Source organism: Manduca sexta, chromosome 28 (assembly GCF_014839805.1).
Source record: "Manduca sexta isolate Smith_Timp_Sample1 chromosome 28, JHU_Msex_v1.0, whole genome shotgun sequence".
NCBI lineage: Eukaryota > Metazoa > Arthropoda > Insecta > Lepidoptera > Sphingidae > Manduca > Manduca sexta.
Window position 1 is genome coordinate 15,658,375 of NC_051142.1, and position 72,089 is coordinate 15,730,463.

General features: G+C 36.4%; 4 protein-coding genes across 4 annotated transcripts; 1 reads left to right on the top strand and 3 right to left on the bottom strand.

Moving 5' to 3' along the window:
• Positions 1-22,989: 22,989 nt before the first annotated feature.
• Positions 22,990-25,270, bottom strand: LOC115455139 (60S ribosomal protein L35a). The gene is made up of 4 exons (XM_037444802.1): positions 25,038-25,270; positions 24,591-24,814; positions 23,625-23,855; positions 22,990-23,059 (listed from the first exon to the last, which is right to left on the bottom strand). The coding sequence occupies exons 2-4, from the start codon at positions 24,810-24,812 to the stop codon at positions 23,036-23,038; spliced, it is 477 nt and encodes a 158-aa protein (XP_037300699.1). The 5' UTR covers positions 24,813-24,814; positions 25,038-25,270; the 3' UTR covers positions 22,990-23,035.
• Positions 25,271-25,874: 604 nt separating this feature from the next.
• Positions 25,875-33,842, top strand: LOC115456165 (dnaJ homolog subfamily C member 3). Its single transcript, XM_030185104.2, has 11 exons — positions 25,875-26,133; positions 26,216-26,326; positions 26,609-26,703; positions 27,537-27,641; positions 30,053-30,253; positions 30,533-30,658; positions 31,128-31,352; positions 31,798-31,915; positions 32,249-32,381; positions 32,561-32,690; positions 33,078-33,842. The coding sequence occupies exons 1-11, from the start codon at positions 26,055-26,057 to the stop codon at positions 33,228-33,230; spliced, it is 1,476 nt and encodes a 491-aa protein (XP_030040964.1). The 5' UTR covers positions 25,875-26,054; the 3' UTR covers positions 33,231-33,842.
• Positions 33,843-36,524: 2,682 nt separating this feature from the next.
• LOC115456166 lies at positions 36,525-43,734 on the bottom strand. The gene is made up of 6 exons (XM_030185105.2): positions 43,623-43,734; positions 39,169-39,334; positions 38,509-38,744; positions 37,980-38,202; positions 37,433-37,615; positions 36,525-36,848 (listed from the first exon to the last, which is right to left on the bottom strand). Exons 2-6 carry the CDS (start codon positions 39,332-39,334, stop codon positions 36,544-36,546), a joined length of 1,113 nt encoding a protein of 370 aa, XP_030040965.2. The 5' UTR covers positions 43,623-43,734; the 3' UTR covers positions 36,525-36,543.
• Positions 43,735-49,775: 6,041 nt separating this feature from the next.
• Positions 49,776-64,549, bottom strand: LOC115456187 (protocadherin-16). The gene is made up of 14 exons (XM_037444772.1): positions 64,444-64,549; positions 57,338-57,427; positions 56,637-56,836; positions 55,951-56,151; positions 55,438-55,665; positions 55,016-55,204; positions 54,522-54,743; positions 53,949-54,095; positions 53,394-53,584; positions 53,026-53,146; positions 52,618-52,766; positions 52,126-52,424; positions 51,537-51,706; positions 49,776-51,273 (listed from the first exon to the last, which is right to left on the bottom strand). The coding sequence occupies exons 1-14, from the start codon at positions 64,547-64,549 to the stop codon at positions 51,193-51,195; spliced, it is 2,394 nt and encodes a 797-aa protein (XP_037300669.1). The 3' UTR covers positions 49,776-51,192.
• Positions 64,550-72,089: the final 7,540 nt, after the last annotated feature.

The window sequence follows — 72,089 nt, forward strand, 5'->3', positions numbered from 1 at the left end:
TAGCTTTTCCTCAGTCCGCTTGAAAAACTCAGCAAAGCACTCAGGCGTAATTTAACTTCCTAATAGTAAAAGAATTTCAAAAAATCGGTTCAGTAGTTCAAGAGGTTAACCCTAACAATAATATTACTATCTTTATAATATTACTATAGATTAAAAGGGTTAGAATGACGAAGACTAAACTTGGCATCCTCATTAAAAATCTAAATGCCAAGTTAAATGAGTCCAAACGTCTCGCACAGAACGGGCAACAAACAGACACCCACGCGCACTACTACTCAACAACTTATATTTGTACGTGGCTCCACTCAGAGGAAAATGCACCTACCTTTTTATTTCCAAGTTCTATAGTAATCTATAATAATATATAAAGGTAATGAGTTTGTTTGTTTGAACACGCTGATCTCATAAAGTACTGAACTGATTTTTTTTTTTCACTAATTGGAATTACACTATTATGAAATCAGTATAAAACCGAAAGAATAATGATTAAACACTGCTTGACGGCAAATACACCATCCAATTCGACGGCACAAAACACACACTTCAATATAGTTCTATTTTGTACAGTTAAAATCGATATGAATTATCGAGTAATTAACTGCTCAGTTTACTTAAATGCTGCTATGTTAGCTGCAAGCTTGGTTTAAACAATTTACCTCAGCAATCATCTGCATGAAATGTACAAATAATTCGTATAATTTTTAATAGAGGCGGCTGTTAGACATTTAAATTAAACTATTTTACGAATTTGATCGCGGTTTTAATATTTTACTTCACGGTCACGAGGGGGACTGACTGTTCCCCCCCCCGTGACCATGAAGGCTGCAAAGTCTTCGAAACGTCGGGAGAAAAGTAAAATATTAAAACCGCGATAAAATTCGTAAAATAGTTTAATTTAAATAGAGGAGGACTTTGGTGGCGGCGAACCGGGCAACCGGTTGCCGCGTGCAGTGCCTTAGAGGACCTTTTTTACGATCTTACCAACGAAACTGTGAAAACCGGGGCCCTATTTTGTTTCTTCTGGGACCTCGCGTCGTTTATTACCGCCTCTGATTATTAGTATTTATATATTTGGATGATTACGGGTTTGTAGTAAACACATAAATTGTTAAAATACCGTGCAAAATACGACCGAACCCGCAAGTAAAAGTAAGTTAATAAAATTAATTAATTAAAAATATTTTCTTTATAAATTCCATTTATTCGATGTCGAAATATTGTCCGTTATAAATGAAACCCGAAATTGTTGAACAAACTTCGTACAAGTCTAATTGTGTTTAGAAATACAGCAGACAGCAGTTTATTTGAGAAGTCAACGACTTTTTTCAGTTTCAGTATCTTTTTTTCTGTATCTTTATCGCATCTGTGAATGACCCTTACCTATGAGGCTGCGACTCGTGTTCGAAGTTTGAAACTTCGGTCCTTCGAACCAGATAATGGCGACTCTCTAGAGACAAATAAGAAAAACTTCGCTTTTGTTTATCTTACGGCAACATTGACGTATATTCTATAGACACGAACGTCCATAATATAAACTATTTGTTCAACATCTGGGCCCTTATCCTGTACGATAGTGTAAACGCGTAACGCGGCTGTGTCATGTTATCTTCGAGAAATGTGCATGGAATGGTATTCTGTAAGCCAAATTTCTATAGTCTTAAACATGATGCGTTGTGTTACGTGCTTGTTACGCACTGTCAAAATAACGTGCGGGATAGAGAATAAGGCCCCTGAACTAAAATGGCAACCAAAACGTCAATGTTATAACTTTATTTACTTGAAGAAATAATTTTACTTATTTGACTAATATTTTTTATTCACATCCAGGTTTGCACTTAGACTCGCGTTTTTATATTATGAGCGCCACTCCGTACACAACCACATGCATCATATTGACACCATACTAAAATCAGTTTGTAGTAGTAGCAGTTTGCAGAAACACAGCGAATGTTCGGAACGCCAAATCTAGTACGTAGTACATATGTATCGATTTACGGCAATATTTCTTTTACTGTTTTATATCGTATTGATTTGCAAATAATTTACTGCGCAAAAGAGTTATAAACACATTTTCGCAATGATAATAAAGAAGTTCTGTTTGCACGAGGAACTAATAAAGCTTAAGTCTTTGTACACGTGCACAGTCGCGTGCTTCGTAATATCTTGTCAAGTATGCAGTTAACACCTAGCTTAGTCACTTTAGCCGTTTAATAACTCGTAAAGATAAATCACTGTATACCTTTGATATTAACTATCCGCTTCGTTATCGCTTACATTAGTTATTTTATAGCATAAACTGACAAACAAGTAAAAGCCTGACCTGATATGGAATTACCACTGCCCATGAACACTTATATACATTCACAATACCAAAAGGATGGAATATGGTTTTATTTCTTGTTTTTTATTTAGAATTGTTTAATTTCGTATTGACTAATACTGTAATACAGTTATACATACAATACGTAATACAGTTCGTTTTCTTGTTCTACCTTTTGGCAATTAACTATAGGTATATAACCTATGTGACGACTTTGGCTTCCAAAATACAGTCAATACTAGTAGTAGAGGCATGGAATTCAAGATAATATTATGTGTCAATATTTATTGTGCCAATATAGATTTTTTTATTGTAGTACAAACTATCATGGTAGGTTCAATTATTGGTAATCGCCGTAGACAATTTTAATTACACGAAGAACTCGCCGAGAGCCAGCAGCGAGGCAATGACTTACACCTAAAAAGTAATGGCTAATTTAGTATTTTTGTTACTTTCAAAGTATTTATTAAACTTATTGGTCCTACTAAAGACTTTCTGTGTAAAAATAAAATTTTTTTTTGCACAAACTAATTCATAAACAAACATATTTTTTAAAACTTATATTAAATTTACAAACAGTAATACCGTAATGTTTGTGTGCGTGGTCACGTGTTGCGCGACCGCAGCGCCACCTGTTCCTGCTTTGGCTAACTACTCACTGCGCTATTACCGGGTGATAAAGCTGGTTTTACATTGCCTCATCTAAGGTATATTTTATAAAAACTATATTGTTTTTTTATTTACGAAACCCGCATCTATTTTCTGCGACATAAGGATAGGCTCGCACACATGTCTGATATAAAATCACTTTGACATTGAGTTACTAAATGAAACCACATTCTCATCTGAATAATACTACAATAACTTATAAGCTGCGATAAGTTTGCGTGTACTAGTTGGGCTTCTGCTTATAGTTTTACGGATAAAAGACGAACTAAGTATATTTTTACTTTGTCAAATGTCAAGAAATAATCAGAACATTATTCCCTGGTCCTTAGCGAGCATCATCAGCATCAGCATCGCGTATCTCGCAGTGGATCACAAGCGCTCCGTGCGTCACTAACCACATACCACGTGCAGGTATAATATGCACCCTCCGTTATTACAGATTAGTGTTATTTTACCGCACTGTATTCAGTAAACACCTAACACGCGATCACGTGATCTAAATCAGCTGATTTGCGTAGAAAAATATCCATTATAAACACTGCTTATTAAATAATTCACGAACTAGCGTTCTTTTAATTTGTATTAAAATTAAGGCGTTTTATGGAGCAATGGATAAGAATTTTTTGTGAGAATTCCACGCCAGAGACCGCAGCCAAGACGGCTTTTTACAATCGGAAACGGTAACAGAAACAAAAATTATATGGGAATGACATATTCGATCGATAAGTCAATCGCTAAGTAGGTGTATCACTCTATACATCTTTACACCTTTATTAGTTGACCCGACAGAATTGTTCCGTCTTAACTATGAATTTGCAGCGCGCATTCTGTCAATCGCTAACAGTTATTTCAAACAATTGACAGTTATATAAAATTTATATTTTCGTTAAATTTCTTAAATTTTCTAATTTTCCGCGCAATTTTTTGAATTTTTTCTTTCATAAGAACCTTCTCCTAACAATAACAAACACAAAAAAAAATATTGAATTCTGTCCAGCCGTTCACACGTGATGGCGTGACCAAGGGAAATAGGGATTCATTTTTATATATATAGATATAGGGTATTTATGATACTTTTTGCTATAAAAACACTGAGCGTTTGACAGACTGAGGCAGTCGATCATTAACAGTCGTATCAGTCGATGTGATGGTGTAATATTTATGAAAGTATTAATTAAGTATTTCTGTCAGCGTTCTTTTTATTTTAACCAAACCGCTTCATTTCCTAACAATATTATATAGCTAATATATTAATGTACTAGTCTTTATAAAAGAATTACAGTCAATATAAATATTAGTCTCTACAAGACTTAAAGTCCTATATCCTCGAATAACACACAGTTCTTGCAATTCTTACCTCTAAATTCAGTCATTCAGTCTAACTTCATTAAAATAATCGACCATAAAAGCAAACAACGTTGTTTACGGTCTACTAACAAGCGTCGGAAGTTGATAAGAGTTCATAAGGTAATTGCTTCTCCAATTTCCTGCTTGAGCTCTTTCATGCGGAGGCACTTTAATGCAATTTGAAATAAGTGTTAAAATGCATTGATAATTTGTATTTTTTATAGGTTTTCTGTGTGGTGAATTTTTTTATGGTCACGGCAAAATGGCCCTACTCCACCTCATGGTAAGTGGAGAGGGAAAGCCTATGTTGAATGCAAAGATGGTTTAAACTCACTGATGATTATGATGTTCGCCCCGACATATTTTATTTTACGACAATGAACATTTTTTTTCTTCAAACTAAATATTAATTATTGTTATAATTTCCGATTGGGCGATGTGGTCGAACAACGAAAAAGCCCTATTGTTAATAATTTAAAAAAAAATAAAGAATAGCATAAAAACGTATCACAAACATAATTTAGGTACACATTCCGAGTTTGTATGAAACACGTGTTCGTTTTGTTACGGAAACTTTCTCACGAAAATTACAATTTACATTATTCTCATATTTGATATTAATGTCTTTTTATTCGCTGTTATATATAAACAAGTAAAAACTTGGGAATTTGTTATTTTTCAACCTTGTTTAGAACAATTCACTGAAAGAATTTTTCTTCCTATTTTCTTAACCTAAGCATATTATACACATTACAAAAAAATCTCGCGCAATATGATAGAGAATATAATAGCACACTCTGCTTTTAAAATTCACATTATCGCTTCTACCAGTTCACTAATGTAGTGTGATTGACACAGTAAAACAAATAGAAGCAATAATTTTCTGATGTTGCTCTGAAATTAATATTTTATTTCATACTTTTAATTCTGGCGTGCGGGAAATTTCTTGTATAAACCAAGCTTTATTTACTAAAACAAAGGTTATTCAATGTCAAAACTTAAATAAATAAATTATGCATTTTTTATTGTTATGTAACCATTGTATCCGTTAATATATATATCTATTTACATAATTATAGGTGGTAAAAAGTCATGAAACTAATGCAGGCGTAGTTACTATCAGAGTTCCCTAATGCTATAGGTTAGGGTACATCTATCACTATATCGGGTAAATCATGCGATTCGATCGCACGATCAAATAAGTCACTAATTATTTGGTCGTGCTCGTGCTGCCCTTTAATAGAAAATTTAAAATTTACCAAATACTTTCCTTCTAGTGTTAATTTTAGAGAAACAGCAAATGTCTCAGCTAACCCCCTTAATTCAATATTTTATGACCTTGTTAAAGTAGACAAGTAATATTTACAACATTATCAAAATTATCTTCAAAATTATAATTTAATCCATAAAGCATCGGAATGTTTGCCGGCAAACATGACAGCTACATTGACATTTACGTGTCACGGGAATATAACCTTATATACTACATAATAAGGTTATTTTTGTTTAAGTGTTAATGTAAAATTAAAGTGTGTGCTTAATTTCACGCACTATACTCATTATTTATTTTGTTTTGTATTATTTTGTCAAGTAGTTTGTGTTTCAATGCATGCCGTGTACGCCTAATATTGTATCGACATTTAGCTTTACATTACCATTACCTTTGTTATTGTAATGAATTACGTGTTAATGTACGATACGTTGGCGTTATTACATAAATAAACATATTGAAATAGTTAAAAGCGTCTATATAAAATAGATGGTTTCAACTTATCTATTACGCTATTGCGCCGCGGTGTGAGGTCGCCCGATCGGCCGCGCTTTGCAAATTACCCTCATTTTACTCAACTCACCGGCGACTTCCGGACCTCACCGCGGCTGATGGCTTTCCAGAAATTATTATATTCATATTTGCACGTGGATTGGAGTGAGTGAACAGATGAACGAATGGAAAAATATGCGTCCAACATCAATAATAAACAGCGGTTCTATGCAAGCAGAAAGCTACTTTATAATATCATAGCTTTGAAAAAAATACCTTATTGCTTTGATATTATAGATGTTCATGGCCGTTAGTGATTTAGAATAGTCAAATTCTATGTACGATTGCCTACTTATAGCTACAAATAAATTAGAATGAAATCCGCTTTTCTCGTAAAACGTGATTTTAATTTAGTCGTATTATCTTCCGCGAGAATTATAACCATAACGTGTCGACATTGGCCTATAATTGCCGGCAATATTTCACAATAACCGACCTCGGAAAAAGACTGTTTTATTTGGATTTATTACCAAGTAAGCATTTTTGTTGCCACCTAACGAAACGTTATTGGGTCAGGTATTCAAAAAAATTGGTAGTACGGAGTAGAGAGGGAGTCTCTTTAAAAATATAAACATTGTTCTTCTACCCGCCCTTATCTTACAACAATGTGGCGTTTACAATGGTACATTTTTCACGCATATTGTAAGTTCGTTCTGGTTTTGCTGGCACTGCCGACTGTCAATCACTATATGATTAGCACATAACATGAACTAGTCATTCTTATAATTACCTTAATTGTCTACATAATGAATAATTTTAAAAAAATCTCTGATTTATCGAGTTTTTTTTTTATATTATTATTTCTTGCGACGTTTCGAAGACTAGCCTTCATGGTCAAGAGGGGAACTTCAATCTCGAGAACCCGAAAAATAAAATATTTCGGAGTCTAACATTCGCATAAACAGATTTTTTTATTATATAAAAGCAAATCTATATATATATAAAAATGAATCCCTATTTCCTTTGGTCACGCCATCACGCGTGAACGGCTGGACCGATTTCACTATTTTTTTTGTTGTTTTTGTTATTCTCAGGGGAAGGATCTTATGAAAGAAAAAAATAAGGAAGCTGAGCGGAACGTTAGCAAATTTAAGAAAAGATAATTTCAGCGATTGACAGAATGCGCGCTGCAAATTCATAGTTGACAGGATATCGTCTGTCGGGTCAGCTGTGATAAATAATTATCAATGGCTACCTCTCTATACTTAGTAAAAAAAACCGCCTTAGTCCTAAATAATATTCCGTATAAATTGAATCCTTAATCTCTTAACATCATTCAATTAATCTCCGACGTCATCTCCGAAATGAAAGGGTCATATGATGCCTAGATGTTGAGACGAGACCTAAATACGAACGATTTGTTATGGGCTTGTCTTGTTTATCTTGATTTACAAGGTTTACCATCCATTGTAATAGCTGCGGATAAAACTACAAAATAATATAATAATAATAATAATATCAGCCCTGTATTATATACTTGCCCACTGCTGAGCACGGGCCTCCTGTACTACTGAGAGGGATTAGGCCTTAGTCCCCCACGCTGGCCTAGTGCGGATTGGTAGACTTCACACACCTTCGAAATTTCTATAGAGAACTTCTCAAATGTGCAGGTTTCCTCACGATGTTTTCCTTCACCGTTAAAGCGAACGATAAATTCACAAAGAATACACACATGATTTTTTTAGAAAAGTCAGAGGTGTGTGCCCTTGGGATTTGAACCTGCGGACATTCGTCTTGGCAGACCGTTCCACACCCAACTATGCTATCGCCGCTTACAAAATAATATAAATTAAACTATTTTAATAATTTACTTCCCCCCCGTGACCATAAAGGCTGCAAAGTCCTCGAAACGTCGGGAGAAAAGTGTAATATTAAAAGCGATAAAATCCGTAAAATAGTTTAATTTAAATGTCTAACATTCGCGTGAACATAAGAAATCATTACTACAAAATAAAATATTAAAATATATTTTTTACCGAAGCTGTACCGAGTGGAACTAATTACCGAGATGAAGATCGCAGATTCCGTCCTTCATTCAACCTCTAATACTTCAATGTTATGTGTATAGTTTAGAGACAAAAACATTAAAATTCTCATCTTAGTTATAAGAATCTTAGATATTTAATACTATGTGTTGTACTATATAAATTAAAGTCCTAACCCTCATGATTCAGGACTGTGTCCAGCAGTGGGATCATAAATACAAGATACTATTAAAAACCCAACAACAGATACAATACAGATCCAATAGTCGGGATCGATGGCTTGATATTATATGGCGGAAGCTGGTGAGAGGTGGTCACGACCTTCAGAACTGTGGAGAACGACGCAAGGAGGAGGATTAAAAACCCAAATTTTTTCTGATTTTTTCTATTCTAAAACTACGATAAATTCGGGAATATGGCATGAGTGGTAACCCTAACTCCGTGAGGACAGTGCCCTGAATCAAGGCGTAATAATGCGTGAAAACAAATAGTATTATGTTTCAAGAATCTCGGCTGATCATTACTCTATCCCATGTCTCGAAAAACCAGAACATTCCTAAATAGATTACATAATTCTAAATATTATAAAAAATAAATGTATCCTTATACTTTAGAATATGTTTGCCTCTATAACCGTACAGTTTCGTTATCCTGTAATCATTAAATGTAAATAAAGTATAACAGGGATTTTTAAATAAATTCACGGGTTATGCTTCGAAAGCGTGAGCGAAGACACTATTATGGTTAATGTCTCAAGGCCCTATTCCATTTACGGGGGCATATTCGTCTTTTTGCAATTACGAATGCGTTCTAATCGAAGGACAGCTTTGATAGCCGTATAGGTAAATAGGGGATTTTTTGAGTCCTATATTTCCTATATTACATAAAATTGTTACGTCGTAGCGTGATCACATTATTTCCTTGCATAGAACTTAAAATCTTACACTATGTATATAAAGAAACATTTCCTCAATTCCAATTTAACATATTTAATACCGTCATTGAATGTGGTCTAAAAATGTCAAATGTGGCGCCCACGTGGGTCAAAAATAGCTGCACGTAGACAATTGTCATTGCGGCATCCTTCATTATCCAATCGACGCAGCGGTGGTAAAACGTGCATCTGAATATAGAGTATGACGAAAAATGTATAAAAACACTGGTTTTTCTCGTATCTTCGCCCAGGTGCCAGAGTTTTCCGGGATACATTTTTTTTCCGACTTACTTGATATTTATATTATGACCAAATTACACAAAATCATTATAAATTGTAGCTTATGTGTTAGTATTACGTTTAACCAATATCACTGAAAAGTTTCATCCAAATCCGTTTGGTAGTTTATTCGTGAAAGAGGAACAAACATACATACATCCATCCTCACAAACTTTCGCATTTATAATATTAGTGCGATTGTGAGACCTAGTCTTGGCATAATTAAACTATTATAAAGTTTACCGATCCTATTATATTGTGAATAAGATCTTAATGTTTGCTGGTGGTAGGATATATTTTATATCCGCCCGGATTACGACTACTGTACACAAGGTGTTAAAACCCGCTATACTGGGCCACGTAAGTGTGTTGCGTTCCAGTATCAGCCTGTGCATTGGTTCCAACAGGCCAGCATAATTGTGTCAACTGCCGAGGGGTAATCATCTCTCGTCAGTCGACATTCTATTGAACCCAATCCACTTACCATTATGTCCTGTGAGGTCACTCCGCCATGCTCGTATATAAAAAAATTATCAGTTACAATAAGGTGCACATTTGTGCGTTTGTTTCCAAAGGGCGCCTCCAAATCGGTCGCGTGGCTTGCTAAATCGATGAGAGTTGCTACAACACAAACGACGTTAAAGTAAAATACCAAAGAGCACAAGCAATTTGCCGGTAAGTGCCTCGTGAAATGCGACAGTCCGCAACTGCAGTCCAATTAATTTAAAAGTGCCCTAAACTACAAAAAAAGAACCAAATATTTTCTCCCTCGTGAGGTCTTAGTACCAAATTGGAATAGTTTATTATCAATGTTTTGAGATAAAACGAGATCCTGAAACAACACTCTCGCTTGTTATGTTTCCATTATAGTAAAATATATATCAACCTTGCCTTATAAAGGATTATCTCTTGACAATGCTTTGGAGAAAACATTCGAAGTTATTTTAATCTTCGCTAGGTGCTGCTTGCGATTTTGTCTGCGTGAAAATTTTCAAGAATGATTTTTTTTATATTGGCATGGAAAGTGACCCCACTGCACGTGTAGTAAGTGGAGTGGATCCAATTGAATGTCGACTGACAAGAGATGATTAACCCTCGGCAGTCGACATAATTATGGCGGCCTGTTGTAACTGGATATACACAAGCTGATCCCGGAACGCGTCACACTCACATAGGTCACTATAGCGGATTTTATCAACTTGTGTACGGTGGTCGCTATCCTGGCGGATATAAAATATATCCTACCACCAGCCAAAAGTCACCGTTTACTTTTCTGGCAATTAGCTATACAAATTATATCCAAATTCGTTCAAGTCCGCGTTTACTTCTTACAAATATCCAACCATCTTCACATACGAAAATCGATAATTGTCGTAGATATAATGTTAGTAAGATTACGATCAACAATAAACAACCAACACACATTGTGATGTGTGTCCTTTGTCCCCTAAAGAGTAAGCAGAGGGGCAACCAAAGTAACGATCAGTTCAATTGTAATACCAGATAATAGTGATAAAACAAAAATTTGTTACACTAACGTTTATTGCTGAAGACATTCATTTTATTTATTTGAATTTGAACGGATAAACCAATTACACTAATTAAGTTATAATAATAAATTATAGCTACAGTAAAACATTAAAAAAATCAATAATATACTTAATAACTACACGAAATATACTGTATCATAAGTTAATTCACAATACACACGTCCCAATCGGCCAAAAACATGAAAAATGTGGTGCGCTGTGAGAGTGTTGACGAATTTTATTAAACAAGCGCAGTTTTAGAGCTGCAATACTGCGCATGACGAACTCACTCGGGAACATTCTACTATGACCATTTGTGACACATCGCATTAATTTCATTACTCCGAGAAGCGCATCGAATCATTCAGAAGCTGAATTAGTTTCAAAGAAATGTTTACAATATAAAGTAGTGAACATTATGCGGTAATTTGATGAATCAAGAAGTGGATTGAGATATGAGCCTATTATTAGCTTTTGCCTCACAAACAATTCTTCTATTTTTATACAGCAGTGTGCAAGGATCGCTGTATTTGTATTTGACAGGAGATTGTGGACTGTCTATTTCTAAGTATGGAAATAAGATCTGGTGATAGGATTTCATATATATAAAAATGAATCCCTATTTCCCTTGGTCAAGCCATCACGCGTGAACGGCTGGACCGATTTCAAATTTTTTTTTTTGTTAGTATCAGGAGAAGGATCTTATGAAAGAAAAAATTAAGGAAGTTGAGCGGAACGTTAGAAAATTTAAGAAACGTTTTTTTTTGCGATTGACAGAATCCGCGCTGCAAATTCATAGTTAAGACGGGACAACGTCTGTCGGGTCAACTAGTATTTTTTTATCCATCCGGATAACGACCACCGTACACAAGGTGTTTAAACCCGTCATAGTGACCCACGTAAGGATATCACGTTCTGCGATGAACCTGTTTATATCTGGTTCAAATAGGCCGACATAATTCTGTCGACTGGCTAGGGGTAATCATCTCTCGTCAGTCGACACTCTATTGGACCCCACTCCACTTTCCATTAGGTTCAACGGGGTCATTGCCGTGCCGGTATAAAAAAAGTCTAGGTAGCGAGTGCAGTGCATTATTAACCGACTTCAAAAAAAGGAAGACGTTATCAATTCAACTGTATTTTTTTATGTTTTTTTGCAATTCACATCTGTCTGGTTATCCTAGCATATAACGATAGAACTGATTGATTTTTAAACTTCCATAACTTTGTACCATTGAAGTACTACTATTTCGTTTCTTTGTTCTTCTAATTGTTGTCGACATATTTCGTATTTTTTTTTTATTGCTTTGAATGAATTAAGTCTCATTATGTTCAGTAATTATACTGGCTACAATGTCCTTCAAACCTGAACACACATAACAATGACTACACACTGTTGCTTGGCGGCAGAAATATACATTGCGGTGATACCTACCCAGGCGGACCTTCACATATGAGAGGCCTACCACCAGTAATTGTCTTTTTCGCTGCCATTTGTGCCAAGTCTATTTGCAAAGCAGAACAGCACGTTTATACGACAAAAATGACAAACGACTAACGCTGATGAACGGTAATTATGCAAATAATGTCGTAAAATTGCAGAGGCAAGTTAGTGAGTGACCGCTGGTACATAACCCCGTAGGGTTGTCGCTTTTTCTTTAAAATTTATGACACTTCGCAATGTTAAAAATGAGAATTTAAAAAAAAATTCATCCCCAAATACATTAACAGCAAATTATAAATTGTGCATTAGGATTTTCGGAAAACTATTCGACGTCCAAATGTAACAGTAAACCACATCGTATGTATCGTATTTGATGAAAATAAGGCTACAATTTTACAAACTATAAATACAATTTATTGTAAATAAAATAAAACAGTCAGTGACGAGGGCTATTAAGACAGTGGTACGATATCGAAGTGAAGCGAGCCATGTGACAGAACAGAATAAATATTAAAAATGTCAATTCGTTCTTCCAAGTAGGCGCCTAAGGATTTGCGTCCTTATTTTCAATAGTATTCATCACAAAACGTTTTACTTTTCAAAGTTACACATCTGTTCATTAATAATTATTGTATGGTTTAAAGGCAAAGAAATACATCACAAGAATACATTTCCCAATTTTTTAAAAGAGTTTTATAAGCATGTAGCGTACGTAGACTGCACAAAAATTGTAACAATAAAGTTGTAATTTCTACAAATTATGTGTGAAACATTTCTATGAGCGCTTCAAAAACAATTATGGTATATAAAAGGTCTCAATATTTGCAGCAAATATAATCCGTATAAAAAAGCCTAACAGTCAGTGATATATGACAAGTAGTTGTGATTGTTTTTAGCAAAAAATTACAACTAATGAAAATTTAGTTGCAATAAAAAAATCTCGAGTAAGTCTTCTACTTTTTTTAAAAAGAAAACATTTAATCGTTCAAATCGAAAATTCTCAAAAATTCAGAAAAATACTCATAATTTGAAAACTGAAAAATCGCGGAACATAGATGGGGGTGATTCGGATACCCCAAGGGTGCTCTATCTCTAGACCTCCGCTTAACACTACTTTCTGGGACACCCTGTATAAAAAGTTTCAATATTATTTAGCGAAATATAGACCGAATTAAAATGCTTCAAAATCGATGACATGTGACAACCCTAATGATAGGCAGCGTCCACGTGGGTCGCACACGTGACCTCAGGTGTCCGGTCGCGGTGAGCATCTTTTTGTTCTCTTCACGATTATTATATTTCTATTATAATCTACACGAACTTGACATTCCTAATGGTGCAGTACTCATTGTCGAACTTACAAAGAGTTTTGTAAGTTGATTAGTTGTAGAAGTCATTACTCGTAATAATAATGTGAACAGTTTTTCAAATATATATCTAACTTTAATATTTCTTTAGTGAAGTTTGAACAATTTGTATTATAAGTACACTCAGTTCTTTTTATTTTTTCTTTGATATCAATTGAGTTATTTAAAATAATTTAGTTTATTCTCCTTTGCCTTTAACATCACTACATTAAAAATAGAATACAAAAGGATCTTTAAAAAGAAGAAAATAACAAGGGGAGCGTGCAGACAATGCTCCTTCTGCACTAACAAAGGCCATTTAGAGCAATTTGTAATCTCGCTTGATTCAATTGCAAGCACGATAATGCCAGGGGTCCCAATACTTTAAATGACCGCTTCCTCATTACAGATGTGTGTCAAACTACGCGCTTGCGGTTTGTTTACAAGGATTATGCTTTAGTACTTCTTGACCTTTGGATGTGCTGCAGATCTAATGTAACTGGTGGGTAAATTTCTCAAGTTTCTACTTGATACCAATCATCATAATATGATACATATCTACCTTAATGGCGTAGCATTCGAAACAAGAAGTTGCGAGTTCGATTTTACTGCGGAAAATGTTTTTGAATTACGAATATTTGTTTCAAGTCTGGGCATTGTAACTGAATGTCTCCTTACTAACTGATGTTTACGACACCAAACTTCTATGTTAGTTTTAATTAAGGCGTTTTTTCCCTGGTCGACATTAGTACATTCGGGTTGCATCATCGACTTACTTAATACGGGAATAAGTTCGGCATACTTGTATTTCTGCCTACCCCTTCCGAGAGGGACTTGCTTTAGTAATTTCCTTACTAACATGTTATCAATGTGTAATCGTGCTGTGTGATTGTGAAAGTGCGACAAATAGAGCACGACGGGCGACGGCGGCAAGCGGAGCGCGACGGACAACCGCACTGCGTATGCGCAGCCCTTAATGCATGTACTTTCCAATCTAAATATATTGGTATTTAAGGATTTTATAGTGTTCACTGAGTCATTGTTAGAACATTTCCTTGTTAGTATTATAATATTGATAACAACTAACAAGGCAGGAATATCAACATGGAATATACTTTAGGTGACAGCATGAGGTTCTGAAACTTGGAGATCCTTTGCTATAATTTAAAATACATAAATAATAAGGGAGAGGTGGATGCTTAGGAATAGTAAATAAGGAAATAACTCATAACCAAAAGGTTCTAACGAAACCTCAAAAGTCAAGCTAACAAACAAACAAAATGTACGAGGTACTAATTAAGTTAAAAGTAGCGGGCAACACCTAATGCGCAATAGTTAGGCACGTCCGCTACCAAATAGGGTCGATTTTACCTCAGCCGGGGATAATTAAAAAGTTTCCTTCAACACCGGCTCGGTTATAACGAGTTTCCAATCGATAGCTTACTTTTTGGAGTTTGGCTTGCTTTGGAATATTGGAAAAAAATATTTTCTGACAGTAGTACCTATGCGAAACATGATTTAACAGCATTAGGCAATTAATTGTTAACCACATCTCAAATATAATGTTATAATTAATGGGCGTATTTACATGCCTATGGCATCGAGATCCTACACAAATTAATCGATTTCTATTTATTTATTTATTTATTCATTTTACTCTTTATTGTACAAAACACACAAAAACAAACAAAAAAACGATACAAAGAAGAAAAGAGAGACAAAAGGTATATGTACAAATGGCGGTCTTATCGCTCTAGGCAATGTCTTCCAGACAACCATGGGATGGATATAAAAACGAGAAAAAAAAAGATTTTTTTTAATTTATAAATTCCTTTTTGGTAGTAATCTAGTGTATGTAACTCATGTACTAAATTTTATGATTCTACAGTTAAAGCATCTGACTGTTGTAGTTTTTATTCTTCTATTTTGTATGTTTCTATTCTGTTTAAATAAAAAAATATATTATGATTTAACAATTCATATAACTGGCGTTTCAGTTGCGAATATCTCGAATTTATAATAAATTAAATGTATTGTCATCGTGTTGAGATAGCGGATTGAAGCCATTTTCCATTTACGTTTACATTGCAATGGATTACCCATCTATCGCACCTGAGCCATGATAAATGCGGGGGAATTAAACTAGATGGCAAATACGTTATATTCGGACTTTGATATTACATATTTTTGTCTATAACTACTTATATATACGTAAAGAGATTGTTCTAAATTAGATAAACAGTTTCTAATTTTTAATCGACGTCAAAAAAAGGAGGAGGTTCTGAATTCGACTGTATTTTTTTTTTAAAAGATGATAGGTACGTGAGAACCTTGTAGATATAATTGTTTTGTCTCATTCTGCCAAAAAGCTACTATTCAAAGTTCACACGTTGTAACAAGTGTAATTACTGTGATTACCAAATTAGCATTATGCAGGCTGGATTTTCCAGAGAGGTGATGACTTTAGGAGGCGACAATTCTTAAAAAAAAAGCCGTATTATAAAGCTAAATAATTGACAAAATAAGTTGCGTCGACCCCCAATATTATACAATTAGGGTATACATATAAGAGAAGATTGTTTCCAGAGTGCGAAAAGGAGGTTTGGAGATTTCCCGATGAATTGCATACATGACCCGTCTCAATCCTGGCAATACGAATAAGTCCAACTAGGTAATTGTATTGTGGCTGGTTAATGAATGTTTGATGGGGCCGATGGAACGAGCGCGGTCGATAACTGACAACTAGGTATCCATGTCAGGGCCTGCTCCACTTGTACCTGCTGTAAGGCGCTGCACACATGACCACTTGACCAGTAGTTTTAAGCTTACTCTTCCGCGAAATTTCTTTTCTGGGATAAAAGGTCTTGAAAAGTAGTAGTTCCAGAGGTTAGCACATTCATTAAAAGAAAAAAGCACGCACACTCACGCCTTATATCTCCAAAGGGGTAGACAGAGGTACAATTAATGCACCCACTTACCGCCGTGTGTATTCCGTTCCATGATATATCGGATACAAATCCAGACTCCAGGCTGATATTGAGTAAAAAAAGCAAAATAGCAGTTTGGTATTACGACGAGCTTTGTAATAAGAAAAGCTTCTTAACAGACGGTGAGCGAGACGAGTCATGACCAACCGTCTAAGGGAGAAACAGCAGTAAGTAGGTTGAAAACGGCACTGAACTACCCTCTACATTCTGAAACATTGAGTTATAGTTACGGTTTAACTATTATTAGGTGTACTGTGATGTTAACATATGTACATAATAAAAATGAGATTTCAACGTATTTATCAATTTTTAACCGCATGTGCACGCCGCTTTATATTCACCATTGCGCCTATTGTGTGCAGTGGAGGGACTGAGGCCGGAAACCATCCCCCTATACATCTCAAGCGTACTATCTGAAGACATCGTCTCTGTAACACAATGAATGAACTAGTACGATTACATGTCTTCTGAATTGAGTTGATAGTGTTTAGAATTACTATTGGTAGTAATACCTATTTGTTTGTGTAGGCATTCCCGCTGTCCACACCGGGTGAAACCTAGGTATGCTGGAAACCCATGGATTAACGACTATAGCTGCCCGGTGAAGAATAGAGAAGAGTGAGAGAGGAATGGGAGCTTACTCGGATGGGTGAATGGGAAAAGGTCATCGAATTCGCGAGCCCTTTTAGACCCAAATTTGTTTTGTCAACTACGAGATTCATACACTTAACTATGTTAGACTGGGCTGCAACAAATGTCCCGCCGTGCATGGGCGTGTATTCACTGTAAAGACGGAACGAACGCGAAATGCCTCGAGGGAGATGTAATGTTGCCAGTGTAGTTTTTGGTATTTCACTTCATAGCAGTGGCATAAACTTAATATTGCTAGCGGCTTCATCCATGTGTAAACATTATTCTCGGAAAAGAACGCGGTAGGAATTTTAGTCCTTGCAGGACTAAAATTCCTACCGCGTTCTTTTCCGAGATAATAAATGCGGTGACTTTCTACGTATTTGATCACATAATCTGTTAGAAATATATAGTTCTGTATAAATAATAAGTACTTGCGAAATGGTAGATAAGGTAAAGACCCTCTTTATAAATTTTGACAGCGGTCGGGCCTTGGAATTGTTATTGAATTCAGTACGAGTGTCTTCATTGTATGTTGATATCAGATGAAGATTGTGACAGGAGTAGATTTGAGGTCTAAAATAAAAAGTCTTTTGAAATGTACCGTGTGCGAATGAGGATAGTGCAACAGTTCAGAAAAAGTCCGATAAATGCGGGTAGGCTTCTTATACCTAGGGTTCCGTAAAATCATGTACGTAATGTATCGAAGTATATTTGTAAATTCAAACTTAACTTTGTCGTTCACTAGACACAGTTATAACACCAACCGCAAATAATAAGTTTGTAATAGTAAATTCGCTTTTTTGTTATTCAATTACATATTTACGTTTTTCAGACTTTTCCCTTTACATGTGCTGTAAGACATTGCTTCTAGCCTTTTATGATTCTAGGTCAATGCAAAGTATCCTTTAGGATTTGATACACGATCAGATGAAAATATAAACGATTATATCTTACCTAATCCAATCGTGTTGACTTACAATTATGATTTTTTAAAAGCCGAAATAGACCGTAATCCCGAGAATTTGATAAAGACTTCAACTCGATACCTCTAAGCGTTTCTGATAAAAATTGTCTTAACAGTCTGTCCGTTAACAGACAGACGGTCAAAAAGTGATCCTATAGGGGTTCTTTGTGAAACATAAATCCTTAAAAATGTCTCTAGACGATGCCAGCAGTAGGATGTAATATCTGTAATTCAACGTGTTGAAACTATTGCTGCTGATTATGGTCAGTCGTGGTTCTTACTGTGGGGGAGCCACTAGAAGAACCTCGGAGAGGCTGGTGGGGTAATTTCGTCTCTAACTATCTGTATTTGCAACTAAGAGCGTAAGAAAAAGCATTCCCTAAACCAGATCAAAAATTATCACTACCATTTCCATAAATACTTTAATATATCTTATGTGGTGGAAGTAAAAAGACCTGCAAAATTTGTAGATGGACCTGACTAGTCGTAAGACTGGTAAATCAAAACACACTGCAGAGATGCATCACAATTTAAACTGACTACCACTTACGTAGTTAAAGATAATTACACGATATGGTTTCAATACAAACACTATAATGGCACGTTGAACATAACTTTCTGTTGTCACGCGAGCACTCAACTGCCGCGTGGTTTATGAACACAGCGTTTATTACTGTCTGGATTTATTTTATGTTAACATATTAATGTGTATCACAGTAATGTGATGCTTCTGGGGCGTTGCCAGCTAATGTGCCAGGGAGTGGCGAATTGAAATATTCTTAATCAGTGACGAATATAAGAAGGAAGTTTCATTGATTGATATAGGTTCCTGCTTTTTCTCAATAGGCCTGTCGCCGTCCACTGTTAAACGTATGCCTCCCCAAATGAGCGTCAACCATCCCGGTTTGAAGCTTCACGCATCTATCCGTATAGGTAGCTGCTTAATTTCGACAAAATTATCTGAATTTATTCCTAAGGATTATAAATAAAATTTGGTATACTATGGTTGTAAACTATCGTCCCCATCACATCATGGGACGAAATACTGTTAGTTGGAATGTTGGGGAACTAGTTGCGTTTCTATCTACTATAATACTTGTAGGTTGTATGTATTTACGGATTAAATAATCTAAATAATAGGTAAGTACACCTACATACGTCACTGGTAAATTGTAAAGAAAATTGTGAAACGATTAAAGATCTTATTCACAAGCACACAAAGTACTATTTTGGGTTTTTCACTAATTATTTTTGTGATCGCTCTCCTTAATAGCAAAATAAGATACGCAATTAGATACGTTTAAGCGTTCATTATTCTGAGATTTAAGCCAACCAAAAAATAGCGTCAAACACGCAACTTTTTGCAAACGTACAAGAAGAACGTTAAATAATTTCGTCTGAAAATAGGTACTTTTTATAAAAACAGTTTGAGACAACAATCTCGTGCTTGCATCATAATATCAATCATCTCGTGGTTTGGCCGTCCTCGCACGTCCTTGAGTGATTCATGTTTTTTTACATTCAGGTACATATTAGGCATATTATATTTATACCGACACTTTTAAAGTATGCCGACAATGACTCGTGTACATACACACACATCACGCATTTATCCTCGAAGGGGATGCAAAGGCATAACCAAGGTACCCACTCTTCGCCAAGTGTGTTCCGTCCCATGATGTGAAAGGGGGCGAGCCTATACCCATAACGGGCACAAATTCCTGACTCCGGGCTAATACTGACCAGAAAAAAGCAAATATAACTTTGCCCGACCCGGAATTCGAACCAGGACCTCAGAGCGCTGCCGTGCCGTGCATGCAGTACAACTACGCCACCGAGGCAGTACACAGCAATATTCATATTATATTTTTACTAGCAGTTTTGAAGTATGCGTACTGCGTTTCAATTTCTCCATGTAACACATCAATAATACTTTATACATGGCCTTAACTACACTATAGTCCAAATATAATGTTGATTGAGGAGAAATGTTGAAACTTGCCTCCATCGATGATTCAATTCTCGCAATAATTATACTAACCTGACCTACCTATTTGTGACAGTGGACGACTAATCCGAACCGCCTCTCTACCCTACCATAGAAACACGAATAAGCCCTTCAAGCTATACCTACATGAAATTTAGCCCAGCCCACTCATGCTGTAATAATACTATCAGTGTGTTCTTAGTGGTTATTTATCACGACTCGGACCCGTCCCTGACCCTGAACGACCATACGGTCAAAGCTTAAAACATCTTCCTTCCCACGGACTGAGGTAAAAAAAGGTTATTTATAAAAATAATGAATGGGTGTAGTCTGCCGGTGTGCACGCGCGTTCCACACGTGCCTGCCTCCAAACGCTCTGCCACGTGACGATGAGCCGCGGTTTACATCACAGTAGGTTCACTCTACACCACGCTGAATTTATAAATACCAACATTTATTTTAATCATAGCTTATTAATCACGAGTTCGCGAGCACTGAGCAAAGCCTTTTTAATACATACGTAGTACCTAGATAAGTGATTCCTAACCGAATTTCGGTTACGGCGGCCAATCTCGGCGGAGATTAGCCAGTTAGGCTGGAGATATTTTTTTTTTTGGGAACTGCCGTGGTTTTCACCGGGGGTACCCTGCTAACGGTGTGCAAGCGATCCCACAGCTTAGCAACCACGGCAGCATGATGAGTTGGTAGGCCCTACCGCTATCACTGGAGGCTCGGTAGCCTCCAGCTAGACGGTCTTAGGGCCCGGGAGGAAGAAGGGCGGGGATAGAGGAAAGGAAGAGAAGAGGAAGGAATAGGAGTTATTAGGATGGTTGGAAGGAAGGGAAGGGAAATGTTCACGAACCCTTAGACAGACCTCAATGTGAATTTAGCAACCAAGAGGCATACGCACGAGCTGTGCGCCTAGGGTCGGGGCAAAAGTGCCCCCATGCATGGGCGTGCATTTGGTGTGGAGACCAAGCGCACAAGAATTGCCTCAGGGGGGACGCAGGAGATATTATAATGCAATACACAGGTACATCTCTGTTCCTTCATTCTCATAGTATGGTGAGACGGCAATCCGATATGACCCGAGAGAGATCAGGTGCAGGACCAAAGGCTTTACATGCTTTCCGAGGCTCGGAGGTATCACACCGCTAACTTCCTGACACCGAGCTGCGAACGAATAATTTTTAAGATGGAAAAACCCTATCACAATTATTTTGGCCCTACCCGGGATTCGTACCCAGGACCCAAGCGCGGTAGTCGTACTCTTACAGTGTAACTACGCCACCGAGGCAGTTAAATACCTAAATAGCTATCAATAAATGTCTGCGAAAGGATGGGATTACAATCGGTACCAAGCTTACCTGTATCAAAAAAGAACGTACTTTTTATAGACAAAACATTGTTGGTACCGCCCAATCCGTGGTGAAAGGCTGACGGTAATGTGTTCCTTGGTTTTACGGCCCAACGTTAGATAGTCCGGGAATGATGACATAGACCATGCTGGACCAACTTCCTAACACTATTTTACACCCTACACCGCCATACCAATCAAAACGCCACGTTGGCGCCCTCTAACGCGTAAGGAGCAACTCTGGGTACCTTAAGCGAGAGACGCTGTCATAACCACATACATATCGGTGACAGTAATTTTGTCTGTAACAAATCACAATACATCTATTAAACGTCAGAATTTCTTCCACCAGCCTCGTATATGTAATAATAATCATTGCTATATCTAAAGGAAGGCGTATCCAAATCCGTTATTGTTTCTGCATTTATTTCTAACAAACCTGTAAACATCCAAACATTCTTACATTTTTGAATTTATATTAGTAAAATATTTAATGGTTAATTAATTAAATTCGCCTGTTGATTTTTTTTAGTGCAATATATTTCTCCTACTTCTATCGCTTTGATTCCAAATAATTACTATTCTTTCTGTAAAGTATACACTTGTAAAGTATACAAATGACGTATATTAAATCTTTGTTTAGTAAAAATTGTTCTAGAGACCGGTTTATTTTGATTACGCTCAGATTACGTGACATAAGCGCCTGCCTTTTCGTAAACATTTCTTAATAAAACATTGCTATTATTGTTCCTTGTAGGCGTTTTTCTTGATTTGGAATTATAACATTTACGATTTACCTATACCGGATATGGGAATGTTAAATTATAATTTGTTGGGTTTTGGTGATTTGATTTTTTAATAAAAAAAATTATAAAGATTATTCGACAGAAATCCACAAGAAATTCTTAGAAGTCGTCAACTATCAAAGTGACAAACTATGGTAAATTGTACGGCGTAACTATGTCGTTCAGGTCCGTAGCAAATTTATCGCATAGCCTTATTTTCTGCGATAGAAATCCTAACATAATTATCTTCGCGAAACAAGAGCGAGGGACGGTAACATGCATATTCATAGCATGGCGATCCGAGAATTAAAAAAATAATATCTATCAGTTAGAATCTAGATGTTCCGAAGTCAGTGCTATCCCTGTGTCCAGGGACCTCTCTAACTGGGAGCTTGCAGGTGAATGATAGATTTTTAACAGATAATGTTTCTCCTACAAAATGGGATTGCAATGTTTATCTTTAACCAAAATATTTTGCTATTGTTACAACAGATAAGAAATCGTAATACAGCATGAAGCAGAGTACAAAAACATATGCTGTCAACATTACAAAGAAAATCTATGGAAATATTTACAAGTGTAATGAAATGAAACAAAGGTAGATTTTTTTGGGTTTTTATTTTAAGCTTATATTAAACGGGAGGTTCTTAAATCCTTGAAGGATACAACATCTGTAACAAAAGATAAATAATATTAATATTTTTTAAAAACAAAAATTTCTTTATATTATTAATAAAAAATTATCAGTAAAAAAATTGACCACATTTAATTCAGGTTTCAAATGTCATAAGCATCATGTAAGATTTGGGCTAGCCAAATGAATACATTTATAATTTTTTTTAAGACTTTATATTATTATTCTACCTTCAAGTTGCAACTGAACAAAATAGATCATAAGGTTTACTAATATGTGCTGCTTTATTATTTAGTCAACTACACAATTTACAATTGACTTCACAATTGAAATGGTAATCGATAGAACAGCAGTATTTTTCCCATAATTACAAAATGTATAAAAATATAAAAATTTTATGGATAGAATAAATATAAATTAAGTTCCTATCATAAACCACCAAAATACAAGTCATGGTTTGTAGGAAAATGACTTGACATTTAACATTGTTCATAATAAAGCTATCCTTCTTTATCTCCTCTTTCATTAACAGTAAGTTGATGAGACACTCCATAAAGTGCCTTTTCCATGATCCATTGCAAGGCTAGGACTTAAATACTCACCACACGTATTCTGTGACCCATGGCATGAGCAGGCAGGTTGGACTTGAACCTGGCGCGAACGCCGCCAGAGTTGCCGTGCGGGCGGGTCACCTTGCCCCAGATGGCGCGCAACTTGGTCTTCTTGCCACGAGGACCTCCGGGAATGGGAGTCCTTTTCTTAGCACGGTATACATACACGCAACGCTTGCCGGCGTAGAAGATGGCGTCAGTACGGTCTTTAGCGCCCTCAATCTGGAATTTAAGAGATGAGGTTAGAATAGAATTGTTGTGCTTGGTTGTGATGCGATGGAATAACGGGTATCAGTGAAAAAATTGTCCACATTTAATTCAGGTTTCAAATGTCATAAACATCATTTTAAATTTTCATAGATGAAGTGATTGTTGATTATTTTATAGATTAACATTTTATATCACTTCTTCAAGTGTAGAAGGGCAACAAAATGAAAAAATTTACAACATACTCAGAATACACTGGTGCTAAATATATTGTATTGCCATACAGCAAGATATTGATGAAACTATATTTATCTATTGTAATGCTATATTTCTGCATCTAGATTAAGATAATATTCTATATTGTAAAACTACAATAGATGGTGCTATGGTTGCTAAGGGAACACAATATTTATTGACTGGTATAAAATTTCATAAAACTTTTAAAGAAATATTTCCTTGCTATGAAAGTGTTTTTAACTTACTTAGTAACAAAACATTGTACAAATATGAAATTAAAATTACACTCTCAAGGAGTCAGAGTTGAATTGAACCTAATGTCCATCATGTGAATGAAAATAAAACAAAATTAAGTGTCAGCACCTTTTTAACCGAACGTGCGGCTCATGAACACAGAAACTAGTAATTAGCCACGGAATTTACATTATATTTTCACATTGTGATGAAAAGGTTTTATTATAGTTCAAAAATAAAAAATCACCATAACCTCAAATGAGAATACCAGGTACCAACCTTGAGCAAAGCTGTGTTTTCGTGCTGGTTGCGAAGACCACGCTTGTATCCCGTGAACACGGCCTTAGCATACAGCCTACCGTGACGAGGCTTAGACGATTTGCGGATCACCTTCGCGGGCTCCGCGGGCGCTGCTGGTGCTGCCTTAGCGGGTTTCTCTTTTGGCGCCTTGGTTTTAGGCGCTTTCGCCTTGGGCGCTGTCGATGGCGCGGCGTCTGCCATTCCTAAAACACCATTTTAACTTAGCACGAAACCAAGTAAAACACTCCGTCAAGAGGTTATGTTGACATCCAATGTTAAATCTGAAGATATCACGACATATTTAACTAATCTGATTTTCAGACATGCACAGACAGATCGAGATATGCACGCTTGTAAATAAACCATTCTTATTTTATGGATTAATTTTGAAAATAATGATAAATTCTCAAATATTTGATCACTGACCGTTCACTGTTTTCCTTTGGAAATGAAAGAACGGGTCTCGGTGTTGCCAAAACTAATATAAATTTGAGAAGGCAATTAATATCTATTTTATTAAAAAATATTGGAATAATTTCTAATTATTATAATTATCTATAAAAAAGTTTATTTTGAGTAATAAATTTTTACAGAGTTTAATTTGGATTTTGATAATAAATGTTGAAAATGGAAAGAACAACTCGCGGTTATTATGTTCCATAGACGACTACAAACGTACTACTGTTCAATAGATATTTACTCTCAATACACTACAACATTGAATACAAAATTATTATAATTGATTAAGCATTTTTGAATTTATTTTCATTACATGGGTATAATATTTATAAAATTTGACAAAAGCTACACGGAAAATGTTTTGCCCTGAAACTATCTAGCGTACATAAGTAATAGACGGATTTTATAGTAATCACCCTTTTTACTCATTTAACCCATATGCAAAAATGAATCAACTAAAATAAAATTTAACATGCTTATTGTCGATTACGGATAATTTATTATAATTGGTTTATTCTTACCATCAGCATTTAGGATAGTTTATTGGAATCAGCCCACTTTTGTATTTTATTCATGGCTCAATGTTATAGATTTAAATATATTTAGACTGTGATAATGCGAATGTAATTGTTAGATATTGGTACCTACATACTTAATTATTGTACCCATCTTAATAATAAATAATTCAGACAAATGTATATTTGAGATTCCTGTCAGTATTCAGATAAACATTTCCGTGGTTACGTTTTATTTCACACGATGTAAATATAACCTTGTAACATTTTTTTATACCTTGGCAATAATATCATTACATTTGTCTAACCTCATTGTCTCAATTTGTCTGATTTGGACCAATCAGAACAGACCACGAAAAGAGACGAACGAAAAATGGATTGTGGCTCTGTCAAATTATTATTTTGTATAGAAAATTGAATCGCTGTGTATTTACGATACGGACTTCAGTAAAAAAATAATAGCTTTATAATGGACTACCTAGTGAATATCAACTGGAACAAAGTCACACCTTGCCTTGTATTTTTAGTGCTAGAATTAGTATTAGAATGTGGGTATTATTTACGCGTTTTAACCTGTATTAAGACGATTTTATCCCATAGAATTATGTGTTTTGATGTGTGGCGGTGTAGTTTCAGAGTGCGCATCACAGGCGGAGGTTAATAAGCACCTGGAACTCGGGAGGGACTTCCTGGCGCGCGGTCAACTGTCTGACGCTTTAACACACTATCATGCTGCTGTCGGTGAGTGCACTGTCCTTGTTCCTATTATATTCAAAGCTGCGTCCTTGACCGTGAAAAGCTAATAGGCTGAGATACACGTTTTGTATATTATTTCACTACGGTGTGACGTTTCGTCAAGATGTTGATCGACATGTTCTGTATTTTGCGACGTAAGAAATTAGCCTACAAATTGGAGTTTAAAATTGCCTTTAAACATAAATGTAATAATGTGTGTTGATGAACAAAAATAGACAATGCTGCACTATCAAATTCAATATTAATACAATGAATATTTTTATACAGAGGGAGATCCACACAACTACCTCACTTACTTCAAGCGTGGTACAGTGTACTATGCACTTGGGAAAGCGAAGTTCGCCCTCCAGGACTTCACAAAGGTATACATTGCAAATGATAAACTCTTTACTAATGGTATTATTGTTATTTCTTTTTTGATCTTATCTTACCTTTGATAAGTTAAATTGGCTGCAGATTATTAGACTATATTTTTTTATTCTAATTTTGTACATTTATAAGTAAATTTAATATATAGCAAGTATTTTCTTTAACACAATATGAGTGCTATGTCGAAAGACAACAAGGATTTATATTATCATGTTAATTACATGTTGTTTATAAACAAATCCTATTATCAAATATAATCAATGAATGTGAATTAGACATTGATACCCATTGATTCCTTTTTATAAATGGCTATTATGTATTTATGTGTAAAAATAGAATTTTAAACAAACTAAATATAGTTATAATTGAGTTTAAAAAATAATGTAATCAATAATTTTAACATATCTGCAGGTAGTAATACAAAAATGTATCAATACACAAATTATCCAGTAATAAGTTATTAAATATTTAACATGCAACCAACCCAAATGTGATACTTTACTGTTCAGTTGAACACATAAGATCTATCTTTGTTCAAAATAATTTCCTATTATTATTATCTTAATACCCAGTGATCTAGAACATTATTTTTGAAATTGTCTATATATAAATGCCTATACAGAAACTGTACACAGACGTTTGAAGGACTATTTGACTTAAGTGACAAACTTTCGAAAAAAAAATTCCTTATTTAAAAAAACAGAAAAAGGAGCCAATTTTAAATATATATGAAATGTAGATTGCAAAAAAAAATGCTAAAGACAATTAGCCTTTCAACCGTCAATGTGATTGTGACACATTACATATTAGTATTCTGTATGTACAGGTGTTGGAGATGAAGTCAGATTTCACATCGGCCAGGCTGCAGAGAGCCAACGTTTACCTCAAACTAGCACAATATGTTGAAGCGAAAGAAGATTACTTGCAAGTTGTGAGTATATTATAATGTTTTTAATTAATTTATAATAAAATTGTAACAGGCCCATGTTTGTATATTATAGATATTGAAGGAAACTAATATGGGGGTCTTTTATAATGAAAAAAAAACATAATTTATGTTGGACTACTTATCAATTTTAGTATTACTTATATTCATATACAGTGCCTTGGTGGCATTGTTCTATAATGGTATGATTGAAGTGCTAAAGTCTCCGGTTCTGTGCCTGGATAAATAAAGTGACATTGGGTTTTTCTACTCAGTATCAGCCGAAGATTGTAATTTGTGCCTGATATGGCGATAGGATCGCCGTCTATCACATCATGGGACGGAATATGCACGGCGAAAAGTGGGTGCAGTTGCACCTCTGCCTATCCCTTTGGGGATGTGTGTATCATATACTATAGCTGGAAATAGACATAAGGCAGAGAATATTAGGGATGTGATGGAAAATTTGATGCTCCTAGAAACATAATTGGACTATAAATGACACTATATGCAATCAGTGTAGTTGATAAGGCTTAGAACTGATAACATTGTATTGTTTTTAATAACTTATTTATCGTCATAACAATAGCACATAACTAAGAAATATTAATGACAAAGTGTGTAGGCAAAACACTATAATATTCTGTTATGTCTATTGAAAAATACAAACAAAAATATTTCTAAAATATATAATATTAGGAGTCATGTATTCTCATGTAACCTAATATTGCAGATAATGATAATTCATTAAAACAAAATTTAACCCTTTTAATTTTATTGTCTGTAATAAAAATATGGTTGTTAAGAAAAAACACTGGAGCAACAGGGCATCTTGGATTTGGAGTACAACTTCTGGATATGTAAAATTTCACTCATCGCCCACTGCATAGAGGCTGTCAAATAAAAAATGTTAAAACAACCTCGCAACATCGACCATGACATAATTTTTCTTATACAATTTGTTCACACTTGATTGACAGTGACAATGCAGGTCTTATCAGTAGTTGATGTTATGCTAGAAAATTTAGCAAAGATATGGCAAGCACTGTTCCAGTTTGAAGGACATGGTAGCAAGATTAGTTGGTTGGTCTATGAACAATAACCATCTGGATGGGTTTCAGCCATTAACTAATTGTTTGCCTATACTGTTGTGTTCTGTTTAAAGTAGTCAGACAAAAAAGATGAACATTATAATTAACATGGGGTAATTGAAACATTTTTTTTCTGTTGAAAGTAAAGCAAATCAGTTGTATTTAATTTTTATGAAGGACTAAAAATGTTGATAAGAAAATAAAAGTCTATAAGCAATTTCAAGTTTTGAATTAGTTTAGCTATATATGTGGGTGACTGTACACTGTACTCAGTTTTGTTACTGCCTATTATACCACTAATATCTCACGCTCTGGGTAGTGTTGCCACCCTAAATGAGTTGAAGTGGTATGTAAATCTAAACACCACTGTGGCCAATAAAACCTCATTTTAATCGGAATACACGCCTACAGCACTATATGAACTCAGTTTCACAACTCAGAGATAACACCAAACCTGCGTGTTCAATACATGTGCCACAATCAGGCGTGATTTCATAATAGTAATTGTCAGAATAAAAAATTAAAAACCTGTTAGTTTTGAAAGGTTTAAGTTGGATTAATGGTGAAATGTTTCTTGTATGACATCATTTTGTTCATACTTAAATGTCAGGTTTTGTAATTAAATGATGCAATGCATATTGTTTACGTAATTATCTATCTGAATTTTATCAAGTAATACAAATTACATTTTTCATTTATTTTATTACATTCTTTTAGATTGTGTTTGTTCTGCAATGCAGGGTACGCGCAAACATAAATTTTGGTTCTTTTTTTTATCCCATTGTAGATTTTGTTAAAAAACAGATTTAAGGGGCAGTAGTAGGGGGCGTTAGTAGAAGTGTTAATAGTTGCGGCCTTTTTTGGTAACGTTAAATGGAATGTAATAACCCTGTATTATAATGTATTCCGATTTGCGGTCGTGTCCATCTACCAAACTATTGGGAGGTCGCCATGAGTACCAGTATAACGCCGTGAATATGGACTAGAGTTTGATGCATTCATCCTTCATTTAACACACACATACAGACTGACGCTTTTTATCCCAGAAACGGTAGGAAGACGCGCAATTGGTGCATCCACTTACCACCGTATGTATTATGTGTTAGGGTGAACTAATCGCGATATACGGTAGAAACTCCAGATTCCGGGCTGATATTAAGTAGAAAAACTTTATATCACTTTGCCTGACCTGGGGATCGAACCTGAGACCACAGCACTGCAGTCGTACCGTAAGGTAACAAAGGCAGTCTTTATTTAACGTTAATCATTTTCGCCCGTGAAGTTATAACAGCCCTGTTCTTCTACAATTTATTTGTTTTCCCGCAGACATATGCAGATCCATACAATCAAGAGGCGATAAGTCAGTTCCACCGCATAGATGAGTACATAGAGGAGTTGCGGCTGGTGGAGGCGTACTACCGCGGCGGGGACTTCCGCGCGGCAGCCGAGCTCGCCACCAGCCTGCTCGAGGTGTCGCCGTGGTCGGCGCAGCTGCGGCAGCTGAGGGCCGAGTGCTATATCGCGATGGTGAGTAGATAATAAAATAAGGCTGAGACAAATGTTCCATTCGCCTAATGAACTGTCACAATTTTGAACAAAACCCACACCGTATTGAATTTAAATCATCACATGTTTTTATGCTAAATGGAACTCCATAATTTATAAATTTATCTATTTCATAAATTTATTAGTTTATCTTTATTTATCAAATTAGATCTAAAACTATTGTAATATTTTGTAGTCTGATATCAATAATATCATAATGTAAAAAAATAAATATATAATTGTGTTGTATTTGTTTTGCAGAATGATCTGTTCTCAGCGGTGTCAGACATCAGATCTGTGAATCGTCTGCAGCAAGACTCAACAGATGGATACTTCAGACTCGCCACGCTGTTGTACAGGCTGGGACATGTCAGCGATGCCCTCAAGGTAACATATATACACTACATTATAGCTTGGTGGTGTAGTTGTATAGATTTTTTTATTTATTTATTTTAATTTAACAGATTGTTATTATAAATGTCCATACGAGAGTAATTTTTTTTATTAATTTGTAAAACTATGTTAATAATATTATAAATGAAAGTAAGTGCAAAATGTATTGCATGACTCATGTCAGTCTTTGGTTCTGGCACGAAAAGTTATATTGGTTTTACCTCTGCATCATGCCTCTTAAAGGGCAATAGCTTTGGCTCCTATTGATGGAACTTGTTTAACACCTCTGCTTACTCCTGAAAAGGGTACAGACGTGATGATAACACGTTATTATATGTGAGAATAAAAAAGCTAAAATACTCAATACTGTCTGTAATCTATGTATATTGAACACATTTGCTTTTGCAACGACCTTACGAGGTATAAATAAATTTGTTTAATTAGTAGTAATTTGTGATTTCAGGAAATCCGTGAATGTCTAAAACTAGATCCAGAACATAAGAAATGTTTCCCCTTCTACAAAAAAGTGAAGAAGATAGACAAGTTATTACTTGACTGTGAGGAAAAGAGCGAGTCCCGTGACTTCCTGGGATGCATAGAGAGCGCTAACAAGGTGTTGCGGAGTGAGGACGAGGTCACGCTCGTCGTGTTCGAGGCCAGGAAGTGGCTCTGCAGCTGTTCTGTCAAGGTTCGTATATGGATACGTATCTGTCACATACACCAGTTTTGTTTTTTTTTTTTATTATTGCTTTGAATGACGAGACAAGCTTGCCGTTCGTCTGGTGGTAAGCGATACGACCGCCCATAAACAGTAGAAACACCATCCAGCACCTTGAATTACAAAGTATTGTTTGTATTCTACTGCGCATTTTTCGTACGCAGCCCGAAATAGGTATGGCCGTTGAGCGTGACTAGCCCTGTATTATCAGTATATATAAGGTGCTTGTGCCCTGCAATGGAATACTAGTCTCAGTAGAGGATACGAGCCTTAACAAGTACGCGATCTTGAACGATAGGTCACGATAGTAGTGCAAGCTGCCGTCAATAATATCTTAGGTTCAAAATAGAAGACAGGAAATTGAAAAGTGTTGTTTTTGGTTTCTGATTGTTACGTGTGTATTGTGTATGTGCAGGAGGAGCAGTACACGGACGCGTTGTCGCAGTGCAACCAGGCGCTGGAGCTGCAGAGAGACGCGCGCGTGTTGTGCGATAAGGCCGACGCGCTGCTCGGACTAGACATGTTCGACGACGGTGAGACTACATGTTTTTTTTTTTACTTCTTATCATACAGGGGATATATGACATATCTACTCATCGCCTTTTAAATGTGAATGAAACAGCAAGCGTGGTGTTAAACAACAATAGATATTTTTAATATTTCCACAGAGAGCTACAAGAGTTTCATTTTATAAAAGCACTAAGTTTCATATGACAGTAATTGGCATCAACACAATTTGACGTCATCACAATTAATTCGTAGCCGTGCGAGTAAGACAACGAGATGTTGCCATTTCGCACCTATACAAATATTTTAAGTATTTTACCACTGATTTATTATTTTAATGACAAACATTGTATTTGCAGCAATACACACGTTCAAGGAGGCTTTGGAGATTGAAGAGGGTCTGCAGAGGGCGAAGGATGGCCTCAGCAGAGCACAGAAACTGCAGAAACAGTCTGAGCAGAGGGATTACTATAAAATTTTAGGTGTTAAGAGGTACGTCACCTGTGTAGTATAATTATTTTGGTATACCACGAAAAAAACAAAAAATAACCTAGATTTGCATATTTGACTGAACTTTTGAGGGATTATCTCTCAACTCACTAATCTCACTAATAGAAGCAGCGCAGTTTGCCTTGCCAATATAGAAATATAATTGTATGATATTGTTGCAGGACGGCGAGCAAACAGGAGATCACGAAAGCGTACCGCAAGGCGGCGCAGAAATGGCACCCCGACAACTACCAGGGAGACGAGAAGAAGATCGCAGAGAAAAAATTCATAGACATCGCCGCTGCTAAAGAGGTACGCATGGTATAACTTCTGTAATTCTTTCACCTCTCCGTGTCTAAATTCATTGTAAGGTCAATGCCACTTTGCAGAATTTATCTGGTCTATTTTAAAAATTGGTATCCCACCTACCGAAATCCCCATAAAAACTGTACTTATGGGGTATCATGGAAATTAATGTGTTGTCACAGAGTAAAAATCATACGGCAATATCATGTTCAATTTTATCTTTTATTCTTGTTGCACCTTGATAAAACATTAACTATCCGAAACGCTGTTACGTTGAGTCATTTTGTGTGTCACTGGCGAGGCTAATATCATAGTCAAATAGATGCAGAAAGCCTTTACTATTTTAAGGAAAGCAATTGTTGATGCTTATACTTACTAAAATGTATGTTCCAGGTATTGACAGACCCTGAGAAGCGAGCGCAATTCGACTCCGGTACAGACCCTCTCGACCCAGACTCCCAAAGAGGACAAGGAGGGCCTTTCCATAGCCCCTTCCACCACTTCCAACACGGCAGCCCCTTCCAGTTCAAGTTCCACTTCAACTAGACATAATCACCAAAAAGTCGCCATATTGGTCCTTCGACCCAGATAAAGTCCAACACTATCAAGTGTTTGATTGGACCTTATCCTTGTCAATAATATTTTATAAATCTAATTGTTAATAATCTGAAGGTTTTTGATGCCATGGAATGTTTACGTAAAAAAATAAAATGAGGGACTGAGGGTCGGTGCTGATGTTCGAATTGTGGCGAAGAGACAGAATACAGTCTTACGTCCTTCACGTAAGGCTGATATTAACTTAATACTGAGTTGCTTGAAGTTGTGTTACTCGGTCGCATAGAAAGTCATAAGGTTGATTTTTGATTGATACATTTTCACTTTCCACCACAAATCCGTCCTTCGGCACTGACGTTAAAAGAATACGAATAAATAATCGCTTAAGTAACAAAACTGTGACAATTTATACCAACTAAATGATTTAATTCTAAAGCTAACAGCTGGCATAATAATTTCAACTGACAAGATATCCCCACCTCCTGCTTATTTTTCGCAGAACTATTGTACATAAATGCGACCACAATTAATTGTAACTGAAGTGACTTGAAATATTTGAAAAGGCTGCCTCTGTAGATTATGTAGACATTATTAGAAAGCGATCAACGAAACGAGTCGATTGCGTACAGTTTTTTCAACAATTGATGGAAGGTTCGTGTATCGTTAAGCGCCTGCGCACAGACAATAGTAACACTTTCCAGAACTTTAAATTAAAGCACCATGGCGCTCATTGGAATTTGAACCATAATGCTAAGTTACAGTGTTTCAAATTGCCTCCAAACAAAAAGAACAGTGCTGGTTCACTGATACGCACAAACACATAAAGCTAGCTTAGAAGTCTCAAACAAAAACCCCTTATCCTGCTTGTTAATAAGCTGGAAGACCCAATAATATAAAACTGTGTACACACGCAAACGACTCGTTTAGTTAATTTATAGTGTAAACGTTTGTAGTGAAACATTGTGACGCACATGTCCAATGAATTGTGAGTTTTCACGGATTTTCTATATTTTATATTTGTTATGAACGTGCGTTTGTATTGGCAAGTCGATGAGAGCAACAGTGAGAAGTGAATAATATTTTTAAATAGGTCATAGAATAAATATATTAGACTTAACAAGTCTTGATTCAAGAGTATCTGCGAGACGGGGTGATCAATATTTTCAAATAGGTCAAATATTTTGGATTCTGTTTAACAAGTCTTGAATTGCCATTTAGTTATGATTGTGTAGTATCTCGGTTATTATTATATTATTACTACTATATTATATACTTATTATATTATTACTTATTTGATTATAAAATTTTACTAATATCTTTCCGAGCTGCCTATTGCCAGTATAAACTCATGGTCATAAATAACTAAAATATCACGAGACATACTCTCTATTTCCCATATTTAGAAATTGTTTTAGCTTCCGATTTTCATTCTGAGCAAATGTTCAAAACCAATATACATTGATCTTGCCTCTTTACAACTAACATTCGGTGCGTGTTTTTATCTCGTAATAATTTGAAATGGGTAATACTGAAATTGCCATTTTAAAACCAAAAGATTTTTTGGGAACGATGTAAACACAAAAAGTTCTTTGATTTTGGTATTAGATTTTTTTTATATTGAAGTTCATTCGCCATTACGGCTTGGGGCGAAAGTAAGTTTGTGCACATTGTATGTTCCTGAGCATGTTTTTTAAAGCGATACCGTGACGGTATATTGTGTACATTGATTTAATACGGTTTGTAGACAAAACACGTAATATAGGGCCCTTATTCTCTATGCCACACGTTACTTTGATAGTGCGTAACAAGCACGTAACGCAACGCGTCACGTTTAGGACTATAGAATTTGGCATACAGAATACCATTTTAAGCACATTTCACGAAGATAACATGACACGGCCGCGTTACGCGTTTACGCTGTCATACAGAATAAGGGCCCAGTATACAGGGTGTTGTATAAAATTGGTACAATATTTATTCACAAAAAGGGATCTTTTTTTACTTATTGAACTATGCACGTATCTCTTGTGTGCATAAAATATTGTACCCTTATACAATATCATGTGTCTAAGTACAAAGCAGTCTATAGCCCCGTTGACATCATTTAATTGAGCTTTCCCTCTAATATTTGCGATTGGACTGTTTTTACTAATTAATACAGAAATTTAACACAACGTGGCTTGTATGCTATGAAACCGTTTAAAAAATCAATATAATAGGATACATTGGAAGTTGTGGTGAAGCAACAAACAACTTCATAATACAAGGTGTCTTTGTTGTCAAATATGCATCTTGTAATATAAATACTCGTATCTATTTTTTTTTGTCTTGGGCGAGTGATCCAACACTATCCAACGTGTCAAATTAGATGAAATGCAGGCAAATGTTTTATTATTACAACTAGCGACTGAAGTTTAATTCGATTGCAAATATGTGGACACTCTCTTTGAACCTAATTTGTGACAAATAATGTATCGCCTCGATGGTATGTGGGAATCTGACTAAGAGTCATTATAACTCGGTCTATACGTCCTATTGTTGCTAGGAACGTGAGCTGCTAGAGAAATATAGCAGCATATAATTTACCTGGCATTTTATAGATGTCCATCATCGGCGCCTTGAATTATTTTTGAAATAAATAATGTTCATAAAATCAATATAGTTATGCTTGTTTTTAATAGGGTGTATATTACGTACACTGATCGGACATAACGTCCATAACAAAGAAATAAATAATAAAGACGATTAAAATTGGTTTTATTCGTTGCATAATGCTGTCTACATTAGTCAATGTATTTATTTATACATAAGTTATTTTGTTGTGATCCTTACAACTTGTAAATATTGAATATAAGTTAGTATAAATGAGCATTTGGTATTTTTTTATCACCCTATATATCCTTTCATAGATTGTCGAAGTCGAGTTAAGAATTGAACCAATAGAAAGACATGAAATATATTTTTCGTTTTTTGTGCAGTCTTATTGGTCGAGTTTTTGTCACAACTCATTTCAGCGTGCATAGACAATCACTTTAATTCTGATTACACATTACATATAAATAAAAAATATGTAATCAGAATCATATACCACCACATAATAAATAAATAATTTAATCATAACTTAAATAAACACTATTGTAAAATTCGATTTTTGAAAGATTTTCAACAGTGCTTTTTACATCTTTATAGATCTTTTACCGTAGGTCGAATAATCGCCATCACAAATACTATTTTCATTGATTTTGTTCGTTACGAATTGACCCTAAGCTTTTGCCTTTTTAACACACAGTTTCTCGTCCATAGACTACACAATCAAAGGATCGTCGCTCCAAGCTATCTTAGGCTTCCGATGCAAATCCCTCATTTTACGCGCTTTCTTCTCAATCTCGTTGGATAGTTTGTCGTCATCACCTTTCTCGCACACGTATCTATGTCTTAGCCCACAGTCGTCGCCGTGATACTGAAGCGTGGCCCGTGATTGATCCAAAGTCACGGCGAGGCATCGGCCCTCGCCAGCTACAACTGTCCCGTTGGAGACAGCTGGCTTTGCCGAATGAGACCAGATCCATAGCAAGCCTGGGTTGAGTCCGCCAGTCCACCAATCGCCCCCTGAAAGTTAGATAAATGTAATATATAGTTTTATTATCGACAATAGATGTGTAAAGAGCAGTGCAGAGTCAATGGGGCCAGTTTACTTTGATAGTCGTGGTATTATAACTAAGATAGAAAATGCAGGTAGGTACTTCGTAAGTAGTAAGTAGTATATTATTGAGATTACACCATATTAGCAAGGAAATAACCTAAGTAAACAAATGTCTCGTACATTTCGACACTACGACGACTAATGATTTTATTGTGTGACTTATCAATTGCATTTAGTTAGATTTTTTACGTCAATCAAAATGTTAAAGGATTTGCCGTATTCCTATTTATCATATCGTAGGGCGGAAAAATCGTTTGCTTGAGTTGTTCAATGCATTTGGTTAGATTTTTTTGGTAAATCGAAATTTTACAGGATTTGGTGCATTCCTATTTATATCATAGGCCGGAAAAATCGTTTGCTATTAGAAATAAGCTATAAGTTGCAACATATAATTACATGCGCGAAATGTAACTATAAGTTGCAGCTCCCTTTTTTAGTGGTTTAAGCTTATATTTAAAAATGCTCACTCCATTCTATTGTGTGGGTATACCTTGTAACCGCTTGTCTGCGAGCATAGCAGAGAGCAGGTGCTTTCGCTCTTCGTCGTTATCGATCTCCAGCATGTTGGCCTTCAGCTTGCGGCAAGCGTAGTTGGCGCCCTTCCAGTTCAGCGCCTCGCTTGAGAACTGATAGCAAGCACTGCCCACGCGAGTGAAGTTGGTGACGCATGGCTCTGCAACGGTAGGTTGTTAAATAGATTAATATAATTTTGAAGGTTGTGATCCAAGTGATCACCATGAAGTGAAAACACCCAAAATGTTGAAAGAGGTTGTATAAATTCCTCCAAAATAGATCTTGTGGAGTCTTATGTTTGTTTTGCTTCCAAAATATTTTTTTTGCCCTACTGGGTATTTTACATAATATGGTGAAAGTTAGTTTCAGAATTGTACCAATAAACCAATGGTGTCAGTGTTAAGGTTCAACGAGATGACAGTTTAGATTACAATTGAAGTTCTTTATCACCAGGTACAGTGACTCGTCAATCTAAATTTGTTTCCTAAACATACCACTACCCATATCCGCTACGATAAACTCACCAGGCTTAGCATCAACTCCCGCTACCAAATAATGCACGCTCTCCTCTAACTTCCGAAGTCGTTTCTCCATAATATCCGCGCGGTAGACGAGTTTCTCGATAGCAGTGAGGAGGAACAGGTCCGTCTCTGAGACTTGCTTTTGTGGCTTTGGCTTCTGCTCGTCAAGGCGGTCCACGGTATTGGTCGGCCTGTGCACTGGTATAGGGTAGTTGGGCGGTGCCGGCTGAGGAAGATCATATAGTCATTGTCATTGTGAAAAAGAATATTTTGTCCCCTTATGCGCCGATGGATGTCCCGTAAGCCAATTTCGACAGTGGCGAAGCCAAACATTTCAGTTTCTGGGAAATGAGATTTTCTTTGGAAAGTTACTTATTACCCGCTACGATACTTATATTTCAAATTGATTCGTCTAATAAGAAAATATTATCATTCTGCAAAAAGATAATTTTTTTTAAACAGGAAATTTGATGAGAGTTGTAATTACCGAAAGTATGTGGTTTACAGGTCAATACATTTTTTTGTTACTCACATGGCTAGGTTTAAACTTATCCTTATAAGGAGGTCGGTTAACAATCTTCCCTGGAGGCGGGGGTGAAGGCTGCCATTCGTCATAGCCCATCGGTGTTGGAGGCCGTTGCGGATTGCCGTGTTGGACGGGATGCGGCGCATGCGGTGGCAGTTGGTGTTGTGGGGGTGGAGGGGGCACTAGGTCAATGCGGTCTGACACGTAGTAACCCTTGGCTGGGGGGAGCGCCATTATGCGTCCTGGAATTGATAATATGAAGTTAGTATTTGGGGGCATAGTATCTTTGGCCCTTTCCATGGAGACGGTGTAGTAGCTACAACATGTAATAAAAATAAAATTTGTCAAGAGTTGGATGCCGGAGAATAGGTTTCATCAAGAGGCGTAGTGTAGTTCTAAAGCGAGCTGTTGGGTAGTCACTTAGCGGCAAAATGCATAAAATAAAACATTTAATTTTTTGTTTTTTCCTCCCGCCCGGTGCCTTGGGCGGAAAATTTTATGTGCATCCGGGCAGCACAAACCCAAGCCGTCACTAGCTTCACGTTAAGTACGTGAAGTTCTAGTACAGAGTGCCTAATAACTGTATATCTTTTGTGCCAATAGCTCTAAATTGTATTTTGTAATTATTATTGTCAATGTATGCTAAAGATTACTCCTAGTTCTAACCATGTCTTTGATTTGGTGTAGCCGAAGTAGCCCATTCTTCCAAAAGGCAGCTCCAAGGTCCGGACTCGTAGGGATGCGCAGAACACGACTCCTCGCTCAGCGTGGAGTTGTCTGCTAGAGAAACGCTGGTGAGCACGAGGGCAGCAGCTATGTGTAGTAGATACATCTGAAAACGGATGAGTGTGCTTGAGACGTTCCAGCGTCATCTAATGGTGCGTAAACCGAATATGAGGAAAACATGCTTTATGCTTTTGAGATTCCACCCGAAATTTTATAAAAACGAGGTTAAGGGAATAGGTTATAACATGTCGTAGTTATAAGATAGATATTGTATTTACTAGGAAATTACATGGCCTAATTGAATTAAGATTCAGGATCCTTAAATATATGTACAGCATTTCCTTTTTCCTTGATATTTGATGATCTAGTTTCTATACTGTTTAATGATACTTTCTGCACTAATCACTCAAAATTAAGAGTTTTTTTATTTAAAGAAAAATTAATTTGGATTTGTGATCGTTATGGAGACTAGCACTGCATGGCAATACGACAAAAATATTAATAAACAAATCTACTGATTTTGTGGTGCTCGACATAACTGCAATGTACCTACAGGCACATAAAGAATTCTCTTCGGCCCGCATAATTATATTCTTATCGCACCGCAGAGGTTTGTACACAATGAAGTCCTTTAATATGGATGAATAGATCGATACACTATTTGTACCCATGCTCATTCCCTCTAGAATTGTGAGTCAGACGTACTTTACCAACTAGCTTTAGGTACTTCTTACTTGCAAGGAAATTGGATTTAAAGTACTTAAATATTAAACTATCTTGTTATACATCGATCAAAAGCGAAGATTGTCTAATTAGTAGTGGAACGACGAATGTCCGCACGTTCAAAACCCAAGGGTACCCACCTCTGACTTTTCTAAAGTTATGTATACCTGTGAATTATCACTTGCTAACTTGGTGCTGCGAAGTTTCTATAAGAATTATGAAGGTATGTACAGTCTGCCAATCCACACTAGGCCAGCGTGTTAGACTAAGACCTAAGCACTCTAGAAGTAGAGGTCTGAAAATCCAGCAGTGGGATAGTAATACAGGGCTGATATTATTTATTATATTATTATGTCAAACATCGGCCGTTGTTACGGATGGTAATTTCTAGTTGGAATGATAACAATCGATGATCGTAGTTTATACAATAGACTAATACAAAACCTAGTGTATGTAAAATAGCCGTAAGTAGGTAGATGTAGGTAGATATAGGTAGCTTATAGACAATTTCCCTAAGCTATATACGTATGCCATACGTAAGTTAGTGTTATTACTGCTATTATGCCAACATTCTGCAACATCCTCAAGACCTCATTGAGTCAACAAAAAACCCAAAACAGTTCGTCATTCACGGTACGTCGTGTTGCGAGAGGGTCATCGGCATGCCTCCGTAATCGTCTTATGTAACCGAACGGCGACCGGCGCTGAGGGGACGGAGGCGAGCTAGGGTTGCTAACTTTTGTAAAGTAAGCATCTCGTATGCCGGCTAGGGTTGACAACCGTTGTTCAGCAAATCATAGAATACTAAGGGCTTCTTTCACAATTTGCGTAAATGCCACTCGTCACATAAATGTATAAGTTGACCAAATATAAAAGTTACACACTAATCTATTAAGAAAATGGTAATAATTTGATTTCTATCTACATTAGCTGTTTAATACGATACTGACAAATAAAATTTTAGCCCCTAAGTATTCCATCAAGAAACCGTTTGAAAGGAATATTCTGATTTGAGTGTCATTATTCATCGTGGGAAGTGACATTATTCATCGGTTTCCTTTATAGTTGATGTCTCATAGTTGAAGTGTCAAATATTGAAGAAATTTGGGATTCATTTCAGGAAGTCCAGAGAGTCTAACTTCGGCTTCCAGTTAATCTAATCTCTATGTGAGTTACCTTGCTAGGTATCAGACGAGGCTCTGAACTATTAATCCGCAAAGGACCATTCTGATTTAAAATTTAACTTCTCTAAAGAAAGGGCCCAGCAGTGGGGCAATGTTGTAAAATACTGCTTTTAAAACTTGACAACCCTACAATGGAGAAAGTGGACACCGCATCCGCGCGATGTCGCGCAGGATTTCGTCAGATCTCACGACATCCGTTCGCTAAGATTATGTTATTGCGAGTATATGAGGGAATTTTACCGAGCGAAAGTTGCAGCACGAGTAGCGACCATTGTGGATGTAATTGCGATGCATCATTTAAATCCTGTCTTATTATATTATATACTTGTATTAAAGTAAATATTCTCTTATTATAATATACTAGCGACCCGCCCTGGCTTCGCACGGGTGCAATGCTGACTATTTAATGGATGTTATTATTATACATATAAACCTTCCTCTTGAATCACTCTATCTATTAAAAAAACCGCATCAAAATCCGTTGCGTAGTTTTAAAGATTTAAGCACACATAGGGACAGAGAAAGCGACTTTGTTTTATACTATGTAGTGATATAATATCAGTTCTGTATTATATACTGCAAAACATATAGAAAAGTCGAGGCACTGATGTGCCGCTAGGCGCCGAGAGAAATGACGATTTTCAACTGTCCGATTTTGAAACGATAACATGTCTTCCTCCGAATATGAAGGTGTGTTAGCTCACTGGTGTATCTCGCTAATATACAGAGGGTTATTGCTATACTCTGGTCTATTATAGAGAGCTGGTTGATGATGGGCATGGGCCTCCTGTACTACTAAAAGGGATTAGGCCTTAGTCCACCACGCTCGACTATTACGTGTTAGTAGACTTCATATATGCCCATAATTCCTATAGAGAGTTACTCAGGTATGCAGAGTCATTCGCGAAGATTTCCTTCACTGTTAAAGGAAGCGATAACTCACAAAGAATACACATAACTTTAGAGAAGTCAGACGTTTGGGTTTTGAACCTTCGGATATTCATTTTGGCAGTCTGTTTCCTAATTAGGCTATCGCTGCATCTAATTCTTATCTTATTACCTTACTAATAATATAAAAGCGAAAGTTTGTGAATATATTTAAATCTTGTTTTAATATCTAGGTAACTGCAATTGCCAACCCTGAACCATAAATGTTAATATCTCTACCTATTTTTTTAATATGTAGTACAGTTTTTAGTATCTGTTAATTCTACTTTCGTAGCCAAATAATGATTAACTATAGTGTTCCATAATATAAAAATAAACAATTATATAGAGTATCAACAAAATCGACAGATTTGTAAAAAACTAATAAAAATTATCTGACGGCACAAAAGCGGTAACAAGTTACGCAACAAACCGTAAATAAACAATTACAATTGCTTAATCATTGTGCATTGATGCAACTAACAGTACGAGAGCATTTTTATAATTCTCAGTCCTCCACAACATTGAAGACCTTTCTCAAAATACAAGTTGTACTGTGTATTTTTCTAAAATCAAAATAGAAATAGATACCACGCCAGGAGAAAACAGGCGCAATTCGGGCATCTACTTTTCCCCGTATATATTTCGTCATGTGATGTCAAGCCTATCACCATATCAGGTTCTAATTCTAGACTCTGGACCATTACACCGGACCGACACTGAGCAGAAAAATTCAATATCACTTTGCCCAACTTGAGATTATTTTATTGTTTACCGTGCATGCAGTATAACTACGCCACCGGAAAGATAGCCTTTTATTTAATCTAAGACAAGGGCTATCTGTGTGTAAAATTTTATCCAAATTCGTTCAGCAGTTTCTGTTGTTACTTCCAATAGACATCTTTAAAAATATTCGCATATATATGAGCCAGCCTTGATTCCTAAAACGCGACTCTATTCCTTGGGATTAGCATTAGGTATCCATTTTTGATTCCATTAGACGATAAGCATACTTCTACCACATTTAAAAAAAATAAAAATAAAATAAATTTGGGTGTACTGTTTGCAATTCTAGCACATTTCGGAATGAATTTTAAAGTGGTCTTTACTTATTATTGTAAAACCGTCACGATTTCATTAGAGTTATTGAGAATATTTTTTTTATTTATGTTATAGTCGAAATAAGGTGTTAAATTAAAGTTTAATCAATATAGCAACCTATTATTAATTATATATTTGTTAAAAAATATATATATATATTACTTACAATCAAATGGGTCAAAAATAAAATATAAGTAGCGCATATACCTAAGTATATTCATTTACACGCGGACAAAGTCGGTAGCATTGATATTATTTCAGTCCCAAAAAAGAAAGATATACGCAGAATAAGCAAGAAATAATTGTATAATATTTAATGTAGTGAATTTAAAGGAGAAACCCAAACCGGTGAAAATATTATGTATCGTAAAACGCAACATTTTTTTTCTTTCACAATTAGATCATATAAATCACAAGAATACTTACGACTGTATATTTTTAAATCACTAATTGGCCTACCTTAATTCCACAATTGCATTAGCGCAGAAAACTGTATTGGTATTAGCACGAATATAAACACTTTTACTGCGCGTGCGCACCGTGTACAATGCGACGTTCGAACTGGCTGCCTGCACGCATCTCACCACTCACCCACCAACGGAGAGTGGTGAGTAGTCATAAAGTATATTATGCGGGTTCTTACTGTATGTTAAAGTCTATTATTTGTATGCATTCATTTATGAAATGAGTGTATTTATTAGGTTTGTATTTTGTGAATACAGTCCTACTGTCCTACTTACCTATCAATATTTAATTTTGCCACTTCTATTACCACATAAATGTGAGGCTGGCGCAGAACTTAATATTATTTATTCCATAGATATACCTATAAATAGCTACAGAAGCAGTAGTACTATCTCTGTTTATGATTTTTTTGGCATACTGCGGAAACAACTTGGCATCATTTTAAATCGGTCGTCTGCCTAAAATCGACTTTTGAAGAATCCGATCCCTGGCAAATGGTGTTAGAAATGTTTCCCAACAGCGCCACTGGTCCATAGCCCGTGTATTAATTATGTTGTCATTAGACAACATATGAAATACATATCGCTCTCTTAATAAAATAATGACCTATTCCAAAATTGTTAGGTAATTTTTGGGAATCGTCAAAAAACTCATTTGTGTTTGCGATCTTTTTTTTAAAGTTGCTATAAAATTGAACTTGTTAAAGATAAGTTAATAATGAAAGCTCGCAAACAGAAATTATTTTTTTGATAATTCCCACAAAGTAAACATTTTGCAACATATCATTATTTTATTAAGAGAGCGATATGTAGATAGGCTAGAAAATTATTTTGTAGGTGAAAACCGGAAAAGACATAAAACAAATTACTTCCAGGTGGTGTTTTATCACTTAACTGTGTTTAGTTATATAATATTACATCCATTATTGTTTTATTAATTTTTTTATGTTATAGCTCGAAGACAACACGACGCAACTTTTGTAGAGTTTCTCTAATTAATATTGTGTGTATTCTGACTTTCTTCTGTTTTTGTGAAAGCAATATCGAGGAACTGTTATGTGCGTTGTTCTTGTATAATTAAATCTGTATTAAACTGATTACCAATAACCTTTCGATAGAATTTAGAGGCAATGTATGAGTATGAGGAAGATTGGAGGTAGTTTTCTATGTAGATAAAAATAAATTATAGAGTGTAGCAAACACTATTTATATCCAAATAGTTTGGGACTAGGGTCCTAATTTTATTTATACCTACTAATATTATAAGAAGCAAAAGTTATTAACTTTGTTTGTTTATAGGGGCTATTCTCTTACTAATAGGAAGCTAAATTACTCTGAGTGCTAAAAGCTAATTTTTATCCCGGGAAAATATAAAGCAGGACTTTTATCCAGGAAAACTTATCACGTGGGCGGAGCCGCGGGCATCACATAGTATAATATAATTTGTATCAAATGTTTTGTGGATAAAAAACTGTGTGGTATCTTAACTAAAAGTCAAACAATTTTATTGCATAAATAGTTGGATAGAATTGTCAACATTATTTGATCTTTGGCTTTATGTCTATTATAATCCCTAATTCCTATCGATAATAGAGGGGCCCTGTGCCCAGCAGTGGGACAGCATATAATACAGGTCTGATATTATTTATATTTTTATATAGGTACCTAACCAAATTTCCAGTCTTATAATACTAGACCTATACTTATAATTTAGTATTCATATATGTAATAGTAACATCTTAGATCAATTAATTATTTTATGAGTCATGGTTTTTTTTATTTTCAAATGAACTGAATTCTAAATCCAATGTATTTTTTTTGTGTTAACTGGACATACTTATAACTTATTGTCATACCACAAAGTATGTTACTTTCAGATTTGGATGAATTTTATGCTAAATATATGGCAAAATTATCGTCGGAAAACGATGGAGCCACAATTTAAGAATTAAGTTAATTGAAGTTAAATGTAAAATTAAATACAAAGAATTAAACTACACATGAGTTTAAATCATTGACTAAAAAAATGTTCGTAAAATTTGAGATTTTTTTACTGATACTGAAGCCATTAGACATAAAGGTAATTCTATTCGTCTTGATCAAAATATCTTTATTATTCGAAACTATAAAGACAACACAAGAACACCCGACTTTCATTTCAAAATGCTTTTTCGAGAATTGAACGTACCGTAAGTTACATCACGGATTTTTAGTCGAGTCACAGAATCTCGTAACAGTTCCTTGAAACGTATATGCGCATTCATTTACTGTATCATATTTGTATATCAAATGAAAAGAAAGTGAGCACGCATCGCGCACGATGGTCGTTTACATCAGCCGACAACGACACCGATCAGTGGCGAATGACGAAATTTTCTAAAAGGGAACATAACATATAGGTACTAACATGCATAAATTTTATACGGTCTGCAAAACGTTCTGATGATAATTACGATTTTAAAGAAATTCTACATAAAGGGAAGCCGGCAGGAATCGGGTTAGATGGACCCTTCTTCACTGACACCGATTTTATAACAATTGTGTTGATAAATTAAACTATATCCTTTTCTTCTTTGAAACAATACTACCATAAGTTATTCTAACCATAGATGTAATATGAAAAGTAAGTTTCGATCAAAATAAATATCAATAAAAATAATTTTATTTTCCATGGTCTAAATCTATTAACTATTTTTCAAAGAACGATTACCACGTAATAGCTGACTATATGCGCTTAAAAATACTAATTAAATATTAAACATAGGTTAGCTTCATACCTGCGTATAAGGAGGTACAGAATAGTCATCTATTCTGTACGTCCTTATACGTAGGTATATAGTCTTATTTATAAACTTGTTATAGCGTTAAGAGGTGGTTAAGAATTGCTTAAAAAGCTGTCAAAAACATCTCCATTTTCCTAGTTAAGCCTTATTAAGAATCAAGATGGCGGGTTTTGACTTACAGCTGATCGAGTAAATTTGTGTTTTAACCAAGTATAGCTTTGCGAATTTTTTACAAGTAACACTGATAGTGTATAGAGATCTCTTATATCGGTCATATCTTCACCAGCACTCGGTATTGTGACGATATTAGTATCAATCGGTGCAGTGTGAAAGCGACCATTACGAGTAAAGTAAGCTATCCGATTTTGGTTAGCTATCCGACATCGTATGTATCGGATCGTGATCGTGTCTGACGATGTGAAAGCACCGAATATCGGCAGTCGATACTCGAACATCTTCTCGCTTACTATACGCAGAGTCAATGATCTTTGTCTTGCTGACACTTTCACACGCCGCCGCGGAGCTCCGGTAGACTCAAATACATTGAATTAGTAAACAAGTTCAAGTGCAGTGTTTAGTTTGTATTCGTAGCAGTGTCGAAGGGTCCATATAACCCGATTCCTGCCGGCTTCCCTTTCATAATTTATATAGAATCTAATTATCATCAGGATAATTTGTAGACCGCATTTATTCATATTAGTAAATACCTATCAGTTGTGTCGGGTTACCTTTCAGAAAATTTTACTCTTCGCCACTGATTCGTAGGGTCCCGCGAATACGAGATTTTATACACGTGGACTGGATTTTATTAGATTGTCGAAGAGTCATTATTGTTAGTTGTTGAAATACTTTAAATAAAACTTTTATCAGAAAATTAAGCAATTAAAAGTAATATATCAGGTAGTACATGTAGTTTTTAAGATTTGGTCTGTTGTTTTATTGTTGTTGTGAAAAATGAAAAGATGGCAGGAATTTAGGCTAATGTGAAAGCATTGCTATTTGCAACATCTTTACTAACATTACCAATCTGTCTCGGTTTTTTTCCTGTATTATAACCACACACACACACACACGCACATACATATGCTTTTTATCCCCGAACGAGTAGGCAGAGGCGCAACAGATGCATCTACTTTTCGCCATGTGTATTCCGTCGCAAGATGTGACCGAGGCGAGCCATGTCTGGTTCAATATCTCCACTCTCCAGGCTATTACTGAATACAATAACCTTATATCACTGCGCGACCTGGGAATCGAACCAGGAACCTCAGCACTGCAGTCGTACCGTACAACCACGCTACCAAGGCAGGAATTACAATCATTCCTGTAATTACACCTGCAATATAGATTACTTTTAGCGGCGTAAAGGTAGACACCGCTGTAGAGGACAGATGGTTGCGTTCCTCTATGGATCATCTTACGTGATTGCTATGCGATAAATCACTACAGTTGTGTCAATATCACATAGGTCTTCTCGTAGTTCCATTGGTTTTGACGAGATGGCGGTGTGTATACTAATTGTACCGCCACAAACTAATGCGGAAATATTTGGTATTTACCATAGCTTTACCAACCTATCCATCTGGCATTTATGCTTCATATACGAGTAATATCCGTTATAGCACTTCGCAATACATTTGGCAACAAAGAAAGCTAAGGCGTGGTATCATAACAAACGTTTCGCAAGCATTATCATGTCACTCATGTCGGGTTATGTGATTATGTAAGATTAGACAAGGTCATGATGCAACTCAATGGGACCATAATAACCGGATTAATTGTACTTTCTTTTCCTTATGAAAATGGGTGTGTAGAGTCGATTATAGAACTATTTTTGATGTTAAATATATACAGCAAGAATAAGATTTCCGGTTGTCCAAATGTTCTTCTTTTCATAAATAGTCTGAGTATTGGTTGTTCAAATATATTGAGTCATGAAAATGGTTATTGATTTCATCATCTTTTCTAATAATATATTTTAGTTTATATCATTGTTTTTATAATTTATTTTTTATTAGTCTTTTGTGTTATGCTTCCGGAAATTGTTCTTCTTATATATTAAAAGAGCACTTGCTCGCGGCTTTGCCCGCGTGAAAAAGTTTTCTGGGATAAAAGTCCCCTTATATATTAAAAGAGCCTATGTCTTTCGCAAGATCTCTTGACTATTTCCATACCAAATTTCATCGAAATCGGTCGAATATTTTTTGAGTTTGCTAACGCAGCGCATGTAACGGAAGCTCTCAAAATAAATAAATTTTCCCCGTTTTTGCAATATTATTGCTCCACTTTTGTTGGTCATAGCGTGATGTTATATACCCTATAGCCTTCCTCCATAAATGGGCTATCTAACACTAAAATAATTTTTCAGTTCGAATCAGTAGTTCCTAAGCTAGATCCGTTTTTTAGATCACATAAATGGAAAATACGTTTTTTAGTGTCTATTGTATTAAAGTAAGGGTGTATGATAAATAAAACGCAGCGTTATATAAACAAAACATTATATGTATAACAATTCGTATTCCTTAACATTAACTAATAAATATTACATCGTTAAAACAACTACTTTACATGTACGTATGTATACAATTATGACAATAACATGGGTTTTATTGCGTGTATTATGACTATTAACGGACCTAAAAAAATGGAAGTAGTTCTCGATTTGACTTGTATTTTTTCTTTTTTTTCATGGCTACTTTTAGGAGCTGAGCTGAGTTGTTAAAATATTTTTATAGACTTTTGCAGATTAGTCTGTTTTCATAGGACAAAATTGATTCGACAGTGTTGCGGGACTAAACATTATGTTTTTTACAGAGGTATTTTTTGAAGATGCTTTGTATTATATGTAAGTATACAAATATGCTTTTGGCTGCAGAGGGCTGATATTATTCTACAAATATGCATAGTCAACCACAAAACTGCGTAAACCAATTAGAATTTTCAATTCGCCTTTAAACTAATGAGCAATCCTTTTTTCTTTAGTAAAATAAACTTTATTTTAGGTAAAGACAAGAACATTATGATTGAAGTTATTATGCAGTAACGTTTAAATTATTCACATACTTTTGTGGCTGACTGTAGAGTGATAGCAAAGTGTATGCACTATAAGTTGTGGCTTTAAACATTTTTAATATAAAACAATAAAAGAAAACACACGCGATAAAATCCATATTATTTACAATATCTCAATACTTATGTTTTTACACTACGATCTTCGTATAAATTCTAACGTCATCACATTATACATGCATTGTACATTCATTAAGCTCAATATAAAAGTACCAAACGTTGTATAAATTGCAAACAATTGCCTTTAAGACTTAAGTTTAATCCTTTTAAGTACCAGTAATTTGTCACCAGCTTAATATAAGTACTTAATTAGGGTGAAAGGACAGTTTCTCAAGTTATTATCTTATATGCAATAGCAATAATATAAACTTTAGTGGTAATAGCACAAAATAGCTTGGCTTGAATTATAACAAAATACTGAAGAGCGCGATAGGACAAATAATACAATAATATTGTGATCGGACATAAAAAAGACTAGTAGATAATGTAATGTGGACCCGGCATTAAATAACCATCAGAATACACATCCCTTCTTTGCATTATTAAATATTTTAGGTTTCCAAACAAGTTGTTACATTTATAGGATTACAATATTTCTCGTCTGTGTTAGAATACTCATGCATCTTTACATAATAATGAATTTAATTGTATTTGTATGTTTACCAAAATATACAATGAAGCGCCTAGTCGAATTAAAATAGCAAAACATTGACTAAGTGGTAATGCGCACTGTCTTGCGTATACATAAATAAATTTCAGTTTTCCATTCGTACAAGTTAGCATTACGTACATTTTTGTAACGTTAATAAATTATTAAACATTCATTATTTTGCAAACAATTCGCATCTCACAATTTCGTTCTAAGATCAGTTCCTCTGGCAAACACGGCTGGCGTAACATAGATTTTCTGCAACTTTCTAGGGTCTATTGTAGCATACGACGGAGGTCCTACATAACTCAAAGACCATGAAGCTTGTGCGTCAGGGATTGAAGATGGTATAAATGTATGTAAAGGCTGGGAAGGTCCTTCTGATACTGACGTTTTCGATGTAAATTCGGTAGATATTAGAGTTACTGGGGTAACATTTGAAAGGAAAATTGTTTGGTCAGATATCGTTGGATATAATGAATTTGGTATTAACGGAGTTTTAGTCGATCTAATTTTCGATGTTGATTTGTTAAAAAAGGATGATGAAGCTATTGGATTTGAAGACCTAGTTATATCACTTTGATCTAATGGTATGGAGCTGTTTAACGCAATGGATGATCTTTGGTTTGGAAGCCTTGAAGATGATGGAACATTTGATGAGTCCATAGTAGAATGAAGAATAGGTAGGCCATACAACTTATTAACAACACAATTTGAATCACCATTTATGAAAGAGTCATGCGTACGTGAATATTTCTTTAGCGCTGGATTTTGGGATATTTCTGGTGCATTACGATTAAGATGTTCTATTTCTGTATCTTGAATTGCTTGTAAAACTTTTTTAACTGATGATTTCGAACTATCTGCTTTATTAGGCACAGCATATCTTGTCTTTCCAAGTGTTTCAAATTTAATATTATTTGAAGCTGCATTAATTTTTGGGAATATATTATTTACAAGTGCTGGGCTATTTGTTTTTGGCAACATGTTGGCTTTAACTACAGGGTAAACATCTTTGACTTCACGCTTTGGGTCAGATATTATGTCGACTGACATATTTTCGGTCAGAAGTAGACGGTGAGGTTCATGTGCTCGGCGACCGTTGGGTTGGTCGCGTCGTGTACCGGGTTTTCGCTCCCGCTGCCCTGCAACAACAAATTCTTCATCAATTCACCCAGTACATATTTTATGTTGGAATTTTTAATAAGTGATGGAACTCTAGCTGTACATATTTTGTTTTTTTTTTGGTGGATTTGACAGAGGTGAAGTGGCTATCTAGTTGTTGCATTCTAGACGGTCAGTGATATTGTGCTAAAAGCTAGTAACTGCTCGGTTGTACGGTCTATTTGTGAGGTCATTCTGAGAGGTGAATTTACGTTGGTGTGCTAATGCTATGATGGTGTATCACCTGATCGTCCCAGCTGAGTTTCTTGAGTCGTGCGGGGATGGTGCGCGAGGGCCACGCCACGCCCGAACGGCCCGCGCCGCCCGCCTGCAGGTGGTCGCTCATCAGCGCCGCGCCAGCACCACCGACCGCGCCACCACCCGCGCCAGCACCACCACCACCGATACCGACGCCTGCAGGTATTAACTTATAGCGAAGACCGTCGTATAATCCATCTAACCAATTCCATAATAGTGTATTCCTTATTCCCGAATCTTGACTTTTAAAATTATTAACATAATTTCAGTTTGCAAAATGATGCTTGTGCGTTAATTGTCCACGAGTATAATTTCATGTATTAAGTAGAGACTTTATAATATCATACTGTGTACATTCATGTGAATCAACCACTTTCATAGTTTTATTAAACTATGAAAGTGGTTGTTTTATTAGACAGTATCATATTGTATCGTAAAAAAACAGTCTCATTTAGTAAGAGCTTTTGAATGGTATATATTTTATGATGTCTTTATCATGTCATTTTCTGGATCGTTGTACATTTTTGAAAATAGTTAAAGAATTTTAATATTAATAATATCAACATTTTTCTTACCATCATTAGTATTGCTAGTAGTCAACGCTTCCTGCCGCAGGTCGAGGCTACTGCTAGAGTTAGCGAGGATAGTGCTAGCTCCCGCACTCACACTCAGCAAAGACCCCGAGCTGGCGGCACTGGGGGCAGCGACGGCTGGAGTGGGAGCGGGGGCTGCAGGGACCGCGGGGGGCGCGGGGGCTACCGCTCGCGTCGTGGACCGCACCGGTGAGAGTGTTGTAGACGCTGGTGAACGCGGCTTCTCATGCGCGTACACTGTCGTCTTCGTGTGGGATACTGAGGCGGGCTTAGCTCGCTTACTGGAAACATTATTTAGGCTAAGCGCATGTTTATGGAATAGATATAATGTGAGTACTGTGTAGCTGTGCTGCGACGTAGGTTTGAAAAGTTTTGAGACATTTTGAGTTGCCACATGTTACATAGCATCTTAAGTTTAGTAGGGTAAGTGCAGTGTCAATCGTTCCTCTATGAAACTGTTATAAGTGTACATACAGGTAGAGACAGAGTGCAGCGGCCAGTAGTGCGAGCAGCGCCAGAGCCCCCGCGCCCCCCGCCGCGGCGGACACGCCCGCGCTCGCCCCCGCACCCCCCGCCGCACCAATCAGCTCCTCGCCCACGTGCACAATCACCGGCACCGACGTCTGCACATACAAATACGGTGATAAAGGAACTTTTACTTACCGATGTTAGTATGTTAGTCCTGATGCAAGTGGTATACATCAGACAGTTTTGCAAGTGGAGCATGTAGATTGTTTTGTCTACTGCGTAATGGGTTAAATCGGTTAATTGATATCACTATGTCCCAAAATAGCCCAGCGTCAACTTTAGCTTCCGTTTCTTCCATATTTAGTTCCATACACAGAGGTCGTGAGTCAGGAAAGTTAACCATTAATACTAGACCTGTTTGGGTGGTGAGCCGGAGTCGTAGGCAGTGGCGACTACGTGCAGCACTGACGAGTTCAGCGAAGGCAGCACCTCTTCCCGTAGGAACATGTCGCCATCAGAGTTCACGTAGAACATACTGTTGAAAGAATAGAAGAACACGAGCATCACTTATTTAGTAATCCGTTTGCTTTTAACTGATCCTGTACAAAACAAAATACATTCCTGAGAGTATGTATTCTAAAATTATTATCACCGCCAGGACTTGTTACTTCGTAGATACCTGTTTGACTAAGGATAAACTGAAAGAGCAATAGCAAGTTACTTTATCATCTGATGATGTTTTGATGATTTTATAGCTGGAATAAGTCTATGATGAATCTAACCTGGCAGCAGGTCCATGAAGTGCTAGTTGCACACTATCTCCAGCATCACCATCATGCGCTTCAAGTCTTCCGAGCTTCAGCAGGCCATCTCCCCGACTACCTTCAGCTCGAAACTCGTACTGTGGAAACCTGAAGCGAGGCTCCCACTCGTTCTCGTTCAATACTGTTATATTGATTGATGCTGTGTCGTTCTGCAATGATCCAGATAGTGGTGGTATGTGGTAATTGATGGAGTGTAGACTAAATAATGGCCTACAGAGACATACAGATAAGGACGTCCTTATTAAATCATGTGGCTTACCTATTAAGGTATTCAATGTCACATTTCAAGAAGTGATAATGCTTGATTACCATATTTACAATCAGGTTTAGGTAGTAGGTCTTTCGTAAGCGAAGGTCCGTTTTTATATTAAGGATGTAGGTATCGCCGCTTTATAGTTCAATATACTGAACGTTTAGGCACTGTTATGTTTAGATGTTCAACACAAAAGCCTTTGCAATAATAGGTACTTGTGACTATTCTTATAGCTTTTACTTTAACCAGTCAATACTCACAGTGAGCGAGTCGGTCACCATGACCTGATAGTGGTAGGCGCTGGTGGTCTCGTAGTCCAGCGGCCTCCGGAGTATCACCTCACCGGCGTTGTTGATAGCGAACTTGTCCAGGAAACTGCGGTCCGATACGTAGAACTGCAGTGGGTTCTGAGAAAGTTATAGTTGATAGCAATGAGGTAGGTGAAATAAGTTTTAATATTTTTTGAGATGAGGTAGATTTTAATGATAGCTTCCATTTTCGGAAGGTGTCTCCTGTATAGTCATTTCTTATTATAATTCCACGGAAGCATTGTCTTACAGCCTATCTGGACATTAAAAGACTTAACACCTTATTTCTAAGTGTGACGAATGCTGTGGTGTTCTACGAAGTGTTTCATAATTCAATGTTTATAGTGTTGCTACTGTTTATGGGTGGTCGTATTACCATCAAAAGAGCAGTATACTCGTCTCGTCACTCAGTTGCAATAAAAAACAATCTTTACTGTATTGGAATTGAAATGTTATTGTTTTTTTTGGACGATTCTTGAGACTAACAGGCCTGATCTTTGACTACACTAATGGTTAATAACCTACCCTCGCATGCGATACTGCAGGTGGGTCAGTATCAAGAGCTAGCAGTGCGGTGCCAGGCGCGGTGGCCTCGCTGAGTGCTGCGCTATACTGCCGACGCTTGAAGCGCACGGGCGTGCTGCTCTCCGTACTAGCTGATGCAGCGGCAGTGGTGCTGGCGGGAGACGCGAGTGTCACGCCTAGTGTGGCGAGGGCATACCGATCCGCGTTGTCTACTTGTGTTGCCTGGAAATATACTTTATAATGATCTCTCAAGAGAAGAATAAGAAGAGAGGAGAAAAGGAAATTAAAGTACATTATAATCTTTTATGATGTTTGGTCATTGTCATTTGGAAGACAAATTAATATCTATTTAAGAACTATTGACATTGTTTGCGAATACTTCAGACTCTTATATAAGTAAATGTTTTGAGAAAGGCTATTGACGTCTTTTCAAGAAATTGTTACGTCATACTATCGGCTATTTCTAGAAATGTAATTCAAGGTACTTTATCCACCTTAAGTACAATGGTGACGGGCTGCAGCTGTTCTAGGAGTTCTTTGGTGGCAGTGATCTGGCCAGAGTCGCGGTCGATAGTCACTAGTAGCTTGTTATCGCCCGTAGTGCTGTAGTGCAGCGGCGCGTTGATACCGAGGTCCTGGTCTGCCGCTGATATTGGCCCAGGAGAGGTCACCAGTATCGTACCCTGGAATGGAATGCAATTGAAGCGTCACTTATCCATATAACATTGTTTCCAGCACCCTTATTCATAGGTAATTTTTTCACACTCTCTTTTATTGCTCAAATTTTGATTTCACCCACATGTTAACAAATATGCCACTAATTCTTAAAGAGGTGATTAGAGTCTTGTATCTATTGACCTAAGTCCACTGTGATAGTAAGAGCTGGAATATCCTAAACAGTTGTAATGTTAGTCACCTCCTTAGCGTCTGTTGGCAGCACGGCGGAGTAGTGGTCGTGCGAGAACCGAGGGTTCTGGTCATCAGCGTCCAGCACCAGCACTGAGAGCGTGGTGTCGCTGTGCAGGGCAGGGGAACCTTGGTCCTGCGCGCGCAGCACCACTGTGAAGTTCCGCAGTGTCTCATAGTCCAGTGGCTTCTTTACTACAAGTGCGCTGTCCAGTTCGTTCACAAAGCCCAGGTATTCCTGCAAAGGGAAAATTACGCCAATTTTGTAAAGATTCAATACCTACCTATAGATTATATCCCTTTAATATTTGTACGGTTTACAAGTTGTAAATTATATGGTATGTCCTTATGGTCATTGAACCAACATATAATATTAGCATGGGTTTGGTAATGCTAACACTTACCAGTTATATTGAACAGAACTACTAGTTTCATATTTGGAGACAATTTTGATCACTAACCTAGATTCTGTGTTTCACGAGTATAATTCTCTTCTCCAACCCACAGTTAAACAGTAACTCACGCTATTCGGTCCTGGCAGTACAGCGTAGTGTATGGTGGCGTGCGGCCCGGGCTGGTCGGCGTCGTGCGCGCGCAACTCTGGAGCCACGCGCGTGCCCACCGCCGCCAGCTCGGAGATGCGCGCGCGGTACGGTCCGCCAGCCCATACCGGCGCATTGTCATTCACGTCCCACACACGTACTGATACTGGGATCACGAAGCTCTGAAAAAAATATATGCTAAGATACCTTTGTATCCTCTGGAGTACAATTAAACATCTGTCCGCTTTCGAATTTCTATAACAAAATTTTCCTCTAATTTCGTTGGCACTAGGATTATGAAACGCAAAAAGAATGCTTTCTTTTTAAGTGCCCGTGAACGATCACAACATGACACATTGTTACGAACTTTTCATGACGTGCCTTTGTCTTCAGACTGATACATTCTAATCCCCTCATTCATAGACGTTTTTTATCTAAGGACGAAGTAAAGCTATGATAACAACTCTGTTTCTCAGTGCTGACGGCATGGCAGTCTTCGCAGAGCGTAGACATAGGGCCGTTGTGATTGGCTCATATTGAGATACAACAATATTAGCCAAATATACTTGTTATCACAGCTTTACTCCGTCTTTAGTAAATAACGTCTATGAATAAGGGGGTAAGTCTTCAATTCTAGCACATTTGCATTTTCTAGATGTTGACTTACCGGATCAGTAGTATGTCTTCTATCGCAGCGTACGTTAACGTACACATTGGACGGGCCCTTCTTCTCCTCTCTATCAAGCGCCCGTAATAGGGTAATGTTCTTGGAGCCGGGTGCAATTCCCACCGCCGCACCACGTTCCTGCAGCCGCAGCGTGATGTCACCATGGTCTTCGCTTGGGTCACCGTTTACGCTAAGTGTTCCTATCACAAATATTTGATTAATTTCGTTGCGGGATACTGACAAATTAGTTTTCCCTGAGACTCGCCGAGCTTCACCGCTCGGTGTCATAAAATGCGTGCCACTGCCAATCCTGCTTACAGGAGTTGTAGTGGTGGGTGTGAGGGCGGGAAAGTCTCTATCACAAATATCAATACAGTGTTGCGTTTCTCAGCGACTAGTGGTACTGTGTGCACAGTACTTAAAGAAAATCGTTACAGAAATTACAAGGAGGTAGGGTGTGCCTGGTCCCTAAGATAATTCTGTGAAAATTGGAATAGTAATTTTACGCAATGTTTCGGAAAAGATAATTTCCATGGTAAATCTAAGCTAGAGGTTTCGGCAAGCCCGTAATTACTGTATTTGTTTTTAAATTAAGGATAAAGAAGAATTGCCTTAAAAGTTAATTGCTTTCTGGCGCAACGCCTAGAATTCACTCCTCCTTTTAGTATGGAAATAATGATCTTCATAAATATTAATATTACCTATAATACTGCCTACTGAAGTATCCTCGCTGATGAAGAAACTCTCAACCGCCCCGCCGTTCATCAGGTAACATCGGCTGTCCTGGATAGCTGTCAAAAAAGAGATTTACATGTGAGAAAATAGTGCCATTTTTGGCAAGAATGAATTTCTAAAAATAATAGAAGTTTTATTTGATTATGAAGTCCTATTTAAAAAATGGTAGAGACAGTCAGTTTGCGCAGTATAAGTTATTTTATACCTAATATTTATATTAAATTGTCTTAATGGTGGATTCGTAAATATATGAGTAATCTGGCACTACTGAGTGACCACCAATCTAACAGAAAATTAACACGAAGTATTTGTTAATGCAATTTGATCATTGAGTTTGCTCAAACAACTTCAAAGGTCATACAGTGATTTTAAAGTAGCAATAAATAGAAATTTAACTCGTAGTCGCTGACGGATGGTCGTTGTTGCTCGATTATTAATCTAGATATTTATCTAGATCAAGTGAGAACCACGAATGCCACAGACGTATAATAATAAAAGTAAAAACATATATACAGTCAGTCTACTGCGGTCATGATCATCAGCATGAAGAGGACACCTGGATGGATGGATGGAAAAACATATATATCATTTAATTTATACCAACCCCCGAACTTCCTTTCATCATGAGCTGCTTGAAACAAACACGGTTTTATTAAAGGCAATTGGATGCTACATTCCAAATTATCTACCACCTCTTCTACCTGCATCATAAGCGAGAGCATGACACTGAGGACAAGTCTACTTCTAATATTTCCAAATCAACCTCTTGAAAGAGGTTTGCGCCGCGCGATTCAGTACGATCTATGATGAGACCCACCTGACCACAGTCCTGCAATTTCACCTCAAGATCGCTCTTACGATTATTCTGATATTTGAGTTCATGAATGAATACTTCCAATGACTCATTCGTTCGTTAATTAGTTGTCTGACACACACACTTGTGCGACATAGTATATCCTGCGTACCTGGCTGATCTCCATTGAGATTGACCGCCGTAGCCGAAATTCGGCTAGGAGGGATTCAGTTGTCTGATATAAAACACAATAATCAATTACCTATGCCACCGACCGACGGTGGTAAACTGTAATGGGATCAGGTCGTGGCCATACTCATGGTAGGGCACTGGCCCGACCTCCCCCTGAGTGATGTCTATAAGGAGAGAGGAGGTAGAGGTAACATGGCGGCCAGGTTGATCTAACTTAGACCAACGACCGGAACACTATCGCGTGCGTTATACGCCAAGTATTTATGGTTCATTAAAATTCAGCGGCTATTTATAACGGGTTGAATGTACCGGTGTTTACAGGGTGTTTTGAAAATATAGGTCGTACGATGTCCGAGAACAGTTCCTTCCTTATTCGTATTTCGTGCCAAGGCTTTGTAAACTACTAAGGTATTTTTGAATATTTATTCAATTTATAGCAGTATATATTTGCAGGCATTATGGTCTATTTTAGATTTTAATATGTGAAAGAGCTGGAATCAGAGTCTTTAGACAAGAACTACGTTTTGTTTTGATGCCTAACATACGCGTAAACATAAGAAATCATTACTAGAACTACATCCTAGCGATAGTCACATAAGTATAGCGAAAAAGTTATATAAAATGCTTTATATAGAAAATAATTTTGCATGTTTATTAGTTTCATGCTATTGCAATCTCTCAACAAATTACTTAACACAGTTCATTAATAAGAATTAATATTGTCTGTCCATCTATTTCCACACTGACATTATAATTAGTGAGTACGATACACAACGAAGAGTAATTTAAAACAATTTGTTAAAATTTTACCTTGGTATGAAGTTAATGAACCTAAATATAGATTACAAAATATTTCGAGTTGTTGTTCAATAAATATCAAGTTATAGTATAAATAAAATATAGAATATAAAATTCTAAGTAAGGACTGAGTTTTTTGAATGTTGGAAAGATTTTTTATTGCCCAACTAGGCTACTTGTCTTACAAAACGAGCTGGCTACTCTTAATGTTTTTATATATTTTAATGTTATTACTAAAACCTTCATCTCATTGTAATAAATAATACTCTTCTGGTAGTATATTACTTTTTTAAGATCATAGAGTTTGTTTTATAACTTCTAATGGATCTATTATGTAATAATAATTTATTTCATAGTTAAAGAGCGGAGAAAGATTGTAACGTTCTTTTTTGCGAACACTACAGACCAACCACCATTTCAAATCAGCAAACTTGAATTTTCAATAGCAAACTGCATTGTTGTAGCCCTACATTTATGTAGATATCCGCTTGTTAATGTGCTAAATACCGGCGCAGGACAATTGGTTTTGTTCTATTGGAAAACAAATGAAAAGTGTGTCATGGATGTCACAATCAGATTGCGCTGCACCGCATCCTCCCATGGCACAACCAACTAATTCATTGGATTATTGAAAATCTCTTTTAACTATTGTTTAAAGTTTATATTTGAACACTGTCTACCCGTATATATACATAAATAATATAATAAAGTTGTAACAGGTCCATGTCTGTAAACTACAGATATTGAAGGAAAAGTAATATGCCTTTGCAACAGCAACAGAAGCCAAAAGAATAGTTTTTAGAATTTATGACAGTGTAGTCGTATATGCATCATATAAAAACTACTGCATATTATTGACTGCAGTTTTTACCGATATATTGCTAGAAGTCTAACTTAAAATATAGGCTCCATTTTATCCCGGGTAAATATAAAGCGGGACTTTTATCCTAGAAAACCTTTTCAAGTAGACGGAGTCACGGGCGAAACTAATTAAGTAACATACGACAACGTGGTGTCAAAGGATTTGACTCGCAAGTAGAGAAGGCACGCACTCACTATCAATATCAATATAATATCACAGAACTAATTATTGATTGGAATATTGGTAGAACCTCGACATTAACATACCGTGCTTAAGTAACAAAATATTGCACCGCATTACATGCATTGCATTGTACCCTGAGCGCAACAACATAGTAAATCCCATAATGCTTCAAAATTATACAGCTAAAATGTTGGGAATTGATAGACAAAGGGTACCAAGTCGAACTTTTATACCTTGTGATTCCGTGCTGATTACAATTAACATGTTAGAGAGCGCACTATGATATATGATGATTGATTGAGAACACTCCTCAAAACCCTTATATAACAAAGGAAACAAGATTTCTTCAAAATTGCTGGTAATTCCGGTGCTATATCCGATCCTAGTTAAAGTTCATACTCGCGCTGGGCGTTGGTTGTTAATGTGCAAAAAGTTTGATTTATTAGTTGCATATGCGGCGAGGCGTAACTTGGTGGTACATCTTCGTAATTAAAACGTGTGGGATATTGCTTTTAATTTCAATTAATTTCAAAGTATATAGAATAAGGACGTATTACGTAAGAATAATAAGTTTGGAAAATTTGGATGTTTGTTTATATTTGAGAAGTAAACGCTGACACCGTTGAATGGATTTTGATGAAATTGGGCACAGGTAGATAGAGAGGTAGGTAAGTATATCGGTAGATCGAGTGTTGTTCTTGAGGGACCAGTTAGATTTCAAAGATCAAGAAATTCTTCTAAAATATTTATTTAAACACAGTACTATGTAAATCATACAACTGACAGAAAATAAAAAAAATATGGTATACTCTATTCTATTCCGCATTTCAATACGTTAAGAATATACTATATTACCATCAAAAAGTATTTGTATCGCTAACATTTGGAATAAGATAACACATGTCATAAAAAATTTACGTGTCCTTATTATGTCATGTTATACCGAAAAATGATCCAGACTTTTATTCAAAGCAAATATCTTTTAAACGACAAGCAATCCACAGTCACTATATTTGATGTTGAAAATACATATAATTCGCCAGCGATGACGACAGTGTGTAGACAATGCCGACACCATTTGATGTTATGGTGCGATGCATTTCGTTTTGTTAATGTAGGCGAGGTGGATTTCCTCGGCGTCATTTCTACATAAAACTTCTCATTCTTTAGTGTTAGTTAATACGAGTAAATGGCGTGATTTTCATTCGCTTTGTGGCAATATGTTACAAAATACTACATTTGTACAGGGCCGGATTAGCCTTAAGGCAAATTTGGCCGAGGGACCCGGTATCGACCCTTGGGCCCGATAAAAAAATTGAAAATGAAATTTAACGATTTGTATTTAATAAATCCGTTAGCAATTAAAATTATTTAAAAATAATCGTAAAGATTTTCATCAGATCCTAATATGTTATATGCTTACCCTTCTCTGAAAAATATTTATTTAAATTACGAGAACCCCATCCAAACCGATCAGTAGTTTTTGAGGAAATCGCAGTCATACGTTTTTATAATACATAAACTCCGTTTTTGGAAGTCGGTTAATTAGGTCGCAGCTGAAAAAATATTTTAGGAAGTCAGGAAAGGGAAAAGAGGCCCAAAGATGTAAATTGCCTAGAGGCCCCGATATTCTTAATCCGACCCTAATTGTACCACATTCCCAACCCGGAGGGCCTTATTATCCGTGATGTCTAATAAATAAGTGTACCTTTTAGTTGTAATGACTCCACTTTCTAATGTTTAAATGACTCGGCTTAGACAGACAAAACACTGTGTAGCGGACACAACCAGGCTATGCAAGATGTTGGATCAGTTAAACGCTGCTTCCTCTCCCCTGAGCCCTGTACTATTGTATTTATTTGTGTTGAATTCGTAGGACTGTTTACAAGAAAAACTTATCGCGTCCTTTCCCCTTCTGCCTGCTTTTCATGTCCAATAATCCCGCTACTAATTTGTTGGATGCAATGATAAATATGAGTGTTTTCTGTTATTGCACAGTGGCAACACTGGTTGTATAGTTTACTTGTCGTTGATTTGTATCTTCCTCTTCCTCTTCCTGACGCTGTGAGTGGCGGATGTAGTTTGTGTGCCTTTAATTAAAATATAGTAATACAGTCAAGTATTAATTTTTTACAACATAATTTAAGGTGAATTATTAGTTTCTCCCATTATCGATGGCATACTGGTGAATATTGTCTAACAATTTGAACTTTGATCTAAACTCATTGTCATAGTAAAACTCTATTTCCTTAGGCTCATTACGCGAAGTAATGCGACCTATCACGATATATCCCGTGAAGCCCATCGCATGCTTTATACAAATTATAACAGATATTCAAGTCGAAAAGTGTTACATTAAAGATTTCTAATTCGTTCTCGAAAAATTTTACATAGAAACGTGAAAACCCTTAGGCACCGCGTAGACAATGTTAGCGTCATAATAAAGTTGCGTTCTGTGTAACTCAACGGCGTTGCGCAGACGCAACTTGTCGAAGTAAAGTGTCTTAAAACAAATGTTCACGTTGTTTAGTAATTGAAAGACGTAAACAACATGCTTTCCAAATATACTTGAACTTTCTTTTGCTAATTACTCATGACTGAACTGCTTACGTCATCCTGTATTGTCAAATTCAAGACTCTATAATATCTTCTATTTACAAAAAATAGTGCTAACACTAGAGTGTAGCAAAAAGAGATGCTACTTCACAATTTATGTCTAATATTTTTAAGTGAAAGTGTTTAAATTTCAAACAATATGCTTAATATGAAAATCTTTCGTTCTAGATGTTCACTTGCGTTTGTAAAAGCGAAGTCGAGTGCAACGAACATTATAAAACATTATGGTGCGAGTGTAACAAATAAAAAGCGAAAAAACTAGTAACAAAAAATAGCCAAAGGCTTGTTCGCATGCACAAGCTACAAAATTTACAAGACATATTAAATCGCCTACATATTTCTGTTTTACTAGCAACTTTTTTCTTTACTGAAGTAAACGAATATTGCTGATGAGTTGGTACAATATTATCAAATGTATCAAAATTTTAACAAATTAAATTTTCTCATATCGATCGGTCTCTAAGATTGCTTATGGCGATTCTAGGCCTTTCTTTCCCTTTATTATCGTCCAGAGGTGCATTTCGAAGTTCGAAATCATATTTGGACTAAGTTCATCAACCGCAATATCTTTATGTTGTGAGAAGTAGGAAAAACATTACATTTGAACAAGTCTTAACTCTTAATTCAATTTGTATAATAAAGCTGCATTCATTTGGTATGATGGTCTCAAAGAAAGATATTTTTTATCCACTGCTAAGTTTATTGACCAGATCTATTCAGCGCAGTGGAAAAGGATAATGTAGTTTCGAGTGTTTGTCAGTCGAGTTTACCGGCTTATTGAAGCTAGACATCTGCATACGCCGTCAATTTTTTGTCGAGAAACAGCAACTGCTCTCGGTGTGTTTAGTGTATTATCGATGACATCAGCATTAGCAACTGTCAGTTGTATAGTAGTATAGTGTTTTTGGCAAGACAACCGCGAAGTACTAGGTTTGATTTCCAAGTCGAGGAAACAATTCGTGCGGGAGGTTTTCGATTGCCGCATTTATTTAATTTAGTTGATATTCGAAATTTGTTTTGGGTATGCCTTTTGGCCTTTTGGGTTCTAAAGGCAAATTTTTATAGTACTATGGTGATATTAGTCGGTAATGCGTTTGATGACCTGTTCTTCCATACAGCTCGGATTAATCGACCGTACCGAACGTTAATCGGGCACAGTTCAATAACTCTGAACTTAACTGTTTCGTTTGTTTTACGTAAAAAAACATCGTTGTTTGAATTCATTTGAAAAACCTCGTGTCTTCGGGAAGAGATTATTGTGACTTTAAATACGAGAAGACATTTTATTGTAATTTAGAATTTTCATTTATTTGATAGGAAAATAATCGAAAACATTTTTTTTTTTTTTTACTATCCTCTTCAGTCTAAGGCGCTAGCTCCTCGACATTCGACATATAAGTGCATAATTTTGTATCTACAGTACACACTTTTCTACACACTTGTATTAAATATTGCGGTGACCTACATAAAATGTTCGTTTTGCCCTGGATCATAATTTGAGATTTTGCCCTCCTTGATTCGAAAGCTGGGTACGACCTTATTCAGTACATAGAAAGCCAACATTCCATTTCATGCAGTCGTCTAGAAGCGGCTACTGTGTGCTGTTAACTATCTCATGCGTCACTCACCACGAGATCTGATCGACAACGCGATGGCTGCCACCGTGGGGGGTGGGACCGGCATCGTCGAAGCTGCCGATGGACCTCCATCCTGCAGCCTTACTCCGGCTGTCATAAGGCATACTATGACTAACGTGAAAGTGAATACTTTAATAGGTTGGTAACCAATGTAATTTTAATAAAGAAGGTATTTGATGTTTCTAGTGATAAAATTTCTGTAAATCATAAAGTATAGCAACGTTTACCTACGTAAAATACATTTCAATTGATTGATTTTATTTCCATTTTTATTTTATTTTTTAATCTTATTTAGGAGCTTGATCGTAAATACGCGACCATGTCGCTCTATACGTCCGCTTTTACGGGTGCTCACTCTGGATTCACTATGGCAAAACTATGTGTTTATTAAAATTCTAGCACATTCCGAAGCAGGAACCTACAAAAAACTATTTATGATGCCTACATCGAAACCCAAGTTATGAGGTCCACTCCGCACACACTGAAGTACATACACATAATATTATGAAACATGCATAAAAATAAGGTTTGATACTGTAAATACCTGGATACTGTAAATTCGTTAATATTTTTTTGTTCTAAATAAAAAAAATATTGATATTATTTTTATCTGATATGGTATTATAAAAATACATGCATACAACCATTGAGTATATAATATCAATGATATTAAGGAAACATAAGCCGACGGAGTTATGTTTCAAACAATCTAGGTTACAGCGCCAACGACCGCACAAAAATATACGTAAAATATTTTATATTTGGATTATATTTACTCTACATTTTTTTTGAGATTCAGGTAATTCTCACTTACTGAATAATAAAAGGCGTCAGAGAACATCCCCCATTCTGTCTAGCCTTCTATTTTAATATGATATAGAGATAACTGTGTAGCCGTTTTATTTGATCCAGTAGCGGGGCAATAAATAAATAGGTAGGAGATTATGTTTTTTTGGTAGTTAGGATGGTCTGATCACAGTATGTCGCCAAAACAGCTGTTGTATTGCATTTTGATGCATGGTCGCATCGCATTTTTGTCCGCATAGAGCTACCACGATAATATTATAATATGAAAAAAACAAATAAAGTAACAATAAATCTGCGAGTACATATGGATTACGCCGTAGAATTCGCATGAATTGAGAACCCTTTAAAAAAATATACAATACTTTATATTACATCAATTAGTCAAATCAATCATTACATATTACAGTAATTTCCTAGGAACGTTCAATTTATTAATGTCAGTCACGTGTAATTATGAGTGTTTTTTAGAAAGGGTTAACACACTCCACTCGGAATAACACTCGGATAATGAATTCGATAGTTAGTAAGAGTAAATATTAAACTACTTTTTGGATTTTATCGCTTTTTTAATATTTTAGTTTCCTCCCTAATTAAAAGGAATTTGGGGAGAAAACTAAAATATTAAAATGCTGAGACTGACAGTAGTGTAAATATTTGAACGAATAGTTTGTATGGAAAATACAAAAAGTAAATTTTCTCCGAATGGAATATTCTGCATAAAATGGAATCGTCAGGAGGGAACGCATCTGGAAAGGATTGCTAGCGATCTTTCGTTGAAGGCAAGCGAGGATAGGCGAGTTAAGATATTGGCATGCCGATAAGAGACCAATCGAAAGATAGTCGGCAATCTAAGATAGGTTTCAGTCTTGGATAGCAGATAAATAATTAATTTCGCGCGTAAGTCTAGTGTGGCAGTAGAGTGATGAGGTGAGCGCTACGCCGTTTACAAATGATATCTAGCTGTACTCATTTGTAATCGGACAATCAGTGTTCATCTTAATTCGCAAGTTAAGGCGAACAAATAGCAAATTGTTATTAAAAACTCTGAATAATGTTGCTAATGCTTCCGTGTCGCTTCCTATTACTTGAGCGGTGTTCCTTCTCGTTAGTAATACTTTTAAAAGTAACAATAAAAACATACCTTCGATTTTTAAACGGGAATTCTGTGACGTTCCAATTATAAATCCACAGGAACAGAAATCATTATACGTTAATAAAGAGAGCGTTGTGGAGGCAGGTGCGATAACGGAAGGCGCAGTAAATAATCCCCTCTCCCCCCATATCCGCCGGATTCGTGTTACGGTCAGCAGCGCCGTACCGCACGCACTTTCGGTTTCGATGCCTACTGACCCTACTCATATGTTCATCCTATGGCACAATTGGAAATCGATTAAAGCAAGAGTTCATACATTACGTAGCTTCAGTTTTGTATCCGTGAGGTAGGCAGGCGATAAATTTGAATAAGGTTTGCTGAAGTAAAATTTTTGATAATTGTCTGCTTTGGTAAGCGACGTGATTGTTTTTGTATGTGGGTGTTAATACTTTATATTGTATGGTGTTGTGCTGCTCTTCTTAGCTTCAGACATTGGAAAAAAAAAAATAATATCTTGACAACACTCTCACGTCTTTTATCCTCGACTTATTTTAACTGCCTCGGTGACGTAGTTGTTATTACACATGGTACGAGTGCGACTACCGCGCTGAGGTCCTAGGTTCGAATCCCAGGTCAGGCCAAAACAATTGTGACTCGGTTTTTGCATCTTTAAATTACTCAGTCACGGCTCGGAGTCAGTTGGCGGTGTGATACCCTCGTGTCTCGGAAAGCACGTAAAGGTCCTGCGCCTGATCTCTCTCCGGTCATGTCGGGTTGCCGTCTCACCGGACTATGAGAGTGAAGGAAAAGAGAGTGCACCTGTGTATCGCACACACTTGTGCACTATAATATATCCTGCGTACCTGGTTGATCTCCGTTAAGATTGGCCACCATGGCCGAAATTCGGTTAGAAAGAATTTAGTGATCGAGAGGCCTCCGCGACGCGACGTCCTCTTAGCTCTCGCCCCTGAGGATGGCCTATTTAATAGATCGAAGCTGGTCGGCGATTCCGACTACTTTTTAAACGTGAGAAAAACCGTGTTGTTTCGACTAATTTAATATGTCTCGCGTAAGTTTTAATAATATTAGAAAGAATTCAATCAATATCCAGGTGCACCTACTTTCCGCTATGTGTATTCCGTTCCATGATGTAATAGAAAGCGAGCATACATATAGGCACAAAATCCAGACTCCGTACTAATGTCAATTCCAGTATCACTTTACCCGACCCGGGAATCGAGCGTGAGACCTCAGCACTGCAGTCGTACGGTAACAGTCACTGAGGCATTAAAAGTTACTGTTAAGTTATTGACGTGATTAATCGCAGTAAGTAACATGTAAGTGGAGCGGCGACGTGACATATGGAACAGTCATGCGGTCGCGTGTTACTCGAGGACGTATCGAATCCTAACAATAGCAATTAGTTGTCAAATCTTTATAATGTTACCATAGCATCATCAGTCTTACTTATAAAAATCTCGCTATGCTTAGTTAAAACACAAATTTACTTTATAAGCTGTAAGCCAAAACCCGCCATCTTGCCTCTTAATAAAGTTTAAACTAGGAAACCGGTGATGTTTTTGACAGCTCTTTAAGCAATTCTTAACCACCTCGTAACGCTAAAACAAGTTTATTAGTAAGACGTTATGTATATACGTATATAATGTGCCAGTAATTGACAATTAGTTGTTAAATCGTATATCTCTTTTTGTGAAAGTAATATTTGTGCAAAAGATGACATGCGTAAAAATTATATTAGGTAGAAAGTGAAAGCCAAAGATTACACCTTTGGATGTAGTAATGTTACATTCTAGAAACAATATGTAACGCATCCCTTTTGCGTAGGACCTAATAATGAAGAAATATGGACGTGAGGCACCCCAAAATATGCTGTGTGTATATAAATAAATACGTCCATTTTATACCAGTATGTTAGCAAATGAGTGGCTGGGTCTCCTGTATTGTAACTATTCCCGACAATTGTGTACGGTTTTTAGATTAAGTAACTAAATAAGGAGTTATTTGGTAGATATAAGAGTTTAACTGATGGTACGAAACGAGCCGTAGCTTCGTTTTCGTGATTACGTTCAGTAGACAATGGATCATGTGACGACTCGGTCGGAGTCATGTATACAGTACTGGCTACGCGACTCTAGTACTGCATATTAGCGCAAGCCTATTATAATAATTTTGAAATATCATAAGTTGTTTTTTTTTACATACACAGCATTGCGCTTTTTTGCGTTACCAGGGGTAGGCACTAGGCAGAGATATAACAATACAATTTGCCAGCTATGTTAGGCTCCATATAATAACAAGCCTCTTGCCATTACCAATACTGGGCAGAAAAACGAAGTTGATTTTAAGCCTAACAGAAATATTAATTTAATGGATTCGTGAGGTAAAACTATTTGATAGGAATCGATTGCGGGATGACAGTGCGATTTTTACGTAATACGGACAGGAGTGCAGTGGACTCGCATCGTAAATGTTTGAATAAAGTGCCGATACGAACATTGTAATCACCGTACTGGAATCACTAATGCACAAAAATATAGGGGAAACCAACTGCTTAATTATTTATTGAATGCGGAATATGAATGTTGTGATTCATCGTGCTGTCAATGAGAGATTATTATCTAAGCTTAATTTTTTTTTCATATATCCATGTTTTTTTTTGGGTATGTTCCAGCTAGAGAAATGGTTAATTTAACTGAAGAGCTTAGACCAAATCCAACTAAAAATCAGCAAATAGTTGCAAATTACACAACGTGGTGAAAGGTTTAGTTTAGATAGTAACAATATTTTTTTTTTGTTTGCGGGGATAAACGCGTTATCGATGCAACCATTGGGAAGTGAGTAGGACGGTTAAGTTAGTTTCACCGGTCTTGCGGCCCAATATTAACACTCGGGAGTATAGCGTCATGCGAGCGAGCATTGGACGGAGTCTCTAACCCTGTGTAAACCCTACACTGGCATACCAACCCGTGGTGGCCTTCGGCGCATACGGGATGGCCCCGAGGTATTTTGTTGCATAAGATAGCTGCGCGAAGATTTTTACAATCTTGATGTTAGGATTCTGAATTGGCAATTTGACGTATATTTATTGTTATTTAGTGTTTTTTTTAATTGCCTTAGTAGGCAACCGAGCAAGCAGTCCCCCTGATGGTTAGGAGCATCCGCCGCTCATAGACTAAAGCAATGTCAGAAGCACAGCCAAGCCGTTACCTACTGGGAGGTGAGCACTCTTTTAAAATTCGTTGATGCATTAATGATGCGGATGCGCTATTGTGTTGCCCACTAAAGATTTACCACAGCGCCTTTAAATTCTACGTCTTATTTCCTGAACGGACTATTGCATCCAACATAGCCTTCAAACAGACTCGCTTAAGATATAACTCATTACCTTATAGGCTTGGTTATAAATAAACAAAAGCTATATATAGCCGAAGACACTGCCCGTGGTCCGTTGGAGCCGCGAAGGGGTCGTGTGCCGCGGTGCGTACTTCCGCCGCTGCACCATCGCAACCACTTCAACCAGTACACTCTACATTACATTCCTACATACATACATAGTGGTTATGCTCAAAACAATGCGGCAATGTATTAGTAAGGAGGTGACAGGCCACACTAATGCATGTTACATTGCGTGTTTACATTATAATAATTATGAACAGACTTGAAATAAAGCTGGAATGTATAGTAAATAACGCGACAGGTCAAGTTACACGGCTTAGCTTAAGTACATCTTAGTAAGCACTCTACGCATTAAAACAAAGGTGAGTCAGCGTAAATTTGCAATTCCTATGTTTTTGTATTGTTATTTGTAACGTTACATGTTTCTAATGAAAATTATAAATATTGTAAACACACTTATTAGCGATAGACATGTTTAGAGATAACATTTAAAGGAAAGCAATTTAAATCTACATTAATGATAATCAAAGTCTAACAATTACATTCAACCCTTTACTCCATAACAAGTCGTTTCCAAAAGCTTTTGTAGATTCTGACATAGGTCATTTATACCGATTAGTAGGTACAATATGTGAACTGTGGATGACTGTCATTAATTCCTTAAAAATATATTCTTTATTGAGCGTAAAATAAAAATTGCGTTACTCGTTTGAAATAAACGATTTCTAAATCATAATTATAAAGTTTTCTCAAATTTACGGTATTTTCGTAATTTATATTACTTAACTATGCTAAAGCGAAGAGCGTTAACAATCCGTCTTATGGTAACTAATTTTATGAAATTAATTTGGCAAGGGAAACGATGTTTGGAGAGAGTGTGACGTAGAACGATGAACTAAAGGGCGATTTAAACTTGGACAGTGTTTGGACAGTGACACGACCGTGCACTGTTATATGATCAGTGACTGGAATATCACTAATATACACACACATAAACACTTAGATCAGAGCTCCATTAAAGAACACAAGTGTGTGAACACAATCTTATAAAATGTATGCACATATATTTTTTTGTGTTACTGACAATAATCGGTGCCATCAACCCCTGGAAATCTCTGTGTCTTGCCATCCAACCATAAAAGTATGTAAGTGTAAAACAATTTTTTAATTTGATATACTGAAAGATGGAAAAGTCGACACGGTATTAAATCCTTATCATGATTACAAAAAGACGGTATGTTCTAGCAATTTATTTCCTATAATTTGAACGTACCAAATATTTTAAACGCTTATATCTTCATACTTCTTGTGACGTTTAAAATTAATTTTACAGTTTTACTAATTCATTTTCAAATCGCAGATACTAGCGTCCATATTGTCTGAGAATCTCTCTGATATGAAGAAACTCCAGTGTGAACCATGCTTTATTTGCAAATCACGCAACAGTCCCGCAACGGTACCGATAACCGCATCGATACAGTAATGAATTTGTTTCAAATTGCATCCCATTGTAATCGCAGTTACGTTTAGCCTAATGCCTTTTGTGCCAGCTTCACGGTTTACGAGTATAAAAGCATTTTAATTTAACCATAAAAGAGATCGTTTAATTTGTTATAAGTATAATTACGCACCGTAAGAGGACAACAAAATTTGGAGATAAGGTAATGCGGAGGACGTAGTCACGTTGTATTAGAGCGGTAGTTTTTACTTAAGGGTCAGGCCGCGTGAAAAAGCTTTTCTAGTATTAAAATTTCGGTTCATATTTTCTCGGATTAAAATGTAGCCTATGTTTTAAAGTATATCACTGGCAGTACAACGATGAAAATTGCATTCAAGTGCATAGCTTTTCTAGGATAAAAGTCCCATTTCATATTTTTCCGGAAAAAAATGCAGCCTATGTTTTAAGTTCAATCTCTAACAATGTATCGGGGAAAACTGCGTTCAATTCCATGCATTCGTTTTTGCGTGACGCGTGTACAAACATATAGGTATAGACAGACTGAGAAAAGTGATAAAAAATGTTGTTGTTGGCTCCTGTTGCTCCAATAAAGTTCACCCATATTAGTTTCTCTCAACATTTACAATGTAAAGCCATCGGCGTGTTACAATTTTACTATATGTGTGTAAAAAATTAAAATTATAACTATCAAACAATACTAGACAATTACTTGCCCTTTACTTTTCAAATAAAACTAGTCCAATCACCAATTTGTATTCCTAATTGCATTTGGTAAGCAAATTGCTGAGCACGCAAAGGAAGCGTCCGTTTCGGCGCCGGTACGAAGTAAACAATGCATATCCGACAGCGTACATGGTCAAC

Coding starts and splice junctions, on each gene's coding strand:
- LOC115455139 (XM_037444802.1), bottom strand. CDS start 24,812: ATGGCAGACGCCGCGCCATCGACAGCGCCCAAGGCGAAAGCGCCTAAA. Junction 23,856..24,590: donor AAAACACAGCTTTGCTCAAG/GTTGGTACCTGG, acceptor CTTAAATTCCAG/ATTGAGGGCGCTAAAGACCG. Junction 23,060..23,624: donor TGGGTCACAGAATACGTGTG/GTGAGTATTTAA, acceptor CTTTTGTTACAG/ATGTTGTATCCTTCAAGGAT.
- LOC115456165 (XM_030185104.2), top strand. CDS start 26,055: ATGGACTACCTAGTGAATATCAACTGGAACAAAGTCACACCTTGCCTT. Junction 30,254..30,532: donor CCGAGTGCTATATCGCGATG/GTGAGTAGATAA, acceptor TTTGTTTTGCAG/AATGATCTGTTCTCAGCGGT. Junction 31,353..31,797: donor TCTGCAGCTGTTCTGTCAAG/GTTCGTATATGG, acceptor GTGTATGTGCAG/GAGGAGCAGTACACGGACGC.
- LOC115456166 (XM_030185105.2), bottom strand. CDS start 39,334: ATGTATCTACTACACATAGCTGCTGCCCTCGTGCTCACCAGCGTTTCT. Junction 38,745..39,168: donor TACACCAAATCAAAGACATG/GTTAGAACTAGG, acceptor TATCAATTCCAG/GACGCATAATGGCGCTCCCC. Junction 36,849..37,432: donor CGCAGACAAGCGGTTACAAG/GTATACCCACAC, acceptor TCTAACTTTCAG/GGGGCGATTGGTGGACTGGC.
- LOC115456187 (XM_037444772.1), bottom strand. CDS start 64,549: ATGACAGCCGGAGTAAGGCTGCAGGATGGAGGTCCATCGGCAGCTTCG. Junction 55,666..55,950: donor TACTGCCAGGACCGAATAGC/GTGAGTTACTGT, acceptor TTCCCTTTGCAG/GAATACCTGGGCTTTGTGAA. Junction 51,707..52,125: donor TACTAGCAATACTAATGATG/GTAAGAAAAATG, acceptor TAATACCTGCAG/GCGTCGGTATCGGTGGTGGT.